Source organism: Polyodon spathula, chromosome 25 (genome assembly GCF_017654505.1).
Source record: "Polyodon spathula isolate WHYD16114869_AA chromosome 25, ASM1765450v1, whole genome shotgun sequence".
In the NCBI taxonomy this organism is placed as follows: Eukaryota; Metazoa; Chordata; class Actinopteri; order Acipenseriformes; family Polyodontidae; genus Polyodon; species Polyodon spathula.
This window is the reverse complement of record NC_054558.1, coordinates 20,954,029-21,023,512: the sequence shown is the minus strand read 5'-3', so window position 1 is coordinate 21,023,512 and position 69,484 is coordinate 20,954,029. Positions and strand designations below refer to the sequence as shown.

At 41.9% G+C, this 69,484-nt stretch overlaps 7 protein-coding genes and 1 long non-coding RNA gene across 10 annotated transcripts in view; 4 read left to right on the top strand and 4 right to left on the bottom strand.

The window, feature by feature from the left end:
* Positions 1-1,879, top strand: part of LOC121299537 — a 3,364-nt gene extending 1,485 nt beyond the window's left edge. For all 3 annotated transcript variants that reach the window (XM_041227316.1, XM_041227319.1, XM_041227318.1), the window contains 2 exons: positions 1-14; positions 358-1,879. The exon at positions 1-14 is cut by the window's left edge and continues 123 nt beyond it. In XM_041227316.1, the coding sequence (XP_041083250.1) occupies positions 1-14; positions 358-852 (509 nt within the window). In that variant the 3' untranslated portion in view covers positions 853-1,879. The remainder of the gene's footprint in view (positions 15-357) is intronic.
* A 10,090-nt stretch (positions 1,880-11,969) lies between these two features.
* LOC121300366 (SREBP regulating gene protein-like) lies at positions 11,970-16,886 on the bottom strand. The gene is made up of 5 exons (XM_041228937.1): positions 16,504-16,886; positions 15,635-15,791; positions 15,115-15,266; positions 14,776-14,889; positions 11,970-14,616 (listed from the first exon to the last, which is right to left on the bottom strand). The coding sequence occupies exons 1-5, from the start codon at positions 16,594-16,596 to the stop codon at positions 14,533-14,535; spliced, it is 600 nt and encodes a 199-aa protein (XP_041084871.1). The 5' UTR covers positions 16,597-16,886; the 3' UTR covers positions 11,970-14,532.
* A 430-nt stretch (positions 16,887-17,316) lies between these two features.
* On the top strand, positions 17,317-24,770 carry LOC121300365 (RING finger and transmembrane domain-containing protein 2-like). The gene is made up of 10 exons (XM_041228936.1): positions 17,317-17,503; positions 17,988-18,037; positions 18,310-18,773; positions 18,864-18,940; positions 19,084-19,184; positions 19,944-20,097; positions 22,157-22,306; positions 22,616-22,681; positions 22,996-23,097; positions 23,860-24,770. The coding sequence occupies exons 1-10, from the start codon at positions 17,462-17,464 to the stop codon at positions 23,992-23,994; spliced, it is 1,341 nt and encodes a 446-aa protein (XP_041084870.1). The 5' UTR covers positions 17,317-17,461; the 3' UTR covers positions 23,995-24,770.
* Positions 24,771-25,253: 483 nt separating this feature from the next.
* On the bottom strand, positions 25,254-27,749 carry LOC121300343. Its single transcript, XR_005947514.1, has 3 exons — positions 27,234-27,749; positions 26,223-26,384; positions 25,254-25,706 (listed from the first exon to the last, which is right to left on the bottom strand). It is a non-coding gene; the product is annotated as an uncharacterized LOC121300343 (long non-coding RNA).
* An 877-nt stretch (positions 27,750-28,626) lies between these two features.
* On the top strand, positions 28,627-40,511 carry LOC121299923 (F-box/WD repeat-containing protein 8-like). Its single transcript, XM_041228162.1, has 11 exons — positions 28,627-29,538; positions 29,637-29,741; positions 30,417-30,581; positions 30,684-30,772; positions 32,810-32,967; positions 34,281-34,477; positions 34,636-34,845; positions 37,449-37,576; positions 39,163-39,336; positions 39,804-39,920; positions 40,223-40,511. Exons 1-11 carry the CDS (start codon positions 28,738-28,740, stop codon positions 40,389-40,391), a joined length of 2,313 nt encoding a protein of 770 aa, XP_041084096.1. The 5' UTR covers positions 28,627-28,737; the 3' UTR covers positions 40,392-40,511.
* Positions 40,512-40,600: 89 nt separating this feature from the next.
* Positions 40,601-51,466, bottom strand: tescb (tescalcin b). The gene is made up of 8 exons (XM_041228163.1): positions 50,764-51,466; positions 46,618-46,687; positions 46,146-46,226; positions 45,626-45,768; positions 45,414-45,475; positions 44,902-45,006; positions 44,511-44,558; positions 40,601-43,670 (listed from the first exon to the last, which is right to left on the bottom strand). Exons 1-8 carry the CDS (start codon positions 50,825-50,827, stop codon positions 43,593-43,595), a joined length of 651 nt encoding a protein of 216 aa, XP_041084097.1. The 5' UTR covers positions 50,828-51,466; the 3' UTR covers positions 40,601-43,592.
* A 2,484-nt stretch (positions 51,467-53,950) lies between these two features.
* LOC121300385 (F-box only protein 21-like) lies at positions 53,951-61,672 on the bottom strand. The gene is made up of 12 exons (XM_041228963.1): positions 61,205-61,672; positions 59,570-59,705; positions 58,776-58,885; positions 58,004-58,125; positions 57,654-57,797; positions 57,198-57,334; positions 56,822-56,958; positions 56,394-56,573; positions 55,902-56,034; positions 55,620-55,810; positions 54,983-55,140; positions 53,951-54,639 (listed from the first exon to the last, which is right to left on the bottom strand). Exons 1-12 carry the CDS (start codon positions 61,450-61,452, stop codon positions 54,407-54,409), a joined length of 1,929 nt encoding a protein of 642 aa, XP_041084897.1. The 5' UTR covers positions 61,453-61,672; the 3' UTR covers positions 53,951-54,406.
* A 1,297-nt stretch (positions 61,673-62,969) lies between these two features.
* Positions 62,970-68,076, top strand: LOC121300263 (merlin-like). The gene is made up of 4 exons (XM_041228760.1): positions 62,970-62,987; positions 63,076-63,201; positions 63,620-63,742; positions 67,987-68,076. Exons 1-4 carry the CDS (start codon positions 62,970-62,972, stop codon positions 68,074-68,076), a joined length of 357 nt encoding a protein of 118 aa, XP_041084694.1.
* Positions 68,077-69,484: the final 1,408 nt, after the last annotated feature.

Below are 69,484 nucleotides of genomic sequence, written 5' to 3'. Positions count from 1 at the left end.
TCCTGAAAACCTACGTAAGCACTTTAAAAACTAGCATCTACTTGGCTCTGTCATATTGTGCAACTGATTAGTGCACCTCAGTGATGTTGTATGGGGTCGGGTAAAAGTGTCATGAGAGACTAATATTTGTCCTTTTTTTCGCAATGACTTTCATGCTTATGAAGTAGCAAAAGTACAGTACAGCTTCGGACATATGAAGCAATCAAACCTTTTAAACCCGTTAGCTACAACTGTCTATCACACCAGCTATCAAGGCATAGGTGCGGAAGGGAGTGCCAACATTGCACTGTTAGCATCCGTAAAACACTAAAACATTCAGCATGTTTCAATTTTTTTTAAAATGTGTTTTATTTCCAGATATCCAAGCAAGGAGAGGGGTTCCCCCAAACGACCTCTTTCTGCACGGCAACGGTGGAGGGCTTCCCAGAAGGCAACGTCTCAGACATGAAGCCTAAGGAAATGCTCCGCAGCATCTACATCACCCTCAGACACCTGGATGGGCATTTTCAAACCCTGCGCCAGCAGCAGCTCGGTCTGGTGTCTCCCCCGTCTGACCCTCTGCACAAAAAGCTGGCGGACACCCACAACCGCATCCAGGACCTCGCTGGCAACATAAAATGCCTGCTGGAAGAAGTTCCTCCAGAGATCTCCATAACCAGCTCTTCGTCCGGAAGGGGCATCTTTTGGCAGAAGGTGTTCGGCTGCACGGTCTTAAGAAAATATTCTGAATTCCTCAAGCAGGTGGTGAGTGGATTAAGCCACGTTATCTCCAAAAGATCGGCAACAAGAGGAAAGGGAATAAAGAGGATACAGAAAAAAGTGTTGAGGTTAGGCGTCTCCTCGCCATTATGAGGTTCCCTGTGAACCCTCCTAGTTGGACCAGAGTAAACTGGACAGAAATTACTGCCTTGTCAGCACTGTTAGCAATATAGGTTTATTTATGTAATGTAATTTATGTATTTATTTTGAAATATTTATATAGTGTATGATTCTGGCCAAGTATAGGAGTGTATAAACCAATGATTCAAATGCACTGATTTGATGGCAAACTGAAAGATAACCGTTTCTCAACGTCAAGCGATAAGCGTAGCAAGAATCCATTTAAAATAACAAGGTGGTGCCGAATGCCAGTTCAGCTTGCCACACTTGTTAGCAGTTACAGCAATGTCCTGGATGTGTTTTGAATTGCAGATGGTCCATGAATGTGCTGATGCAAATCACTGTACTGAATGTAAGGATGGGCGACTTCAGTTTTAGGTCACCCATTTCTAAAATATCAGCCATATTGGCTAGGCCATGTTTGCAAACAGAAATGCAGGGATCTGTTTTATCACAATGCATGGACTGTAGAGTCACTTGGTTACTTTTTGTTGTTGCTGTGGGTAATGAAACCTTGCAAGAGCAGGCATCACAATTAGACATCATTCTACTGCACCGTGCTAGTTGGCTAGGAGACGCAGGTCTTTACCGTACTAAGCACTCTTCTGGTGGTCGTGAGGAGGTTCATCCTTGACGTAGCATTAAATAATATCAGAACACAGCATCTCCACCATCGTGACCCCTGTGAGGAGGCCAGGTGACTTCACAGATACACTGTATGAACATCCAAACCCACTGACACCTGGAAAGTTTTATTGGGAGAGACTTCACTCTGCGGCTTACGCACTGTATCGCGCGTGCCTTTTCTTTTGAGCACCCTGCTCCAGGTACTAATAGCTATACCTTACAGTTTGAACCCAGGCCCCAGTGTGTGTTAGCCTGCAGGGCTCTGTGACCACTGCAAGTTTAATACCAATTTCCATTGCTGTTACTGTACCAGTACATGAATGTCATTTTCTATGTTTATTTAAATTGTTTGTTATTTATGCATATTTTTGTACTCCATTTTTATTTATTTGTAATAAATATATATATATTTTTTAAATTTTGATACATGTTTCTGTTTCCAATGCTTATTCCATCCCTTGTAAAGAATGGCAACAGCATGGCTTTTGAACGAGGAGCTTTCCTTGATCCGATAGCCTGTATGACTTGGTGGTACTCATGTAGGAAAATATGAATGCCAAAGTGCAGTGGCTTCTTTTTACCAGAATGTCAGTGATCCGATGGTTCTTATAGTTCCTCATATGAATGAGCATTTGCTAGTTGTTATTATTATTAATTTATTTGGCAGAGATGTTTATCCAAAGTGACTTACAGGTGTTACAGGGCAATACAAGATTACAGTGCAAAAAACAGTATTTAAATCCAGTATGGGTTACAGCAAGTGCAAATACTACCAAACTACAATATGAGATGAGAGGCAACAAGTTAAGTTTAAAACAACGTATAGCTACAATGACACAGTTCAAACATTTTTAGTTTTGCTGTCTACAGTATCACTTCTAGTCTATTAAGGAATGGCCTCTAGATGCAAGCTTGTGAATTGAAACCACACTGCTAGCCTCTTATAAAGATCATTTGTAGAGAGCACTGGGGTCTCAGTGTTTCATTTCATATGTGGTCATTAGCCAGTGTTTAAACTTTTCAAAAAACATGCATGGATCTCAGATAAATGTACTATGAAATGTAGTTATAGTATTAAAGATAAACTAGCCTCTGACTAATTTAGATGTTTGACTCAAACTGTAGCAGTTACCAGAACTGAGGAAATGCATAGGTTTTGTTTTTAATTATTGGTAATCAGGTAATAGCAGCATTAAAGAACTGAATGAAAACAATAAGAATGAAAGTAGAAAATCAGAAATAAGAAGACAACATTTGAAATGCTGCATGGTCACCGCAAGATAAATCAAATCTATTAGGGTTTAAATGTTTTGTTTTCCACATTATATTGTTGTTTTGAGAAATTTGGACAAAGCATGTAATATATTTTTGCAAATACATCTGATGCTTTAAAATGCTTTTGTTGGAAATGTGACGAAGTCACAGATAGAAATGAGACTTCATGACATCCTTACAAGTCATAAACATGCAAGCGGTTAGCAAGCCAGTCTCTTGGATGCATTCATTTAGTTACGCAAAGGTAACTCGTTTCTACACCGTTTAAGGTTGCATTGTGAAAATATATATATATATATATAATATATATATATTATATATATATAATATTATATATAATAATTTTTGACTTTTGACAAAAGCCAGCAGTGAAAGACTGGATGCAGCTTTGTGGTAAATTTCATCATCTCATTATATACTGCATGTACGTGTGTACTGATGTCAAACCCAAAATTAACAAAACCGGAGATGTTGAAATGGAGGATGTGATGTGCAACTCCAGAGTTCACTCATGTTCACTCAACTTAATGTGTTAAATTAATTCACCATAACCACTAAAAAAGCTATATATATATAAAAAAAAGCCCAGAGAGTGTTTATAACCTTATAAGCACAAGCTTTAATCCAGCTTTCACAGACAGCCCATCAGGCAAGCATGCTGTGGCTTATACAGCACACCCATCCCCAGTGATCTTCACTGGCCATGGGAAGGGCAGCAACACAGCTGTTTCTTATGAAAACCCCATTGCAATGGTACTGCATGTGTTCTGCTGGTCTGTAATACTGTATCAGGATAATACCTATTCCACATCGTTTGTATTGTCATTGCTGGTCATGTTGTGCAAGCCATAATGCTCTTCATCACACAGTCACCCCTTTAAGAGGTTCTTAACTCTGTGCTTGTTGTGTATTAGTGTTGCCCCTTTAAGTGACCGGATGACACCAAAGGTTTATCGGCCAATCAGCACTTCTGCACCGGTCTTGCATCTTTAAAAAAAAAGTATTTGGAATACGTTTTACCTGGTTTGGTGCTGAGGACGCGCTGGCTAAGAAGAGCTTATGAAACTATCAAAAATGTTGCGGCGCTTTTATAGACAAAGCACGGTTCTCGTCAAGGTACTCAAGTTGGCGGCTACAACTAAACCGAAGGCTGTGCCTGCGTATTTTGCTGTGTCACGCTGCATAGCCAAAACTGCTAACTTGACCTGTATGAGATCTGAAGATGATGACGGGAAACCCGAAGAGGAATTTCTGTTTTGGCGGCCTTTGCCTCAGCGTGCAACAGGATCAACTTTGCTGTATTTTGTCTCCGATGCTGGCTTGGGACGGCGGCGCTGTGCAGGCATTTGCAGTGACCGTGCTAGTGGCATGACAGAAAAAAACAAAACAAAACAAAACCAGCGCGTTAGTTACACCCCGAGCCATTTGGACTCGCTGCATGATACACAGGCAAGCCCTTGTTGAAAACAAAACAAAACAAAAAGAAATGCCACCCGTTTTCAACCTACTTTATCAAGTCTCGTCCAACAAAAAGCCCGCCTGTTTGGAGTTTTGTGTGATGAGATGGGCGCAGAGCACCGTCAGTGACTTTACCACACAGAGGTTCACTGACCGTCCTGGGGCAAGGTGCTCAATTGTTTGAGATCAGAGAGGAAGTGAGAATATTTAATTCCGTCGCTGTGTAATTAATCTCTGCATCCTCTGCTTATGCAGTCAGGCGGTCTGGCGATTAGTCTCCCGCACTTTCGCAACGGTTTGCTTTGTTGGAATCCCGAAGTGAACACTTTTTCTAATGTTAAGGTTAGGGTTAAGGGTGAGAGTTAGTCTGTATTTGCAGGTAACGGTTTTTTTACTAACCAAAAACCACTTGATCACATATAGTACAAATAAGCAGGGGATGCAGAATCGTACACTGGCAACAATTATCCGCTGGCCGAAAAGGATGTAGCTTAATGGCTTGCTTTGTTGGCGTAACTGTCAGATATTCTTAAAATTCACTCCAAGGAAGAGATACGTCATCTGTCATTACTCAGTCTGTAAACATTTATTAGATAGCTTTTTTTTTCTTTGTATGAGAGCCCCTTGTGTAAGAGTGATTTACAATCCGTTATTGCTGAAGCCACTGTAAGTACTCATTTGCCATTTACAGCAGAAGAAACTGATGGACCTTTCTTGCGACGAGACACTGAAGCTCAGACTTTCTCAGCAACCTCTTGCTAGCTTTTGAATTCCTGTGCGCAAAATACCCAGAGCTGTCCTCTGTATGTCTGAAAGCGCTCATGCCTTTCCTGCCTGTGAATCCGTTTTTTCTGCACTCACTTTACCAGAAATACAAAGAGAGGACCCGCCTCTGAGATGACCGTCATTTTTGACCGTCATTTGTGTTCAACCACGCAAGCTCGCCTCTGCCATTAGGTAAGTAACGTCATTTTTTAATTATTATTATTATTATTATTATTATTATTATTATTATTATTATTATTATTATTATATTTTATACTGTTGGATATAAAACTAAGGCATGGCTATATGTTAGTTGTGTTTACATTGCCCTGCAATGCATGATTTACTTTTCAATACTAACCATTCTACAGTAATACAGGGCAGTGAGGTGGCCAAGTCATTTGTATTGGTAGAAGGTGACAGTGCCGCGAAGTTCGAGTCCCGCTGGTTTCGATTTAAACCGGCTTGACTCCCACATGCCTTTAGTGGAATGGACTGCCATCCGCCAGCTTTCAGAATTCCAGGAGCAGCATTTTCTTATCAATTGCGGTGAAAAACTTTCTGAGAATTAAAAAAAAAAAAAAACTCCAGCTGTATACTTTTCCATTGGCATTGACGCAAATGACTCAATAAAGATGACTATATAAAGGAAGATCAAACCTTTTCTCATAAAAGTTTGCTAACTTTGGCAGCTCATCTCTAAAGGAAATAGGCTTGGGTTAGTCTTGATGGGGTCAACAACAGGTAATCCAATCTCTATGCTTTTTTTTATTGTGGCAGATGAGTTGTTTGATGTAAGTTAATGTTTGTACAAAAGTCATTCAGCAGGGTCAGCTTGAAATGGTTCTGTCAATTATTTTTTGCAACACAGCTGAGTTTGTGGCCCGTCACTGCTCTGATCAGATTCATAATTTTGGGGATTATTTTAGTTTTTATTCCAAGTATCCATGGGGCTTTTTAAACCTGTAACTCTGAATGGAAAGACACGTTAAGCAGTTGTCAAAATAAATGATTAAGCTCTTAGGTAAGCTGAGACATCTTTTGTATATATTTTGTTTCAGTACAGTAGTATTTCCTTTGATGCATCATTTCACAGGAATGCATCTTCATATTGTCCTCAGAGAGAGAGAGAGAGAGATACTGATAAAGAGAGAACACATAAGCTATACTGTACATTTAGAACCGTCATTCAACTCAACTCGCATCTTTCCTCGGCACTGTAGCCCATCAGTTTACTCCCTTTGCACCAGAAGGCTGGCATTGCTTCTCACATGTTTCTTGTTTCTTTTCCAGGGGTCTTGGGCATGCTGCTAGTCGCATGCATGATGGCATCAACAGCGTATACAAAGCCTTTGGTACCAGAGAGCTGCAGCTACAACAGCACTGACATCTTCTGCCACAAGTCGGTACAGAACAGCAGGAGCGCTGTGAAATTACTGAGGGACCTCATGAAGGACCGGCTAGCATCTTATGTGAGTCTCTTTCTGCCTCTCGGTACATGGCTATTCTGTGGAGTGTAAATGGCTGCTTGAACTATGGGGGGCGTCCGTGGTGCTGCAGTAGGGACCACTGCTGTTTCATACTCCTAACTCGTACACTCCAAGCTAATGCTCAGCAATCAGTTTTTGCTCTGCTGTATTAAGAAGTGTCACTAGGGAATTTTATCGCCTCCCTCACTGTGTCATGTGTTGAGGCCACTGAAGTATTGACCAGGTGGTGATTAATCACACAGCGTCAAGTGTCTGGGAATATGTTCTCTTTGTGCATTAGTTCTCCCAAGCCAAAGTCATATGAGTATTACTGCCTGATGGTGCAGCATTTTCTAATCAGAGTTAAAGGCAGCTGGAAAACAACAATGGAATAATGTTAGATGTCGGATATCCCTGGGGTGTGAAAAAAGTTAATTATTTGATCCCAGTTAGATTTGCACAGTCTGTAAAGTTATTCGTAATGTTCCTGGGTTTTGTCTTCAGGTGGCCCCTCATGAACTAATTCAGTGTTGTCAAGTTTGGGGAGTGCGACCTGTCCAGTGACTTTGGAATGTGTTGGCTAATCAAGGCCAGAAAAGACACATGCTGCAATGATGGCATGTTTTTTATGAAGCATGAAAGAAAAGGAAGACTAAGCGAATGTGCAGCACACTGTAAAGACATCCCATAAATAGTGTCTAGCTAAGTTTCAACAGCTAATATAGTGAAGCATAGGCCAGTCTTTTAAACACAAAACAGTAAACAGAGCAAAGATCAGAATCACAAAACTCCAATATAACAACACTATACATTCATTGTATTGAGTAGCTCCACCTAGAATCCTTGCTGCAATCTCTTGTCTTCTAACAGTCATTACATTTTGCTTTCCAGCTGTCCTATAATGGCATTGGTAAGAATCAATGTATCTACACCGGCCTGGAGGACAGGTTCCTCCTCCATGCTGTGAATGAGAGCGAAAGGCTGATCGAAATCCAGAAGGTCCTGGTGTTCATCGATGCCAGCCTGAGGGAGATCACCAGAGAGCAGCGGGAGTTCAACCCGAACCTCAGAACATTCCACAGTGAGCTGGAGGGCATGGCCAGTCAAATAGCAAGCCTGGCTTCCAACGTGGCTTGCCTCATGTGTGAGCGCTACAGCACGCCAGTCAAAGTGGAAGTGCCACAGCTCCACCGCCCCCCAGGGGTGTTCCGTCAGAAGCAGTGGAGCTGTTTGGTGCTCAGCATCTCTGTGTTGTTTTTTACACAGGACATCATCTAAGGACCGCAACAGGCGTGCATTTGAATTGGGGTCTCTGATCGTACAGATTTGAAACTCTGGAATGCAAAACACACACACACACACACACAAAATATGCCAAAAGCAGTGCGTGTGGCTTTACGATTACCCCAGATACAACATAAACGTCCGGTTACACATTTGATTAGCACTAATCTTGAACCATCTATATATGCCATTTTAGGTAATCATGGTTTGTGAAACCAGACGATTGTATTTGAAGTTGTTTAAGTTAGTATTGAAGCATTGACCGATGTGCTTAATGTTTGGGTGTCTGAAATATTTATTTTCTATATGCGTTATTTATTAATTTATTTTTTTTATTTATAAGCACTGAATGTGGATTTATTTTTATTAACGTTTTTATGCAATGTATGATTCTGACTAAATATATATTTTTTTGCTGTCAATGTAAAACATGTGAAGCTGTCCTGTAGTCAAGAACATGTGAACAAAGATGCACTGATCGAAAAGAAAAAGGGAAACAAAGTGACTGTACTGTAAAATGAAACTGCTTCTCACACTGAACCTTCACGAGGATGCCCGTTTTATTTTTTGTTCTGAATTATGAGACAGAAGCTTCTTTTTTTTTAACTGAAATATAAAATGAAATCCTCTATTGAAATGTTCCAAGAAGTATTATTTGTAAAAGGTTATTTAATAAAAAAAATATATTTTGTAATTATTTTCTACTTAATAAATAAAACATAAAAAAAAAAGTTAAGCAGGGTTGTTAAAACAATTATATTGGAAGTCTTGTTTTCTATGATTTATTGATTTAATGTTTAATTGTTTTTTGTGCAGAGAGAGAAGGGGGCGCATCAGTGGGTGTCGGAATCATTCAAAGACAAACAGTCACAAAGTTTCAATTAGCATCTCAAAACAGCTCACCTGAAGAAGCTAGTATTAAAATGATACAGACTGATATTACTCACACTTCCACGAACACCTCCACCCAAAACCAGAATTACCGTTATATTAAAAAAAATATATATTCATTGATTTCTCTCAAGTTGTTTTTCTTTGGTTTGAAACTCACTAAATATAGAAGGGATTATTTTATTTGTCGATGCTTTTACTGAGAGTGAAATTATTGCCCATGCCCAACTCGGCAAATCTGCTACACCCTCCCCTCCTTCTCTCATATCTGACATAGCAGGTGTGGTAGAAAGACATCATTAGATTTAGTTTAATATACTTTGAAGACTAACCACTTGTCTAGAGACAATGCTATGCTTTTTCATCTATAAGTTAAACTGTTTCAAATCAAAAGATTAGCTGGCTTGTAGACCTTGTTTCTTTTAAAGCCATTTAGAAATAGCTGCTGATAAAATGATGAGTGATTTTTCACCAAAGGCAAAACTTACAGAAACACCACAAAAAGGTCTGTCTTTTCTGGGTTCACTCTGACTGTTCAGGAGGAAACAGCATGACCACAAGGGCAGTATTTTTTATATAATGGAAAACTATATATTTAAACATCACTATTATTTTTACTGGTTCCTCTTTCGTTGTGACTCTTACTTTCATTCAAGCCCAGTATTAATTTAAATATTAAAAAAAAAAAAAAAAAAACAATATCCTGCTGCTGCTGCTGCTTCCTGGCACCGGCTGACATCCTGTGCTGTGAATCGGTCAAATGTTGGAGCAAGAGTAAAACTGACCAGAGCACAGGAAGTGGGTTGATACCATGAAGCAGCTGCAAAGCAAATATAAATCTTTGCATTTGAAATATGCCAATAAAACAAGCAAGGAAAAAATGATATTCAATGCACAAAAAGGGGACCAGTGATAATGATGCAACTGACAAAAAGAGGCAGCTTTATTAAAATATATATATTTCCCATGATGCTGCACAGGTACATATAGCATTATATATAGCCACTATCACACATCCAATACTGCGTCATTCATCCCACAACATTTTATTGTAAGTTCTATGGAAATACCACTTTGCAAGTGATTCATCAAAGAGTTTACTAGGAAACTGAGGCAGCTGTGTCACAGTGGTTAAGAACACAAATGCTGGAATCATCTGTCAGCCACTGATTGACTTGTGACCCTGATGAGAGGCACTGCCTCAGTTCAGCTGCCCAACAAAAACGAATAGCATTCAGAAGCACAGACATGGATTTCTCAAGTTAAAATATTCATTCAAAATCCAGATACAGATAAAGATATAATAAAGAAAGAAATGAACACTAATAATAATATAATATTTGCTTGACAGACCTTTAAGATGTTTTTTTATGTTTGAAAACCATAACAGTAAACAACAATGGTGGCTTTTGGAGAAAGTTTTACTGATAGTGACATTATTGCTCACGTCCAAGTAGAACGCTACTGTCTCCTTACCCCAGGTCTGTCGCAGGAGGGGTAAAGAAAGATAGGCATTAGAATCGTTAGTTATAAGCTTCCCACAAGTCTAGACAATGCTAATTTAGTTTTGACGTATCTTTTTTGCAACGCCAGCTCCTAAATGAAAGCGTGACAATGCTCTAATCTCAATCCAGACATCCAAACAGATGTTTGAGAGAGAAAATCTGAACTGGTTTCAGAATGCAGTTAATACAAATCCTATGATGCATCACTTTGACTTTTTACATGTAAGCCAAAGTTTGTTAGTAAACTGAAATATGCAGGTTGGTAATACTGGGTCAAGAAAACTTGCTAACACAAAGTCATCTTACTACAGAGAAATGTTTGTCTAAATATTGAATTTACAGTAGTTGCATTAAAATGTGTGTTTGCTATCAGCTGTAACTAATGCATTGCAAAAGAGCCGCCCCCTCTGGGTGCTGAAATCCTTTCATGTCTGTTTGTTGCTCAGCAATTAGTCTCTGGAAAACAAAAAATAGGTTGCTTACTGTATTTTTAGCATCTGCAGTCAATTGTCCTTGGTTTGCAGGATTCAGGCAAGGCCACCAAGTGGCAACTAAATATTCCTCCCAACAGACACATTTTGATGTGCAAGTCTGGTAGCAAAGTAACAAGGGTGCACTTTAATGTACAATTTCAAATCAAAGCCGAGACATTGATTAGGCGTATTAAAGGAATTATCTGGACCTATCAGGTAGCTCAAAAAAGTATGAAAAACAAACCAAAAGAAGAGCTTGCACATGTTCAGACGTTAATTTCTGTAAAGGTTACCATTATGTTATATCTAGATTAAATCCAGCTGCACCAACAATTAAGAAACATTAAATGCAACGCCATGTAAATTTCAGAGATACAAAACAGCGTGCACGTAATCTGAACGCACTGCAGAACAGATTGCTGTGCAGGTTTAAAAAACAAACAAACAAAACACCCTTTTCAAAGGGGCACAGAGCACACAAGGGCTTTTACACACCCTGGTACCTAACGTGAACTCACTGCAGCTGCAAGGCATGGAGCGCTGCTGTAGTGAAAGTGATCTCATGGAGAAGCGCGTTGCACCCGAAGGTGTGCTGCAGTATTTTCGAACCACAAAAACCACTTGCATTCTTGAGTATGCTGACTTTCAATGAGACTCAACCAGCCTTTGAGAGAAGAAGATAAAGCTCAGTCCACCTTTCACCCTTAATGGTAGAATACATTCCGTGATTCTTTCATATTCAGAAACAGTGTTACCAGCTATATGTTCAGCAATACTCGTATAAATTCTCAAGCTCCTTATAAAGTTCCTGATACATTTCTACACGGTGCATCAAGCCATCCTTGTAGTGGGTTATCTTTTTTTCAGTTATCCTTTCAAGTCTGCAGACCTGACTGTGAGGCACAGTGAAGATAACTCAATCCAGAACTGCAGGCCACTATTGCTGTGCAAGACTGGTGACTCCACTCAATACAGCAGGACAGCAAACCAACTTTTTTTGTGATGTTTGAAATAAAGTGATGACTAGGAATTATGGAAAGTATGAATTCTTAACATTATTGTAGAGGTTTACAAATTGATCAGCAACAAGTTCATTAATAATTAGGCCCAGGGGTGTTTGCAAAATATATTTTTTTGTATCGTAAAATCAGTACTGAGATTTGACAACAGATCATCAAGGTTTCCGGTGTTATTCCATACAGTTCAAATATCCACTTATATATATATATATATATATATATATATATATATATATATATATATATATATATATATATATATATCTGTATTAATTAAAGTATAACCCTGTGGTGATATACTTTGCATAAATGGAAAGTTTGAGGTTTTTTTTTACCTGAAATATATAGATTTTAATTGCACTTGACTATCATAAGGTCACAAAGCTGGAATTTTCTTCTCACACAGGGTTCTTTTAGGGTCACAGCTAAAAATGGGTCAAAGGGAGCTTTGTCAGCATGGGGAAGGAAAGAAAAGATGACAATCAACAGAGGGCTGCTGTGGGAGCGCAGCGTGAGATTTCATTGTTCCTCCACCCCAAGGAGACCCCCCCACTCTCCCCCCATTCTATCTGACTAGCAGACTCACTGCAGAATAATTACACACAGCAGTAGGTGTGCGAGGGAGTTTTTCACCTCTCCTTCCTTGCTAATTTCTCTTCAGTTTCATTACCGTAAATAAGTTCTAATTAAATTTTTTCAATAAACTGAACAAACAGACAATGTTTTTCTTTTCTTTTTCTTTCAGTTTTCAGGAAACCCCCTTCTGTTTCAGGTAAGGTGTGCGGCTTTCTGAGTAAATAAGCTTTTCATCTCCTCGCGGTTTTAGAAAAACTATCCCCCCCCCTCTCTCTCTTTCAGCAGGGCACAACCTATGTGTCACTCTCCTGCCTCGGGGTTATTCCATTTCTTTGAGTTTTTTACACATCACAACAACCGAGCTTCAGTCTGTTAGTACCCTGGCCATGTCGGTCTGGTCATATTTGATTAGTTTCTGTAAATTCCCTGTCAAAACTGCCTTTGATGTAACATTTAATATAATAACAAAACCAAGCAGCCCCTTCTCACAAGCCAGAAAAAAAAAAAACATAAAGGTGGTCTCTGTGACCTAGACACTCACCAAAGGAACATCTACAAGTTTAAACTTCATGACTGGTTTATAGAAAACTCTGGCATGCCACAGTATGTAGAGAACATACTTTAGCTAATTCTTAAGTTTATCAAGTCTTTGGTGATACACACTTATTTAACCAAATTTAAGGTTGTGAAATGCTTAAATGATAAAAGAAAAACCCCATAGTATTTTAATAAACGTTTAAAACTAAAATGCGCTACTTTAGGAGGGCTGGGCATTTTTTAATTGTTTAATCCATTATTATTTGTTCAAATGAATGGAACACTGTTAAAGCAAAATATAAAAGATCACTGTAACTACTAAGTGAAGTCTACCTCGTCATTGAAAAAATGCACCAGATAGTATAAACAGTGAACTGGTTACACCAAAGGTTTAAACAAATAAATCTAAAAATTAAAAATAAAAACGACACTGTGCTTGTAGCTTGCTTTCTTTCTATTCAGTACATCTACATCTGCTTACCTTAATAAAAAGAAACAAAACCATTCAGTGTCAGGTGTCTGATCGCTGTACTGTTCTGGACTTTCAAAGGTAGCTTTGCTGACATCTTGTGGTTCACGGCTAGAACATTCAGATATGTGTATTGTTTCAGTCTTACTAAGGCTGTTGCAGTGGCTCGCCCGAGAAGTGAGACGTGACCTTAGCAGACAATCTCTTATCGAAGCCTTTAGCATTACTGAGGATCTTGTGCTTAAAAGGTACAGATTCATTTCTTGAGTCGATCTCGCTTTGCAGTCTTCAGCAATGCATACAAAAATGAGTTTCCTTACTGTACTTTTAATACACCGATTCACTTTATATACATTGTGATGCAGGCTAAAAACACAACTACACACATGCTGAAAGTTTTCTCACTGATTAAAAAAACTCTTTATACAGTCATTAATCAAACAATCAGAAACAAAACAGCACCACATACACATATGATCTGCATTACATTAATTTCTAATTAAAATGCAGATTTTTCTATTTTTTGCAGTCAAGAAGATGAATTGCTTTTGTATTATTTCCCTTGCCAATGCCACACTTATCCATGACCCAAATAAAATCTTCCGATTTAGCAGAAAAGGGTCACATACAAGCAGTAGACACAGGGGTGGTGCTGTGGGAGCACTCTGAATAGGACATGCTCCCCAGTGCAGAGATGTCAAGTCCATTGTCTTTCCCTAACGAGAACAAATTAATGAGCACCAAAGAAAATGAATGGCTTGGGAAAAATGAAATTGGGAACTGTAACATTTTTCTTTCATTACTTTGCATCAGGCAGTTGTCCAAAAGGCCTTACTGTGAACCAAAAACACCCACACCCTCTGGATTTCTGTCTCATGACAATTGGGCAAGCTGTTCTCTAGAAATCTACAGCGCTCTGATGTGTGACATGCAGTGAATGGATGCCTCCACTGATGAACTCCCTGACCTTGGGTTTTTAATACATTATTAGAACAAAGGGTTCTGAAGGACCATTCTGAGTTGAGTGGGTGTTCTACAAGACACTGCGCTGCAGTACTATTGAAGCTGAGATATTTATTTTGCTTGACATGCGTATGCACAGTATAGTGCCCACCTTTGACAGTGTAAACGCAAGCAGGAAAAGCCAGTTGCAATTGTTCAGGCTCCATGTGGACTGGTTAACACTGCCTGGATCAGTCACAGCTATTTAAGAAATGAGGATGAGACAGCGTTTTCCCACGTTGTACTTTTTACCAGTTCCCACACCTTGTGCTTGTATGTTTTCCATCCTTGATTCACAGAAGACTAAATCGGGAGCAGTTCTGGTGGATTTTCCCCATAGCAGTACTTGGCCATGGGATCTCTGTAGGTATTCTCATGCTGAACACTCTGTTGGGAAAACATAAACGTTACAATCGAAGCAATTGTATTCAGTTCAGATCTGTGCAGTATATCTCAGCAGTGGTTTGGTCATCTGAAAATAGGATCCTGATCAGAATACAGACTTGTGGCTTCTGTGTATGAAGTATTACACCAGCAGATGCATACCTGGGAGGAGGTCCTACACTTGGCCAGACACAGTTCAAAATGGTCCTTGACGGCTGTGAAGAGATTCTGAAAGCCTTCTGCTGCTCGATTCAGGAAGCGCTCCAGAAGCTGTTGCTGAAGGGGGATTCAAAAGAGAAAAATAAGCATTGTTCCACACCAAGGCAATGCAACACAACTGACAAACTCATAACAGCTCTTCAACCATCCTGATGAATACATAAGAGATCACTAACAACAATCAGAATTAGCTTCTGCTTCTTTCCCTTACTTCAACACACACAATAACATCTTTGTTGCATCTTTGTCAATTTAACAGTGGGAATCCAAATGCTTCAGTACCTTGTCTGGCTGCAGACAGCAGGAAACGCAGTACTCATACACACCGCAGCACCCATTGGACAAGCAGCTCTTGCAGAGATACTGGCTGGTGCTGGGGTTATTGACATTGCAGCAGCCATTCACCAGCAGATCCTCCCTCTGACAGACGAAACCTGAAGACCGGCAACACACAAATTAAACAGACACAAGACCGTATTCACAGGACACTCATGGCTGGGTCCACACTCCGATTAGCATTGATCTTGGACTGTTGGCTACCCCAGGATTAGTGAGATTCCGCGTCTGCGAATCCAGCCCTGTCTTATTCTATGTGATATTTTCACCAGGGAACTCAGGGTCTATTCCTTTGCCGCTAGCAGAGGTCTGGCAGAGGCTTGCAAAAGGAATAATCAGAAGGTTGTGGGTCACAGCAACAGACTTGACATGAAATAAAAAAAAACTCTTCTCTAACGCTCTCCCTGAAGAAGCAAAGGAAGCTTCATCGCAAGTGGGGCTTACACCCTCCAGGTGCTATTCTTACCCAGCTCGTCTGTGAGGAGAACCTTGCCCTGGATAGAGTTCCTACATCGGTTGATTTGACGGCTGCTGTTTCCCAAGTTAAAGTTAACTTTCCAGTCGATGCGGTGGTCAGGGTCCCGGGCTTGCAGAAGGCTCCGGTCATGTACGGTCCTCTCCTCCTGCCAAAAACCACAATCTTTCAAACAGGGTTCTGTACTCAGGCTGACACGTCAAGCCACAACCTAACACTACAACCTAAGAGAAGGATGCCGTTCTGTGACCTCTGCTGCTGTGTAAACACACATCTTCAGTCTGCGTTGTTTTCCTGTAGACATTAAAGGCAGAAGACTTCAAATTGGGAGCACTACCATACCAAGCATGGGCACAGCCTTTTGAATACAACAAAACGACTGTAACTGGTACCATGATGGTCATGAAGGAGTTGGCAAAACAATACGGAACATACAATACTCAATACATTCATGTTTGTTTCATGCACGTGTATTTCTTAACTTTATAAAGCACGGATCCAGACGGTAGTTTTAGGGTGCAGCTGTCTTTTTGTTTCATATCCACCTACCTCATGCAAGAGGTTACAAAAGAACCCCTTTTCAGTTTTGCACCACAGCACTGCTGGCCAGCTCTCATGTACAATATTTAACTGATCAGTCAAGCATTACATAAAAAAAACACTTTTGCATGACGCGTTATTATGTTGGACTTCATGACCGATAAGAATCGATACCCAGCTATACATTTCATACAAGGAACATATCCTTTGACTGTCTGTTTTCTTCTTGGGAAACAAGGGGCATATTCTACAGTTGAACAAATGCCTATCCTGCCAGACGTGTACGAATAGTAATCTCGCGTAACAGGTAACCTACTTGCCTGCTTGAGTGTGCTGGCCAGGAAGTAAATGAGGGACAGTCCAAAAACCACCCCGAGAACCCAGCGCTTCCTGAGAAGCTTGCGCACCACCATGGAGACGCTCTGCACCGTGACAGGCCGGGCGCTTCCTAAACTCGACTAACTCGCTTTACTATCAATAACAACAATACCTTCAACGGGTTCTTCCACTAGTTATAGAACGAATTGCAATGTGCACAATTAACCATCATGAAGTATACTTCATGCAGTACTCAAGAAACCCACGTCACTTGTGTAAGACTACAAGTGCATTTGTATAACGCTAACTCACTATATCCTACTGAAAGTCTACTATTGAATTATTTACGATTTCGACGAATGACCACCGCATCACTTTACAATAAACGTACCCTATTAATATTATACCCCGTATTTGTTTTAAAACAAAACAACAGTCTAGTTTTTTTGGAGAAAAACGAATTGATAGAAAAAAAAAACTTCAATCCTTCAAACAATTCGTTCTTTTTGTTCTGCTGAAAGAGCGCTGTTTGCACGACTCCCCTCGTCAGCAATCGCCTTCCCTTTAAAAAAACCAAAACAAAACAGACCCACCCCGGAACTGGGCTCATCCGGAGTCAGACGCTGATTGGTTGCTTGTGGTACGCGGGCGTCCTCCTTCTCACTGCTGATTGGCTGAGTCGACTGCAGCTTTGTGACAGACCAGCTCGTGCAGGAGGAAAGGCGAAATCACGGGAGGAGCTGCAGCAGCAGAAGCGATTTCGTCAGGCAGTAAGTCGGCGGGGATGTGTGGAGCTAGAGATAGCACAGGTGATCAATGAACACGACAGTGAACAATGGCATGTTCCTCGTTTCCACTGCGTATAGCTGTTGAAATGCACTGAAATGCACGATCTCTCGTATGGATGCACGGTGGTGCTGGTTGTAGCATTATTGTGGAATGTGGTGAAAAAATATAATAATGCAGAGATATAGCTACTTCTGTTTGAGAAAAATAATTAAGGTAATTGTTTGTGTAATTTTAATTTATCTACCACAGCCGACATTCTTTATCGTGGATTACTAGATAGAACAGCTGTTGCTGGTGTTATTGTATTTTGCATTGTGTGACTTGAACTAAATTCATCGATTTATGTATGGTATGGCCCCAACCCATTCGGTAGGTGTTCAGAGTGCTTGACATGTATTTTACAATATAATTAATTATTATAATATTATATACTATATATATATATATATATATATATATATATATATATATATATATTGTGTTGTGTTCAGTTTGTTCGCATTTCAAGAGTTTCCAATCCTCTGTTGCTTGAGACAACCCATTCTGGTATGGGCCAGAATCTCATTTGTGCTACCAGCCGTCCATGTACAGCAAGACATATAATTTGTCCAAAAAATGTGTTGAGATTTTGTACATGACAGATTAAACGCTATGTCGTGTTTTGTACACCAGTAACTCCTGATGCTCGACTTTACAGACAATGCAGAGGAGACACAGCAGCAACACTGATGGCGCGCCCCCTGAGAGGTACAGTACTGTTCACACACTTCTGGATTGGCTGTCTATTGCATGCTGCTTGTCAGTCCTGCTGGCATTAAATACTGCACCTGTACTTCCTTGTGTACACAGCAGGTGCAACTTGCCTTTCTAAGATTGCAGTACCCTTTTACAAAGGGGATCTTCCCATGCCCCCACGTGTAGCATATTGAGGAGAGGGGTGTCCAATTGGAGTGGAATGACGTTGTTGTTGTTATTGTGATAAATAGCTGTGTTTCTAGCAGTGTGGCCCTCTGATTTAGGACGAGGAGCCAGACGGTGGGCTCAGAAACAAGCCTGGATGAAGGAGGCGTTTTTGAGGGTCTCAAGCCAGAACCCCCCTCCACTCAGCAGCTCTTCTCCGGCCTGGTGGGCCTCCCCTCGGGAAACGTGTCGGCCGCTTCCTTCCAGGCAGCCGGTCTGGTCATGGGATCCCCTCCGGTCTATATCCAGATGTCCTCTTCCTCCAGAGAGGAGGGCGCTCACCAGGCAGAGAGTGCCCCCTACCAGCCACAGCACCACCACTTCCACCAGCCACCCCCTCACCGCTCCTCCCTACTGCACGCTCCCCCCCCGGATCGCCAGGGAAACGGGGAGGACGGACCAGAGAACCCGTCCACGCCCGCCCCAGCCTTGTCCGAGCTCCGAGCCGTCATCTCCTGGCTCCAGAAGGGCCTCCCCTTCATCCTCATCCTCCTGGTCAAGCTCTGCTTCCAGCACAAACTGGGTGAGCCACAGCCATAGCAGGCAGCTGTTCTCATGTATGCCTCGGTAATATAATGTGTTGTCTGAACACCCTCTGGCCCTTTGCTCACAGGTATCGCGGTGTGTATTGGGATGGCCAGCACGTTTGCCTGTGCGAATTCAACGCTCAAGCACCAGGTCTCCTTAAGGGCAAGTATATATTGTGAATGCGAGTCCCATGCTCACAGAGAGGTATAGGCTATGTGTCTCTTAATTATTAAGAGTTAAGCTCACTGTTGACTGGTGAGTCTTGTGCTAGTAATTGGAAGTTTGTTTTCTTTTCTCCATTACAGGAAAAGAGATCTGTGTTGGTCTCGTTCTGGATCGTGGCTTTCCTGGCTGGGAACACCTTTTATCTGTATTACACATTCAGCTCTGAAGAGCTGTACAACAGGTATATCACCAGAGACAATGACTGAAACAGCATGGAACTCAGTGCTGCCCCAGACACATTAATACTGGGGGCTTGTGAGACTTCATTGCATTATACAGTCAGGGCAAATTCCAAGCTGGCAACACTGATACAAACCGAGACAAAGTGAGATTAATGGCTGTTCAGATTGGTGATGACTTAATACCACTCTCGCTTATTGTAGAGGGGGGGAATAAATAAATTGATTATGTTTTCCTTCTTTTCATTAGTTTAAGAGCCATTGTTAAACTAAAAATGTTTCTTCGTTCTCATCTTGCATCATGTCGGTGTTTTATTTTTAATTTTAGCATGTGTATTTTTTGGCGTTGTTTGTTTTTATTTTCCTTAGGCTACTTTTGCATCTCTTCTGCTTGTCTAGCCATGTGAGTATTTATTTATTTTATTCATTTATTTATTATTTTTTCTATTTATTTAATTATTTACGGTATTCATTCATTCATTTGTTAAAAGTAATTCATGTATTTGTAATGCCTTTACACTTTTGTGTTTTCTTTGACTGCTGTGCATGTAAGGTAAACAATAATACCACACATGCTTGTTTGACATTAGCTCTTGTGTCACACGCTGTTAAAAATACCTTTTTGTGCATGACTTACAAATGCCGTTCAGCTGCAGTGGTTCCTGTAATCGGACGTCCTCCCAGTCCGAAGCACCTGGTAAAACTGCAGCCCCCAAATTTACTGTCCTTAGAGCAAAGTTCTCTGTTTTCTTCCCTCCTAGCCTGATCTTTGTGAAGCCCAATCTTGACGATGTAGATTTCTTCGATTTGATGTGGGTTGTGGGGATCACTGATTTTGTGCTCAAGTACTTTACGATGAGTCTGAAGTGCATTGTCCTTGTCTTGCCCCGAGTTCTCCTGGCTTTCAAATCCCGGGTAAGGAGGAGGAGGAGGAGGAGGAGGGGGAGGGGGGGGGAGGGAGGGGAGGGAGGGGGAGGGGGGGGAGGGGGGGGTCTATTCAATTGATCTGAAAAGCTCTGTATTTTTGCCTGGAAAAGTATAGGTTTGGTCCTAATTTAATATTTAAATGGTGGAAGTATTTAGATCATCCACTGTTCAGTAGACTCCATTCACATTCATCACTGTTGCCTATTAAAGCAAGACCATTGAGGATTCTGTATGTGTGATAAACAAACCCAGACACACACACACTGACACTGACACACACACACTGAACACACACACACACTGACACTGACACACAGAGACACACACACACACACACACACTGACACACACACAGAGACACACACACACACTGACACTGACACAGGGACGCACACGTTTGCATTCCTGTATTTGTGTGGACTTCTCATTGAATCTCACTATATTTAAATTTTTTATTTCCAACTCGTGTCAGACAAAACTCCACACAGGGTGAAAGTCAACAACAAAGTAAATATTTTGGCACTTTAAAAAAAAAAAAAAAAAAAATATATATATATATATATATTTTAAAGACATATTTGGTTCTTAAAGGTGTTTTACAAACGTCCCAGAACGTCGTTTTTTCAGGAGTTACTGTCTTCGTGGAGACATTTTCTTAAATTTTGTCCGCATATTGATAGTAATACCTGCCCCCACACACACAGATGCACTGACACACACACACATGCACGCACACAGAGATGATGCTGACACACACACACACACACACACACACACACACACACACACACACACACACACACACACACACACAGGCACACAGAGACGCTGACACACACACACACACATGCACACAGAGATGCTGACACACACACACACACGCAAACAGAGACACTGACACACACACACACATGCACACAGAGACGCTGACACACACACACACATGCACGCACACACACACACACAGAGCTGGGCAGAGGGCTGTTGGTGCCGCTGATCTCATTTCCCCTGAGAAATGGGTGAAGTCACCGCTTCAGGGGAAAGGCGCTGGAGTTTAAAGCAATTAGGACAGTCTGCTTCAGCCTTGCTGTCAACACACACACACACACACACACACACACACACACACACACCACACACACACACACACACACACACACACACACACACACACACACACACACACACACACACACACACACACACACACACACACACACACACACACACACACACCGGCATCCTATTTAGTCTGCGTGCTGAAACCATCTCAGATGGCTGCCTTTCAGATTGTGAACTCATAGCCCGGCAGTTTTTTTTTTTTTTTACGGTTGGACCACAAGAACTAAACTGATGATTCAAACCACAAGGGAAAAGGGCACTGCAGCTCCCTGCAGCGCTGCGGTCGCTAGATGAATGCTAGCTCTCCTGCACACTTCAATGCATGTACAGTTGGAAGCAATACAAGCAACAGGAAGTTTACAACAGTTTCCCCTGGGGAACCTTCTCCAGCATGTGCCATACATCTAATGGGACTTGGGTCTAGGCATGGGATAGCACTCAGAAAAGCTTCTGTTAGAGCTCAGCCGTTCACACCCCGGGTCGCCCCTCCTGGCGCAAGTCCAGAATTGGCCTTAAAAATCAGTGATGCAATCAAAATGGCTGCTCAGGGACAATAGGAAGATAAATTGCTACCTTTTCAAGGTCTGCACCCCCGTTTCATTGTGGGCATGACTCCGAGAAGGGTGATTAATCCCTGTCGGGTAAATTACACAAAGCCATTTGGCTGAGTGAGCCACAGGGCCCCCTGCAGAAAATCAATCAGTCGCTTAGTCAATATCCATCTTTATCTACACTTTACATACAGTTTAAATATGCTAACGCTGTGTCAAGCTTTCAGCTCAATTCAGATTCAGCTGCCCATTGTCAAGGTCAGCTTCCGAGACAGTGGGCGGCAGATTAGCAAGCCATCGTCCCCAGTGAAGAGCTGGAAGATAATGGTGTAAATGATATTGGTGGTGTTGTGTTTTGTCGTGCTGTTTTCCAGGGTAAGTTTTACCTGGTGATCGAGGAGCTGAGCCAGCTGTTTCGGGCGCTGGTTCCAATCCAGCTGTGGTACAAGTACATCATGGGAGAAGACGCCTCGAACAGCTACCTTCTCGGGGGGGTGCTTCTCATCCTGTACAGCCTGAGCAAGGTAAGGGCTGCTTAATGTACTTTAATGTATAGTCTGTAAGCTCCACATACAGTACACGAGGTGGAGCATGTACTGTGAAATCAAGGAGGTGTACTGCCAAGACAGACTCATTGTGATCAACTGGGCACAATATATAAGTTCTAGGGCAGTCAGCTGAAAAGTCATTTGTATCCCAGAGTGCAACTGTGTGTGGGGCAATCAGTTTTGTAGTGTCATGTATTAAGAGCACAGATGTTCTGTAGTGCAGAGTGCTAGTGGTATCCTGGTATGGGTTCAGCTTTGAGCAACTCTTCTTTCTTCTTGCTGTAGACCTTTGATGTATGTGGCCGTGTAGGAGCATTAAGAAAAGCTATGAAGATGCTGTGCATTTCTCAGGTAAGACTGCTATAGCAGGTACCTGTACCTGTTTCCCTAGTTAGAAATGTAAGCCAAGTTCAAACAATACGCTAAACTTATTGTAGCTTCACCCAGCAATTTCCTACTGTATTGGAGTTTCCTATAGCTGTGGATGTGCTGTGATTGACACCTGCCAGCCTTTGTTTTTGTGCTGCCTTGTTGCGGTAGGATCCGCAAGGTGATGGCATTCTATCAGTAATACCTGGCAAAAATAGCCTGTTACAGAGGTTCGTGTTTCTGGGGTTTGCCAAGAAAAACCAGCCTGCTTTGTTGTCTGCTGTGTTTCCTGACAGAGCTGCGGTGTGCGTGCCAGCAGCCAGCAGTGCAGTGAGGCGGGGGATGTGTGTGCGATCTGCCAGGCGGAGTTCAGGGATCCTGTGATGCTGATGTGCCAGGTAGGGAAGAAGCTCACTCACCTGGCAGGGGGCAAACAGCTTGCAGTGAACAGGTGCAGCGGGCAGCAGTCACTGGAATGATCTGGAGCAGAGGGAGAGGGAGTGGGAGAGGGAGTGGGAGAGGGAGAGGGTGGGAGTGGGAGTGGGAGGGGAGTGGGAGTGGGGGTGGGGGGGGGGGGAGGGGGGGGGGGGGGGGGGGGGGGGGGGGGGGGGGGGGACTCGTCTGACCCTCGGTCGCACGGGTCTTCAAACCAGCGTGGTGAAGTTTGTAGAAGTGCAGGAGTCTATTCTGCTGCATTATGTTTGATTTTAGAGTGCTTTAGGTGTTCACCTTTGGGATTTCTTTATGGCAGGGATGTCCAATCATGTTCCTGGAGGGCTATTCCACTCCAGGTTTAACAGGTAACATTATATAATGAACTACTTCAGGGTCTGGATGCAGGTTTAATTTGTTCAACACTTTAGAAAAGGGTTGGAACAAAACCTAGGAGTGGCAGGGCTATCCTTGACCACCCCTGCTTTACAGGGTTCCATTTTCTACCATTTTTCTTTAACACGTGAAAATGACATTTAAATTAACCTGCTGTGGTCGTATTTGTTTCGTTCTGTTCAAGTATCTAACTACTTCATAAACAATCCTGTGTGAACAACAAACAGAATCCAGTATAATGCCAAAGAACGAATACTGTTAATACTACAGTAATGCGCTATTTAATGGTTACGTCCCCTTGTCTTTCCCCCTCTCGCCTGGCTGTGTCCCAGCACGTGTTCTGTGACGAATGTGTGTGCCTGTGGTTTGACTGTGAGAGGACCTGTCCGTTGTGTCGCTCGGCTGTCATCGAGACCCTGCGCTACTGGAAGGATGGCACCACCTCGGCACACTTCCAGGTCTACTAGGAGCGGGACAGTTGTGCAGGGATGGGAAATCCTACAGCGTGCACTGTCATTCAGATCCGTGACGACCCCTGTGAAGTGCCCCACCCAGCCCGTTCCAGATGGTTGCCATGCTCGGGCACTAGGGAGGCCACACTGCGATTGATCCCTGGAGCCAGCATTACACTTCAGCCATCAAAGCCAGACCAATAGGTAAAGCACTGAAGGCTTGTATATTACATTGAAGCTACTTCTTGGTTTGTCCCCATCACTGCTATCTCATTTTATCTGGGAGAAAGCAGATGCCAGTACTAGCAAGAAGTAACTAACAACTACTCTCATGGAATAAAAATCATGACCACATTCATAGTCTAGCGTTCCAATGCTTTCTTCAGACTCTGACAGATCATTATCACACTCGTGTCAGTCAGTCAGTGGTCCTGAAGACGGACACCATGGCGATCCTTCTGGTCAGGCTTGTGGGGCATTAGCAGATCTTTCAGAGGAAAACTAAAGCGAAACTAGGCTGATGTGCTCCTATACACTGAAGCTTCTCTACAATGAACCTTCATTCAAATGCTTTGATTTCTAGTAGCATTACTGGTTATTGGCTCCCATGCTATCGTCTCTGTTGTGTCTCTGATGTCAAACTGCTGTTAAATACTCTGTATAATGTGTGCAGCGTCTTGTTTTAGCTCCCTCTTAACACAGCTGCTGTAGGATTTAGTGTAAACATGTGGAAATTGGGAATTAAACTGCTTTCTTTGAATTTGTGTGCTTTTATTTATTATGACTGTAAAATAAACTTTGTTTTTTTTTAAATCAACTGGTCAGCTTGTTTTATATATATATATATATTTTTTTTGTAATTAATGCTAATTCCATCTACAGTTTGCGGACTATTTTATTTATATAAAGGAACTGCAATTATCTTGTTCAGTTTTTGATGCTGAGGGAGTTTGAAATTTTAGTATTTTAAGCTCAGTGTGATTTGCTGCCCCCTTGTGCTGATGCAGTGGAAGTACAAGCGCTCTGGAATGTTTCAAGGAATCCAAAACGGATGAACGTAAATTGCATTACTCAGGCTGACCCATTCTTCTTTCCTTTATAAGTGCCTTGCGTTATATAATGTGCTAACAGCGCTGTGTGCTCACCATCAAAGGTGGAGAGCGCACTTCACTGGCGTGCAGAAAGTAAACCAGGACACACACAGGCTGAAACAGTAACACTCTCTATACACCAGTCGAGAATGTAAATTCAAATACAGGGCATAACGTGGGGGAGAAATAACTTTATTTTCCGGATTTGTACAAAAAGACTTTCACAGAATAATTATAAATATCTCAGATAACATCTGAAGTAAGGGGAAAAAAACATTTTAAAAAAGCACGCAGTTTTACAGTAATAACGATTGAAAAACATTCACAGCTTATGTGAATAGTACAGTAGGAACATGCTGTAACTCCAATCTATTTCTCCCTCTGCCCATTCAGTCTGAATCAATAATGGTATGCTTCACCGATGTTAAAGTACTGTACACCTGTATGGCATTGCACAGCGCTGTAGGGTTTCCAGCACCAGACTTGCGCATTATGATCAAGTTATGTTGTAAAAAAGAAGAGTCCTCGGTTTCTGGTATAGTTTTGACTTTCCTCCCTTAATCTCACCATGCCGCACAGGCTGCTTCAAGATCCCGTCGTGATGTAATGTTCCTGTGTCCCGCTGTAGGTGGTAATCTAATGGAAAGAGGTGATACTTTTGAAAAATTCTGTTCAACCGCTGGAAAAAACCTACAGGCTGCAGTATACATGGTAAGTCAGCATTGCTTCGAGCAGGCTGGGTTTTGAGGATTCTGTGGAGAGAATCTAACAGTCCTAACAAATGACTTGATAACAGATGCATTTCAAATATTTCAGATCCTAGTCCACTATGCTCGTAGCCTGTGTGTTGCAAACTGGTGGATTCTTACGCGTGGCTGCCAAGGGACGTTCCATTCAATTTATGTATTTATTTTTTGCAACACTGTAATATTAATTATGGCAGTTGGAAATTGTTGATGTACTCCAGGTTCCCGTTTACAGCACACCACCTGTTACTTTTGAGAACAAGAGTGGTCGCGGTACTGAGGGGCACACTGTTTGTCGTCTGTCTGTCTGTCTGTGTCCATATTCCTTAAGACAGCGCCTTTTCCAGACGTGCGCAAAAGTCGGAAATTATTAGAGAGCTCCAGTCAGTCACAGTCATGTACTTACCAAAATATCATGCTTTTGTTTTGCTGGCATCGTGTGAGCATTTTGTTTTCCACTGCAAATCTTACTGAGTGTTTCCTTTCAGCTGTTATTCTTCTCAAGGCCACTCCATGGAAATCGCACCCGTCCCTTTGACAATCTCCATTAGCACCACAAAGGCATCATCTAGCAAAACACAAACCCGAAAGACATCCTGGTGAGCCGGTTAAACAGAGGCGCCCAGAGGCTTACGGTGAAGTAGCAGTTCTACACCGAAACGGTCATTTTTAAAATGTTTAAATACATTCCAAAATACAAATATTTGTTGTTTATTTTTTTAAATAAAAATGCTTTCTACTTATGGTAACTCGGTGTGCATATGATACAGTTTAACATCTCTAATTTGACAAGTTTCATATTTACAGAATAGTAATAGAGTACCACGCATGTAATTGATGAATGAAACTGAGATAAGATGGGTTATATTTTAAGTCGCGCTGTTTTATGTTCCAGTTTACAATGTGCCGTTCGTTTACAGTAATTCATTATAAACATATAAAATACTGTTCAGGCTTCACAGACCCTGATTAGCGCTAGTCTTGGACCAGCGCAATAATTCCTATATAGCTATATGTATATATATATATATATATATTATATATATATATATATATATATATATATATATATAATGTGTGTGTTTGTGTGTTTACTAACCGACAGGTGTAGAGATGTTAGTAGGCTGTCTATTATCTTCTTTTTTTATGAAAGGGAAACATCTAATAAATATCGTTTTTTTCAAGAAGTAGCCAAAAATCAAAAACCTAAATTACGTTTACTGCAAATGATTTTAAGAAATATGTAATAATATTTCTTTACCGCATTAAAGTCCGCATTAAAAGGGAGTTGCACGCAATCTTTAGAATTCTAGAAAGTGTTTGTTTTCCCCTTCAGTGACGAATCCCGTCAGCTCCCTTGACAGCGGGTCTCAGGTGGCGTGCGTGATACCGGATTACCTCACCTGCTGCTGCTTACCTGTTGCTGGTTTCCCGGGTGTTGCAGAGACTCACGCTCTTAGTATAGCCGCCTACAGATAGCGCTTTCTGATCAGCATCACCACAGCGGTGATCTGGATGACCGTGCACACCGCGTAAAACCCTCGGATTAAGCTTTCGCTGTTCTTCAAAGCTGTTTTATAAGATGCGCTTTCTCTGTTTTCTCTGCTTTTCTCCAGCTGGTCCCCGATCCGTCTCAGGCGGGTGCCGAGGAGCTGAGTCCCAGAGCAGGGCTCAGTTCCCGGGGCGCTGCTGCACTCGTCCACAGCTGGCGGGGTCACGTTCATTGGGTGGCAACACATGTGTGTGTTTTTATTCTGTCGTCTTCCCTCGTTGAAAAGCAGTCCCTTTAGCCTCAGAGATCAAATCTTTAGTGTGTTTTGTTTCTAACGGCTCTCTGTTATTTATTAAAGTGTCACATGATGAGGGGGTTTACATCATCTTTTCCCAAAAGAGAAAGGTAATCATTAACTCCTCGAGTGCTTGTCGCTCCGTTAAGAATCGCTGTCACTGTGAAACAGGTGCGAATTACAGTTTAATTGCGACCCGTCACCACTACAGCTCCTTGACATTATGTAACACACTCAACCAGCATAAACAACGCGAATGCGGTATATCACTGGGTCTCTTAATGTACATTTCTGTAAACACAAACATTGTATTTATTTTACAGGAAGATAATACATATAGATAATAGTAATATGCTACACATTGCAGAATGAAGGCTTATAGAGAATGTCATAAATTCACCTGATTCCTGTCTCCATATTGTTCTATTTGCTACGGTAAATACATTGCTTTTTGATTATTTAAATTGTGTGAATCTACAGTCATATAAATTAGTATGAGAGTATTGACCATACCTCTACAAAATGTATACATGTATCTGTTTTCATTGATTAGGTTTTTGATCATTATACACACACTCATGAAGGCGAATAGATCGTATATAGCTTAATATATGTATATCTGCATAATATATGTATACACACACATATATATATATATATATATATATATATATATATATATATATATATATATATATATAGATATATATATATCAATTTTAGTATATATATATATATATCATAGTGTTTCACCCCCCTATATATCTATCTATATATATATATATATATATATATATATATATCATATATATATATATATATAATATACATTCATAATATATATATGTTATTATATTTTCAAATATATACTCTCTATCTTATAGTTTAAAGCCTTTCAAATATAAAGGGTTCTACGCGTTTTAGTTTTTAATATTGTCTACCAGGCCCTCTTGAAAGAGGAACCTTAGCTGCGAAACCTTCTTTTCTTGTCGGAATGTTTGTATTGCAAGGACTGTCAACAGGAAGCTACTCGGTTCAGGCTGCATTAATGTTGCACGGATGGCACAGGGCAGTAATGTTGTGATTACACTTTATAAGTCATTGCTGTGGTAGTTTTACTGGGAGAGGAAAGCTATGGATCTGCAGGAGTTCCGGGAGCGGTGGAAGAAAGAGGTCCGAGAGAGAGAGAGGAATTCGCAGGCAGGGGGAGATGCAGAGAACCCCGAGAATCACAACAAGAACCCCAAAACTTCAGACGAGACGCTAGATAAACCAACTGGGGACCTCGGAAACACAGACACGTTACAAAACAGAGAGGGAAGTCGGAAAAGCAGCGGTGCAAACATTCATTCTAGTGCATTACAGGGGACGTCTCATCAGAGCTCAAGCAGCGCGTTACTGGAAACGGGGTCAGGAACCAGCAACGCCGAACAGACGAGCAAGATCGGTGGGTCTGGAGTCAGCGACAACAGAAAACGGAGTTTGTGTTGTAAATGCGGTGTCCCGGGCATTGCAAGCGGACCAGCGCCCCTGAACGAGGACGCTGGTTCAGGCTGCAGTTGTCGGCTCAAACTGAACCGCGATGGGAGCTCGTTTTCGGGTTCTGAATCCGAAGTACAGCGTGGCTCCTCTCTAAAAGCAGCAAGCGAAACGCCACTGTTAAGCGACGAATCACAGAGTGGGACCAGTTTAAGGACTTGTCATAACCAGCAGGTCGGTTCAAAGGATCAGCCCGAATATATTTCAATAGCAGAGAGCTTGCTCGAAGGCAGAACTAGCCCTTTGCGGGACAGGATTGAGGTGGAGAGGTCAGTGGGGAAGAAAAGACACGCTGAAAATGTGGCAACTCGTCGACCTTTCCACCAACTTCAGCAACAACCCCTGTGCAAAGTTCACAAAAAAGAAACCTTGGTAGATCAATTAATACAGGACTTGGTAATTATCATTTTCATGATTATTTTTGTATTTAATGCCAGGGTATGTATAATCCCTGACCCCCTGGAATTGAATGGCATTCTTTTTCCCCCCCTCAGAATGAAATCAATGACATTCCCTTCTTTGATGTGGAGTTGCCCTATGAGCTGGCACTAAAGATATTCCAGTACCTGGATAGGAGAGAGCTGGGAAGGTGTGCCCAGGTAAGCCATGTTTTAACAGGCTTTTCATTTCAAGCACTGCACCAGCCTGAGAGCTGCTTATAAAAATGGATGTGTGCTTTTGCTTTTAATCACATTCTGTATGTAATGTTATTGGAAAACACAGACCTGGGTAAAGATACTGTGAACATGTTGTAGTGTGGCTTAAGTCACTACTCTTTCAAAGATTAAAGTGGGATTTTTTTGTAGGATTTCAGTGTTTCTTGATGGGAATTTGAAGACCTAAAGAAGTGTTTCTGTTTTTTTTCCATTCCAAATTCATAGTATGAAGTTATTTCGGCTCTAGCGCACAGACTCTAATGCATTTTTATCCAGCTTGCAAGGCATGTTCCTGTAAACTATGCTGCAGGATTATTTCATGCAGTCAAGCATGGGGCAGAGGGCATGATCTTATAGTCAGTGCAGTCTGCAATCAGTTTCCAAATCAAAATGTGTCGACTCTTCACAATAGCCCTAATAGTCGCCTTGTACAATTGAAAACATGCATGTGTTAAGATGTATTTATATATGTAAGGCTCCAATTATGGCAATTAATAAATCAATGAAAGGCATGGTTGTCAGGACTGTGCTACTTTGGGAATCTGTTCTGGAATGATAATACCAAAGAAGTGTTATGAGGCCTGATGTATGTCCTACTGTTTGTTTGGCTTGTTGTAGGTGAGTAAGGTGTGGAAGGTCCTTGCTGAAGATGAGGTGCTGTGGTACAGGCTGTGCCTGAAGGAGGGGCACCTGGCTGGAGCAAGTGTCTCTGACTCCCCCTGCTGGAAAGGCACACTGCGAGACTACAGGCAGATGAAGGACACGCTTCGATCCAACTGGAAGGTACAGGATTCACTTCTTTTAAGAGTATTTAGCTCTTAAATTACAGTGCACGCCAAGCTGATGGTATTCTTATATTAAAAGCCTTGTCTGTTTGCCTTGCAGAACCGGGTTGGGGAAGTGAGGCAGCTGCAGTATGAACTGGGCAAGGTGCTGTGTGATGCCAGCTCTAGCAACGGACTTGTTATAGCTGGGTAAGGAGACCACTTGAAAAACTTTTCCAAAGAGCTTCTGTATGTATTGTAATTGACGTACACATGTTGCTTCTGCAATGTTGTTATTATTATTATTTTTTTTTTAAACTGAAAACATTTTCATTCCCCATGAACAGAACTATGCTTAATATTTTTGGCCACCAGAGGCAGTGCATGCTATTCTGATATCTACAAGCCAATGTTGATTTAAAAAAAAAAACAAACAAAAAAACACGTCAATAGGGAATACTGTAAATGTATTAGCCATTATATTTAGTTTAGCTTATTAAAATCAATTGCTAATTTGTGTATCTGATATCCTAATGAACACTGAACTAAATGCCTGCTACAGTCTGATAATGCAATAACTCATAAGAGTAACAGGAGCCCTGACAATTCCCCTAATGAGCGAGCTGGCCCTGTGGCTGTTAAAAGTGGGATGGATGGAAAAAGCCTGTAATGATACACACCCAAAAAAAAAAAAAAAAAAAAAAACTTCAGCATGTTGTTATACCAAACATTGATCGGCAGTGAGGTAACTGCAACAACCCTCTCCCCAGATTGCTGGGAGCTTCAAGACCTGACCTCCTGAATGAGCGTCATAACCACTATCAAACTTTAATGTCACACACTTCTCCTGTGTCAGACTGAAAACAGGAGGCTTATTAGTGAGGTGTGTGTGTGCTGGTCAGCCTTACACAGAGACACACAAAAAGTTCACTTTGAAAAGGAAAGTGTTAAAATAAATTAAACAAAACCCCCAGCTACACAGCAAGTGTCTGTTTTAAATGAAAATGGAAATGAAAGATCTCGAGAGGGCTTCCCCTTTCTTTGCTGAATTCATAGCATGATAAACACAGACTTCTTTTGTATTCATTACTTTTGTTGTAAAAGAGCTAAAAAGAGCCCCTCCTATATATGCTGTGTGTACTCCTGCCCTCTGTTGTGTGTAGCTTTGGAAGATAAATAAGCTAGACAAGCACAACGAAGAAGAAACAGTATCAAAGTGAACCTGACAGCAGGGTGGTTAAGGGGGTAACTAGGTTGCATATCAGGTTGCAGCCGATCAATAAGTGAAATCTGTGCTCTGGCCTGAGCGTACAAGAGACATGCCAGAATACACAGTGGAGCAGCGTGTAATGTTCTAATTGCACTATTCTACCAAAAGAGATCTGCCTTAAATAACTGTGCCAGTCACTCGTTTCTTGCTTTTCTTTTATGTTGGCAGTTCTTTGTGGTACACCGCTGGCAGCCCTGCCCCCTACCCTCTTCATTTACCCTGAATTGCCTCCAGTAGACATCCTTGTGAGCCATAAGTATCTGGAACAGGGGCGGTTACAGGCCCACTGTGAGGGCCTCAGCTGCTATCTAGGTCTAGTGAAAGCTTTTCCACACAGCCCTTTTGAACACACCCACACACACAGTACATGAGCGCACCTGACGGCTCTCTTCCATTTTCCCACCCAGTATTGTTTGTATTTGTCTTTTTTTTTTAATGTATTATTTTGTATGTCTCCTGTTGCTTGTGACTAAGCTGCTGTTGGTGAGCACAGCAGGGGTGGTTCGCCTGTAAAAAAAACAAACAAAACAAAAAAAAAACAGTGGTCCGAGTCCTATTGTGCCCAGCACCTGCGTCTCGGGCAGAGGCCAGCACCTTCAATAGAGTTTGCAAGCAGACTCCGGGAGGGCCATCAGTATCCTGCGCCTTGTGTTTTTTCTCTATGGTGCAATGGCCCATGAATGTAGTGGGATCAGCTGGCAGCAGTTTCCCAGCTGATTTCACATGCATAGCACGGATCTTGGATGACCTAAGACTACCTGCTGATCAGATCTGTGAAACAAACCGCTTGACAGATACTCTGCCAGCCCGGCTCTGCATGGGGGCTGTTGATTGTTTCAATCATTGAAACGGTGTTGCTGTCTAGATGAATCTCTCCTTCCATCCATATACCTGGGTGCACAAGCTGCTGAATGTGTGTGTATGTAATATAAACATCACACACGTGTCACTAATATTAGCCAGTTTCCTTTCTTTAGGTACACGTCCGGCGATGTCCGTCTGTGGGACACACTGAACTGGGATTCTAGTGCCTCCTATCTGCAGCCGAGCCACATTGCTGTTGAGACTGTGCTGCGGCCACATGTCACCCACGTCAGGGTGAATGGAGCTGTGGCAGTTGCAGCCTATGAGGATGGTAAGCTTTGCGCAGGATCCAAATATCCAAATAATGGCCAGGCTAGCCTATAAAAACAACAGGAGCATATACATTTGCTTTTGTGCATTGTTACGGAAAATTGAATAATACAGTGTTGTGAGACAGGTGGGCCACATGAGTGCATATTTCTACAAATAAAACAGCCTTGTTGTTTTAGCCCTCTGAAAGTAGCTTAATGTGCACTGAGGTTTGAATCTGCCCACAGAATATATAAAACATTCTACTGAAAACAGCTGCTGAAAGTGCTCCACTGATGTGATTGGGACAAGCTAGTGGGAATTCAGTGTTGCTTTAAAAATTGTGTATAGTTACAGGAGCCGTTTCTTGCCACTTAACCAGCAAATCACTTTAGTCTCGTGCAATGATTATGTCATCCGTCCCTAACCACGGTAGACTTAACCAATCCAGATAATAATTTATCTTTTGAGTAATTAGGGTAATTGCCATTAACTGCGCTTGGCCATTTATTCTTTCCAGTTGTCAGTTTCCCAACTGGGCCATTTTGTACTGCAGAGTTCATTGTGATGGAAATTAAATTGCACTTAAGGACATCTGTGTAAGCACTGGTCTCTAATTCTCAGAGAAGCATGCTGGTGAGTGAAAAGAGGGAGACAGAATGCTTTTAGGCTGTGGAGGAAGATGGCTTAGCTGACATCAAAATAAAATGAATGTGACAGACATTCCAGTGCAATGGTATTCTTCTGATAAGTGGCATTCTTAAACCGTGTCGACTGTCTGTACTAAAACAGAGAGACCCTCTCTTGCATGGATTCAGGAACAAGCAGCCTCTTTATGACTCTTCTCCTTTGAGTTATGGAAAAGCGCTGCTTTAATGCACTGCTTATTGATCGCCAGGGCAAAGGCGTTTTATTTTCTCCCCATGGGGACGCAAAACAGATAGGTGATTCGTGTCAACAGTTCCAGTGCAGTGGGAAAGCACATTAAATATTGATGGCAAAGCTGTAAGCTCAGCTGCTGGTGTGTAACGACTTGCTCTTTCCTCTGGCTGGTCCCAGAAGCAGCTTTGTCCTCAATCACACTGTCTTTCAGTGCAGTTCATTCTTCTAAGTTAGTCACGTAGCTCAGCCTTTTTGTTTATATGTTTGTTTACTTGAATCATTATGGGTTATTTATTATGCTGCCCCCCAAATAGGCACTTTTATTAAAATTTTTAAACTTTTTTTAACCCACCAGAATTACATTGGATTAATCGATCCATTTGCGCCTCAAAGTCTGCGTGTATTTTTGAGACAGACCTGTACAGTGCATGCATGTTATCGTGATTCCCTCAGGCATCGTGGATGTTTGGAGCACCGAGGCTGGTCGAGAGCCTGTCCATCATTACCAGCACCTGCAGAGGGTGCAGGGCCTTGCCCTGGGGACAGAGGGGGCCATTGTGGCAACGGCCTCTGGCACCCAAGTGCGTGTGGAGCGCCCGACTGACACGGGCTACTGGGAGACAGCATCCAAGTGCGAACTTCAGAAGCCAGTAAGTGTGCTTTAGATTTTCTGTCTTATATTAAGGTAATTCAGAATTTTCTAAGGAAATCAATGAAATTCTCTGCTCAAACGTACAAACTGTTTTATAGTTAGGAGAATCCCTCTTCATGTTTGATAACTTGCTAATAGAGCTGTGTGCCCTGGCAGGTTGAGTTTGTACAGCTGGTTCCCCTGACAGACGGGGGTCTCTTGGCTGTGGCTGCTGCTGCCGACACTGTCCACCTCCTTCAGCCTGGGCAGGAACACAGTGTCCTCCACTGTGTCTATGGACATCCTGTCACCTGTCTGGACACCTCGTCCTCACTGGCAGCTGTGGGGGTCAAGAGCCATGGGTGGGCCATGAACGCCGGCAATAAGGTGAGTACGAGCCATCTCTGAATTTGGACATTTGGGTAAAGAAAAAGAAAAATGACCTATAATCACAATTGCTGTAACTCTGCAAAATGAAAAAGAATGAAGAAATGAGTAAGGTGCATCCATTTGCTGAATTTCGTATGCACTGGGGCCTAACGCTTATTGAATTAATGCTGTACTTGGATGCAACCCTGTTGCAATGGTAGCTGCTCATTGAAACTGGCTGTGATGTTACCTTTCAATCAGCAGTAATAAAAGAGACCACTGTGGTCTGCGTGTGCCGTTCGAGAGTCACCTCTAAGCAGGACACATGCATGGCTTCTAATCACATGGACAGGACTGAAGAGATCCAGATGGCTGCTACAGGCATTAGACAATGCTTTGGCCAAGGCTCAGCAAGTGACATCACTGGCACAGTATAATTGCACTTTTGCATGCAAATGAGAAGGGGCTTTCACAAAGTAAGTCTGGTAATGGATGGAGGGAATTAGTTCATGCTGAGGTGCACCCAAGCCTGGTGATTTAAACAGTCCAAGAGCCTAGTGCTTCATGGCCAAGTCCAGCTTATAAGGGCCAGCCCACCGCTGCAGCAGGAATACAAATCTCTCTCACTCTCACTGCACCTTACACCTGATCTTATTGAGCCAAGCAGTAGAGGTGAGAAGCGCAGATGTCCATGTAAAGCCTGGACTAGCTGAAATTGCTATGCAATGGGGGTGTTGCTGTCTGCTGATTTGTTGATATGGTGCTAGGTGACCGTGCCTTGTCTATGGCATGCACACAGACACATTGTCTGCAGGGAGGAGCATTATGAGAATAAAGGTTGATACACTTGTCAGGTAAAAGTTCAGTGAAATATCTGCTTACAGTGAGGCTCCACAAAAGACTTGATTAACTTCATTTACTGGGATTTCAGAAGGTGCAAACCAGGGGTAAACACTGTGTTAGGACAGTGGGATTACACTGCTGTCCACCAGAGAAAACACACCTGCTTGTGGGTTTCTCTGTGAATGAAAAAGGACTTCAGAGCACAGAAACCAGGAGGGTGAAGAGATTGTTCTTTTTAGTATCAAATAATTAATAAAACATAAGTTGCAGCAATACCAGGAGAAACTATAATTGATATTTAGACAGAACTTGCAAAAAGATATAGAAATAGTCAAGCATCCAAGGCAATATCTTGTTTTGTGCGGATTTAGCTTGTTTGTTGCTCACTGACTAGCTGACACATGAAAAGCATCCTCTTAGACACGGCACACCTGAAAGAAAGAAAGAAAGAGAGACAACAAAAATGAACCTTTACGTTTAAGATTCCTGACTTCTGGAACACACTGTATATAGAAATCATCAAATAACTGAAAAGTGGTCCTCTTGTAAAACAGCACAGCCTGTATTTTCAGCCGTCTGCTGCTGCCTGTGATGCTGCTCAGACAGAGAGGAAAGTTTGTGTGTTCAGTGAACGGCCCCCCACAGGGCTGTCACTTTAAACTCCTGTTAGATATTTGGCTCCTGTGAAGCATCACACAATTAAGCATGTCTGGCGGCAACGCAGGAGATAAAACATCTGGCAGATTTTCAAAACTTACATCATGCAAAATTAAACTGGTTCTTTTTTTTTTTTTGGTCTCTTACTGGGATATGAATGATTCATTTGTGTTTATTTTCTGGGTCCCAGTGTTCACATCTATGAGAGCAGAACATTAACCTGCGCTTGTATTTATTTATTTATCTCTCTCTCTATCTATCTATCTATCTGTCTATCTCTCTCTATATACCAGATTTCAGATATATTGCAGTATATATTTTAGAATCAGCTGGTATGTCTTCTATGTGGATGAAAGACTTTTTTCAATGTTGCGTCATTTTTGTAATTCCCAGGAATACAGAATAACCACTGAAGTACAGAATAAAATCACATTTTCGTGACTTATGTGAACAATAGTAACTTCACTGAGCAGAACAGATTTTCAGGGGTTGCAGAGCCTCAGTGCTCAGGTGGATAATGTGATAGTAATTCTCAGCAGGCTTTTAATTCAGTGTAGCTCTGGAGGAAAGCTTTGGGGATTTGTAATGGCATAAATTATTCACTCGTTTAGAGACCTTGGAATTTAAACCTCTTTTGGTATCTGGCAGTGTCTCTCAAGACTCATTGCTATTGTATCTGTTTGTATCTGTCTGTCCAGATAGACTTTTTTCCCCCGTAGTCAACAAATACAGATCTTTGCTGCTTGCAGCCGAGTGTAAATCCACCTGTTCTGTGCCTAGTTGATTTTATAACTCCCCCTGCTAAATGTGCTTTCAACTGAGTCAGTTAGTAGTACTAAAAATAAATTGGTAATACATTTAGACAAGCGTTTTGTCAGCTAAGTCTGGTGTTTCAAGTTCTAGATGTGTTCCCGTAGTGGTTGCCTGGATCTCTGGGAAAATGAAGAGCGTTTAACTATATTTATCAGGATCCTGAGTTCTAGAACCTGTTTTTTTTTTTTTTTTAGTAACACATCTCAAAATCTCACCCTTTGGTCTTTGGAGAGGGATAATGCATAGTGTTGTGTATGAACAAGATGTGTCTTATATGATAAGGCCTGAAAATGTATTTGGTCTGGCAGATCCAGGTGTACTGCTTACAAACTGGCCAGGCAGTGGTGGATCTGGGGAATTCGGCTGGAGATTTTACCTGCGTGAACCTGAAGGACAGCCCCCCAAACCTCCTGGTGTCAGGTAACAAGGACAGGCGGTAAGTCCTGATTAGTAAGCCCCCCCTCCCCCCACACACACACACAGAAAACTTTAACTTTGTGGGTAGTTGGTTATCTCTCATGGACATCTGTTCAGGGACATAGCGCTCTGGAACCCGTACTCTGTGGCCCAACAACTAAGCCAACATCTGCAGCGTGGGATGGATTAAAAACAAAGGCAAGCTCGTCAGCACGATGTGTGGCTGGCTGAACAACACCAACAGAAAAGAAAATCTTGGCTTGTCCTTGAAATGAAACTCCTGTCGTGATTGTATCTGCGTTTTTCAGATCTCAGTTAGATGGCCAATGCAGGAAGCCATGTGTCCCACACACAGCGGTGGTCCAAATCTGATGGAAGCCCCCCCCAACTTCACGACCACGGCCAAAAAATGAGATTTGCTTAACCATTTTGCTGATGGGATTGTGTGTGTGTGTGTGTGTGTGTGTGCGTGCGTTCGTTCGTTGGCCAGTGCACAAGTTTTTCTAGCCAAAAGAGAACAGGGAAATGGAAGGAATCATTTGGTGTTGCATTAGCGTGGACAAAGGCTAGAGCCTAATGCGTTTCTTTCCCTTGTCCCAATTTTTCAGAGCTTCTTAAAAGAGTAAAGTTACTTTCTGTACATCTTTGGATGAAAAATGTCAATTATGGCGCCACTATTGCGGCTTTTAAAAAGTACCAAATGGTTAACTATGATAACTGTGTGCAGTGATATGCTGTGTTAGCATTCATTCACGTCAGTTATATTTATTTTGTTATTTGTCTGCATAATTAAGCCCGAGTCCTATTAGTGCTGGAATAGTTTCTTAAGCTTAGCTTGCTGATAGGATGGCATGCCATACCGCCTCCTCGATTCCTGTGAAGAGCGCCGGGCTAAAAGGATTAATATTGTCCTGCTAACAGATGCAGCCCTCCTCTTTTAGAGCCACTTCAGGGCTATTGTCCGTCTCCTCTTGCGCTCCCAACACGCCTGACAATTACATTTGAGAAACTTTGGATAGCGGCCGTGTGGAGTTCAGCTGCACGTTGTTGATTCCCGAACAAAATTAATGAGCACAGATGGATGAAATATAGTGAGCATTTGTGGCTACCTTGGCGAGACTCCATTTATTCTCCAAACTGCTTTTTAAATTGTGTTTTTTAAATAACTTGTAGAGTGCCATGCACTGAGGGATGCTGGGTTAACAGTAATTGAAATCTGAAATAGTCACGTTTCTCTGTAAAGACGAATCCTTTGTATATGTGATTTCTTGTGTGCCTTTATGCTTGGGTCGTTATATTTATGGGTCAGAAACATTTTCGCTGTATTATTATATATACTAATTATATAAGATGTGAACGGTAGTACTACAAAGTAATTTCTTTCCCAATGTTGAGCCAGTTAAGTGCAGTAGCCCAGGTTTCCAGCTACATTGTGATGCACAGACTTCTCAAGGTATAGCTCAGCATTATTATTGACACTGGACCTTTAAAAAGAGCATGGGGTAAATAAGGTTGCACTGGATTCTGATGACTGTGATGTACACAGTGTTTAACATGGAGTATGTTTAGTTAAGGCTGGTATTTTTACCTCTGCTTTCCCTCTAGGGTGCGAGTGTTCGACCTGAGGACCGGGAAGTCTGTGGCATCTTTGTACGCCCATCACCTGGGTGTGTCTGTCGTGCAGACCGACGACTGGAAGATAGTGAGCGGGGGGGAGGAGGGGCTGCTCTGCCTCTGGGAGATGAGAATGGGGGCTAAGCTTTGGGAGATGCACAACAGGTGAGCTTGCTTTTCCGTGCATTGCCGGGTACTTGTGTTGTTTCCCTTCTGGAATGCGACCAGACCAGGTTTCGGTCTCAGAAGACAGTAGTGGTGAAATAAATTGTTTTGGAATGTTCTGAGTGTAAACATTGTACAGTTAACAGTCATTGTATTGGTCTTTGATCTTTATTTACCTGTATAGATCAGTAGCTGGAATCTGGCCTGTACAAGAAGCTCATTCCCTCATTTTAATGGCACAATGCCAGTTTTGTCTTATGGATCTGTGTAAAACAATTAGTTATGCTCTGTGCTTGACAGTTTATAACTATGACCCTCTTTGATAGTGGCCTTTTTATAAAGCAATGTCAGCATTGTTCACTGAGCATTGAATAAATGGCACTCAAGTGGACTGGGAGAATGCTGATTTAATGTAGGAGATGTCTGGATACCACAAGCTCAGAGTGTTCTTGTTTTACCTGTAAAAGGCACCCTGTTCGTCACGCCCACTTCAACACGCACACTCTGGTGACGGCCAACATCCCAGACGAGAAAACTCCCAGAGGAGCGTGCATCACGGACGATGACCTGACTGCTCACCGCAGGTGAGGGCTGTTGCTTCGCTTTCATTACCCGTTTATCCGTGACTGGTGCCCACATCCAGTGCATGGCTATTAACCTTCCTGTGGTGTTGCCCACATGGAATAGTCTCGTTGCGCATCTCGGATTAAAAGTGAATAAGCACTGACCTGGGTCCAGCAGACCTCAATACCAAGAGTGACAAAGTCAGGTAGAAGTAAATCGCATACATACATGTTCATAATCACTCAGTCTGTAGCACGTATTAAAAGCATGCTGTTCAGTAGATTTATTGTAACTGACGCTCCCATGTATTGTGTGCTTGCAGGCACAGAGGAGTGATCTTCATGTATGACTTCTCGGTGGACACGTCAGCCTCTGATCATGTCCTTCCCATCTGCAAGTCGAGCTACACAGAGTCCACTGGCTACAACTACAACATCGGGTTAGCAGTGCCGTATGACATGCTCCTGGCAGAGCCTGGCTCAGCACTTTGACATCCCCAGAGCGCTTACAGAAACAAAACACGTCCGGAGCAGTGAGGCTCTAGATAGCTCACTCAACCTGTGTGAGATGAGTCTCTCTTCCCTGCAAAGACCATTGAAACAGACTGAAGGTTTTTCCTTCAGATGTAATCCTTACACAGATGGAACATTTTATTTTAAAATTCATCTCATTATTTAAAAATATTTAATTTTAAAACTTTGTTCTGCATTCCCAACTAGCTACTGTTCTTGTAACCCCCCATTATTACTGTATTTTTATATGTGCTATTGGATCAGATCCCTGCCCGGTTGAAAAGCCAGCGAGTGCACGCTATTCAAATTGCAGGTATGCATTTAAAAAGGTAAAGAGAAATCTGTGAAGTGCAGGAAGAAGCGTCGCTGTAGATACAGGTGGCATTATAGTTTGGCTGTAGTTAAGACCTGTATTTTTATAATATTGACAGCACATAACCTGTTTAAATAATGATTAAACACTATGGACAGTATTTTCAAAGCGTTTTTGAAAGGAGAAAATTCCATGTCAATGATATATAAAACTGAGCAGCAAGAGACTTTAATGTGTGTTCCTATCAATAGCCACGCGTCATAGTACTTGACTTATCTGGTTCTAATTAAAGACGCTTTGAAAAATAGTCATTTGATACACTGTTACTAAACTGTTCAGCTGTGTTATATTTAAGCATATTACTGTACATTCATTATGCACTTTGAACAGGTTACTTGCAGCATACGGCTTTTTATACAGAGCCAGTGCCTTTCCTAGTTTCTCCTTATTTTTTTACATTACTACCCATCATTAATACTAAATATACGCTCCATTTTTACAGCAGCAGCCCTTTTAGGATTAAAGGAAGTCCCTGAATGTTTTATGGTTTAGATTCCATGCCTCTCTTTGTCTCAAGCACAGTTTTGAACGGCCTTTCATGCCTTCATGTAGGGCAGAATTTTTCAACTCTATGGCGGAGTGCACAACCCATACAATTCTGGATAATTAGAAAACTCCCCCTAATTACGAGGGGCAATTATTGCTGTTCTAGGAATTGATGGGTTTAACGAAAAAGCTTACCTCAAGACTGGCTGCTTTAGAACAAATAGATGCACCAACAAACTCAAGAAGCATTTCTTGAGAGATCGCTCACAGCGATATCCACCTGGTGTGCTGTACAGCGATGGGTGTAACTTACATTGAAAGCTGTAACATAAGAATTTATCAAATGTATAATAAGGTTGCAGCATTAGTAAATACATACCAAGCACTGGCGTAAGAGTTGCACAGCACGGCGCTTTTTTTGATAAATTGACGAGTTACTACAACCCTGATCAATGCAGAATCAAACCACATTTCATTCAGCCAGCTCACATGTTCCTGAAGGCAGGAAGGGTTTTCAACCCACAACCTGTTTCCAGTTTGGATAAAGACCCCCCTCCCGTTAGATTGCATTGCAGGGGTCGATGCTGACTGTAAATCAGAAATGGAAGGATGTGAACTGCATGCAAAAGGAAATGATAGTGGAATTTGTTTGACCAAATTTTGGAGAATGCAGAATAACTATTTCCCAATTTAGCAAGAAAGTCTCAGATATATTTGTCAGTTGTTACCAGTTCTGGGATACTGAAATAAGTGTTTCTTCATATGGACACATTTCCACAGAGCAACGTCAACCCACGGAAGAAGAACGGGTTTGAAGTTTAACAGCAAAATATAATGACAAGAACTGAGAATGGATTTTATTTTGTCTTTCACGCAAACATAAGTAACGTTATATTCAAAGAACAAAACCAAGAAAAAATAAATAAACACAGCTTACATGTGTTACATAATCAATCAATGCCCAGATTCCAATAAATGGTTATAATATCTATACTAATGTGTATAATATCTATACTGTTCAGAGATCGGTGCAGGAAAATGGGAATCTATTAAAAAAAACAAAAAAAACCAACCCCAATATCTTCTGTTGAAATATATATTTGTGCCCAGTGAGATCAAGATATCAAAAAAAGAATGTGATAATTTTTTTGCCCCAAAGTAAAACCTAGAAATAATATAGAAAAATCCAGCCTTTTAAAATCCTGTTGTGCGTATTCACAGGGATGCGTCGGTAGTCGTCTACAGCATGCTGTGCATTAATCTGCTAATATGTACTTTGTAGTAATGGGTTAGCAGTTCAAATGGTTAAAGTGATGAGTGCTCATTACGTGCATTACTGTGACGGTTATTGACTGTGTCAGAAAGTCCCGTGAAGGTTTGATCCGTGCAAAGCAAGCTGATTTCCTTATGGCTAGGTAAAAGCGCAAACAGACTGCAAAAATGTTACCCATGCAGTTCCTGTCTTGTAGCCACTAGGGGTCAGTGTAGCCTAGGGAATGACTAAGCTGACTGACTGCTACAAGAAGAGAGGTATTCACTTTACTGCATCCATTTTCAGTGGGTCCCTGGAAATTCAGAGGAGTAGTGATAAATCAGAACAGGCTGTGTGTAGCATGCAGGTTATCTTGTCCTGTCGACATTTTCAATTATGTTGCATCTAGATGTTCATAGCATCGGATTTTAAACTGTCGTCATTTTCGGGGAGCTACACGGTTAATCCATGCTCAAGAGGCCACCCAGTAATGCTTTCGACACAGCTCTGGTGCAGGAGTAGCGTGGGAACAAGGTATTATTGGAGTGGAGGGGTGGGAGAACGCTTGGCTATTTCTACTCTCATATATGGTTCACTTCCCAGAATCTTTCTTTTGAATTATTTTGTGTAACCTTTCCCAACCGTGCAAGGAATTCAGTGCCGCAACTCTCAAAAGCATTTCTTGGATTTGCTCCAGACAAAAATGACTTGTTGATGCAAACAGATTTTTTTCATGAAGGAAGGAGAGTTTTGCATGGGAAAAGCCTGTGTGGCAATGTGCTAATTGTTAGTATAAAGCTTATCAAAGCCTGCGGTTCCCTGAGGGAGGCAGCGCCCCCACTTAGTTTGACAGCCTTTGGTTTGACCTGCAGTACAGTACAAACACAAACATATAATTCAACAGAACTGACCTGTTACATTAAGAACCTAAGGAAACAATCCTGCTGCACCCTTAACCAACTCCATCAGCCCATAGTCATCAAGAACAAAGCAGAATTCATGCCCCTGCATGCCTGTAGATTACCCCCAATGCAGTTCCAATTTGAAACCTGAAGGTTCATCGTGTTCCTCATTTGCACAGAGTGGTGTTGTCTATTTTCAAAAAGCGAATGTGCATCTTGGTCTCAATGTCGATGCCAGTCCACATCTAAAGAAAAAAGACAGATTTACGTAGTGTGCAGTACCTTCCATCTCACTATCACCCCACACTGTAAACTCTGCTGTGTTGCAGTTCCTTCCATTTCACTATCACCCCACACTGTAAACTCTGCTGTGTTGCAGTTCCTTCCATTTCACTATCACCCCACACTGTAAACTCTGCTGTGTTGCAGTGCCTTCCATCTCACTATCACCCCACACTGTAAACTCTGCTGTGTTGCAGTGTCTTCCATCTCTCTATCACCCCACACTGTAAACTCTGCTGTGTTGCAGTGCCTTCCATCTCACTATCACCCCACACTGTAAACTCTGCTGTGTTGCAGTGTCTTCCATCTCTCTATCACCCCACACTGTAAACTCTGCTGTGTTGCAGTGCCTTCCATCTCACTATCACCCCACACTGTAAACTCTGCTGTGTTGCAGTGCCTTCCATTCACTCCACATTGGAACACCACACTACATGAAACAGCATGGGCTATCTGATCTGAATGGCTGCTGCTAAACTCTAGCTGTTACTCTAGCTAACAGCATTGAGGAGGGCACTTTGTCTTGTACAATGCATGCAGTATGAAACTTTTTTTTTTTTTGTAGAAGGGATCTGTCATTAAATATTGCCTAATTAAGTCTGCTGCACAGAGCAAGATTTCTTTTTAAATTCAGACCGTGCTTTAGTCAAGGATTTAATCCATTCATTTTGACAAATAAGTCCTCATTTCTAAAACCCAAGCTCTCTGTGTTGCAATTCATTTCTAAAACCCAAGCTTCTGTGTTGCAATTCATTTCTAAAACCCAAGCTCTCTGTGTGGGAAACGAGGAGTGAATAACAAACCTTTAGAAAGTCCTGAAAGGTAATTCCTTCATAGACTTGGTCTGGCTCCTAAAGGGGGCGGAGAGATTTACAAATATTACATGCCTGATTTACACAATGATTAACACCTGTACACTAAAGGACATTGTTATCTACACATCATTGTTTGATATTTGTAAGCTTGGAATAATGATATACTTACTGCTGCCCTGGTTTGGTGGCTCTTGTGTAATTTTCACAATGTAAGCACACCGATTGATTGGGTAATTCACAACCACTTGTATAAAATAGAGTGGTTTTAAATGAGTTGCTGTGATATTGTACAACAAAAAAAAGTTTTTGATGAGTACCGCATGTTGATAATGAGATTTGTGTGTATATATATATATAAAAAACACAGAAGGTACTCTACCATTTGTCCCATGCAGATTCTTGCAGCTTCTAACATAGCAGCATCTGCAATGGAGGCAGATTCATTTCCTATTTGGGGGTTTTGGGACAAGAGCTCATAAACAACCTACAAAACACAAGACAGATGGGTGAGAGCTGAGAAACATTATACTGCACAGTAACAGACAAACCCTGTGCTGCAGCCATATCACTTACTGGATCTACAGCTAGTTTTCCAGCACTGTCAATATAAGGCATCCTTTCTTCCTGGTGCTATATGTTCTACCAAAGAATGAACCATTTACAGCATGTGGGTGACTGGGTATAGCAGCAGAACTTGACACATAGTGGCAGTACAGTACCAGGTCAGAGATGCTTTTCTTCTGCTACATTTCACCAGTGAACCTGTCAAGGCAGCAGACTGAGTTATTCGTACGATTTCCCCCAGATAAATCAATAAGTAAATTTGTATCTGAGCCCAGGGATGTGCAAACGAGGAAACCTCATCAGGTACTTTATCAGATGGTACCGTACATGTCTGTATTCTTCCACGCTGATCTTCCCGTCGTTGTCCAAGTCGTACATGTTAAAGAGGACTGTGGAGAGACAAAAGGAAGCAGAAACTAGAATCCTCTTGAATTGCACAGCAAAAGTGTTTGCGTTGGCTAAGCAGTGACCTTTGCTTCTACAGCGGTGATGTTACTGTGTGATGATCATATATTCTGGCCCCACATGTCATTCCTTACACTGCAGTTTCTCCAGTCTCAGTTGCTCCCTCTGTTCCTCAGTCATGCGGAGCTTCAGCGGTCTGAAGTGTGACATGACGGTTAGGAACTGCTCGAAGCTGATCTCCTGCACAGTGCCCTGCGGGGAATCCTTATCGAAGTTCCTGCAGAGACCACACTCCAGGTTAATCACTGGGTTATCAATTCACCTGTTTTTCTTTTTCTCATTTGGTTTTCAGCAGACTGTACTCCCTTTGTCACGACCAACTCCCTTCTTGAAAGCACTGCTATGAATTAACAGCGACTGCTTTCCTGTTTAACGAAGCAAGTGTCAGTACCATTGAATAAAAAAAGGCTGATACTGACCGTGGAACCTGAATGTCTCATGTTTATCAATTAATACCAGTAAGATGAAACAGACCTGCACTTACTTTTCCAGAAACAGGTTTTGGCACAATAATAAATGCAATGAATTATTTTAGGGTTAGTTTAAGGGAAGAGGATGGGATACATCTCCCAGTTACACAGCTGCTCAACTCACCTTTTGTCAAAGAAAGCAGCGACGATTTGGGTTCGGATGGGGTTGAACTCCAGATCAGGTATGCTGTAAAGGTGCTCTGGTCTGCCAGGTAAAAAGCAATTGAGGTGTGAAGGCATTAAACCAAGCAGGTTAATCACAGTAGAACTGGCCCCCGGACTGTCATTTAAAATTGCAAAATTGGCACCGTTTCCAAATTCTGAAGTCATTCACTTTGAATTCAGAACTCCTGTGGTGTTCAGCAGGAATTCACTAAGAATTTGCAGTCATTACTTCAAGGTGTTTCCCTAATTTTCTGACAGTTATAAAAATATATACGAAGTAACTCAATTGCAGGAAAGTAAAACTTTTTCAGAGTAGTTTCTCATCAGTTCTACACGGCTACAGTGTGCCTTTGCAAGGTGTTGAGACACCACACCACAATACCAAGCTCTCCACACACTTAACATTCACAAATACGAAGGAGAAAACGTACTGGAGAGTGTCCTCGTCTCTGCTCAGCTGTTTAAATCTTCTGTGCAGGATCTCAACTTGCTCCACTGAGACTGCAAATTAAAACCAATGAAAAGAGTGAACGAACACTGCACAGGTAAAACAGGATCTCCGTTCATTTCCTGGTCATCTGATTCACACTATTGTGAAACCTTTTGATCTATAAGTGAGTCGGAGCCAAAAGATGGCTTGTGTCTTCTTAGCTAGAGGTTGCCTCCATTGAGGCCAAAGGCATGGAATCTGACGAAACACAAACTTCCATTCATAAAAGACTTCAGCCTAAGTGAGGCTGCGTAAGAGACCTCTACATTGTGGTGAGGAGTTGTTTCTGTGAAGGGCATTTTACAATGACAATGTTCCATTAATGAAAGACAACACACACGTCTCGGCTGCCTTTATAAAATACAGCAAGCACAAGATTTTAAAATTCAATTTTACAATAACTGGGGTGTTCAATTACCTCTGCTAAATGACTTCCTGCATCCGTCGTTTAAATCACACACAGTAATGCCCTTTTGCTCCTATTCTATTTTTCCTAATGACATGCTGTACTGTGCGTTTGTTTGTAGTTTAGTCTTTAAAACCCTGGGCCCTACTGCAGAACAGCAGTATGTAAGATGTGATTCAACCACTAAAGCACCCTGCTTTTTTTGGTCATTCCAAACACCTCTGTGCATTTTGGAAGAGGACACAAAGAAAAAGGCTGATTGTTTTAGGCTTGTTCAGACAAGAAGGTTTTCCATCTAGATTAAAACAGGCACAGGTCAAACTTGCATAGTAGAAAGAAAGCTCTGCCACCCAAGATATTGCTGCTTACAGATTGAGTGCAAATGAAGGATGCAGTTCGAGTGTGTCTTGATGAAGTAATGCTGCAGGGAATTGCAGCAGCTCTGTCGTTTGCAGCTTTCAATCAGATTTCATCTCAGAAACATGGCATTCTGGTATTACTGGATACTTTCTTTACCGTACTCCCATTCTTAAAACCAATTGCATTGTTCAGATTTGTAATTAGTGTGTGATAAAACAGTTTTATAATAAGGGTGAGGCGTGTATTAATCACCGGGCTGGGGTTAGATATTACCCCATGGATTGCACACCTCTAGGCTCGGGTTTGGCTTGGTATCTTTTTGCTAAAGTTATTGTGCAAGCGACACCAAAGAAAGGTGGGATGTTTTTTTTTTTTTTTAAATAAATTCCCAGCCTATATCAAATCACTGGGAAGGATGAATGCATATCGAATTATGTTGTACGTTTTAATTGAAATTGTTTTCCAGTGACCGAGGTGTTATCCAAGCATATCCATCATTTATTATAATGTACGCTTATTTTATACTGCTTGATTTGTACCTGTATTTTCATACATACTGAAGCAGAAAAAGAAGCGTGAGGGTACCCTTATAAAAGTCTATTATGGGAAACTTTTATAATAGTATTTACCTTCATCTGTAATAGAAAATAAGATGGCAGAAATGAATTTTATTATGCTTGGCTTTCATAATGTGTGTAAAAACACAGCTTAAAAGCTTTCAGAGAACTGCTCCCAAATTCTCAGATTGAGGGCTAACTATAAAACCATCAAGTACAGCAGAAAGCGAAATGGCTTGCTGTGTCATCATTTTACTTTATTGGTGTCTTGTAAGATAAATCAATGCAAAGAAAACAACAGGAATGCCAGGCTTCTTTGCTGAAGTCACAGGAGAGGGTCTGTGGAGCCAGCAGCAAGAATAACTATTTGATTGCACTTAGAGAAGATTGACTCAGTTAAAAGCCAAGCCAAACTGTTTCTCTAAGTACCATTTCTAAAATGTTACTGGAACTTGACTGAGATAATCATAGTAATGAATGAGGAGCGTTCTTGTTGCTACAGCACACGTGTGTGTATTTTTACTTGAGAAAAAGTCTCTTATAAGGGAAGTCACTTTGGATTTGCACAGTTTATTGGATTAGCATAGTAAACTGCAGTTAAACACAGTACAGTTTCAATTTGCTGTTAGTTAGTCTGACATTACAATCAGGTTCCTTTCTAAGAGTCATTGTCGTGTTTCATCCGATGATGCTCTTTCCAGTAATGCAAATAGTCAGAACACTACCGGGGGAGTCACAGTCAAAGAAGACAGTCTGTTTTGAATGAGCAGGTGGAAGAGTGAGATAGACATACCACCATGTCCTGATTGCACCACTCCACTGTATAGTTAGAATCTCGGGGTGATATTTTACAATGAGCTTTAAAGTTGGGGAGACTGGGGGATGGCAGACATTACAACTACAGAGCTAAGCTGTCCCGTAGGGGTATGTAAACAAACAGGACTGTCAACACGTTAGATAAAGCAAAAGTGGTCACAAACAGACATCAAGGAATTCTCTTTTACTGTGAACATGATTGCGGGACACTGCAGGTGGTTTGGGAACACAGACTGAGCAGAGAGTGATTTGGAGGGCTTAACTGTTACCTGACAGGGAATCCGGGACTGAACCTGGACATGCCCATTATCTCGTTAAGATTCCAGAACAGTGTTGAAGGAAGAACAGCCAGCTAATTGCGCATTCTCAGCAGGGCTGCATCCATTAAGAAATTAGATTTGCAGCTGACGTGAAAAGTGGTCCGATGATGATCCGTTCAGATTTGTGACAAGCTCATAAATAATGCAACACAAACAACATGTGGCACTCGTTTGAGGTTTTAGGCAGAACGGTTTCTTTTATTTACAATATTGACAAAGTGTGCTGATCGGTTTATGATTATTATACCACTTTAACCCTTTACTGCCCGGGGTATGTTCACATAGCTATCTTATGGCTATTTTCGCAATGTCAACTACATGTTTTCTACGTGTTTTTTAGTGCTTATTATCCACTGTGTGTCAACCTAAACATTGTTTTTGTTTTTTTTTTTATTTGCTCCCAAATAAGGCCAAAACCAAAACACCAACGTTTTTTTTTTTTTTTTTTTATAAATTTTGTTAAAACAAAGAACCCTGAACTTTTAAGTAAAAAGGACTGGGTATGCATGCACTCATTCACGAACACAGTGATATATGTATTATATATATATATATATATATATATATATATATATATATATATATATATATATAAAAAGAATACTTGAATTTCAAGTTGCGTATCACTTTAAAGAATTTCAAGGCTTTACTGGTCTTGTCTTTACCCACAGCATTAACCACTGAAGCTTCCTTTTCAATGCTGCAAAGATGTTGCTGTATTCAGAACTTCCTCTTTGAAATAAGTGTCAAAAGAATGTGGTTCAAGCTGATTCTCCACTTTCTACACCCTATTCCAAAGAGAAACCCAATCTTCCACTCCCCTGATCGGTTGTGAGACTGAAGGTAAAGTGCAAATGAATTAGTAACTGGCGACCTACACAAGGATCTGCATAAATAACTGAAAAGCTGCTACACAAGACTGCACCCTTTGTTATGCAAATGAAATCTCTGATACTTGATTGAGGGCTGATTACAGGCACCAAACGCACAAGAAAATTAAGGTTTGTACGAATGCCAAGGAGAATTTTCTATGCCAGCTTTTCGTAAGGAACCAGATGCAGTGCTACAACTGCGCTTCTGTGGTTACTCCACACACCCTGTTGACAGTGCTATGGCAGGTGTTTAAAATCGTGTTTTCTTCTTCTTCCCCCAAACACTATACTTATCTAATTGCAGTACACCTAGAGGCAACTTCCACAAATCTATTAGGAAATCCTTTCACGATTTGCCAACTGGCTTAATGTTACTGCTATTCAGAGTACTGGTGTCTGGCTGTGTTTTTGTTTTATTCTGTCATTGTTCAATCCTACATATAAACGTGGAATATTGAAATTATGATTTGGTGCTTGTAGAAACACTACAAAAGTGAAACCAAGTACACACAAGGAAGACTTTCAGATATTTATATCCTTTTTTGTTATCATCTCTCCAATAGATACCTTGGAAGGCTCTCTTTAATGGGTGTTACTGTAGCTTATTCACATATTCCCATAGTCAAAGAAAAATATACTGCTGTCCAATGTACGAGACACTTGACAGCACGGGGGAAACAATACACTAGCAAAGTAAATAAGAGGTAAGATAAAGGACAGACATTTCAAATGAACAGCAATATGTCTTGTACTTACAGCCTGTCTTCTCGGCGAGGTCGCGTATGTAATTTTCATCGCGTCTAGAATAAAACGCTCCCATCACTACCTGTACAGTAAACGCGTCTCCAGAAATATTTGTTATTATTGTTTTTGTTAGATTGCTCTTGAATAGTTGAAAATGATGGTAGCTGTGTTTACTTTGCGGAGTTATAAAATCATTTAAAGAGCTGTCGTCGGAGAGCTCTTTACTTCAGTGCAACGGTACTACAGCGTATGTGTTTCAGGAGCTGTACCTCGCTTCCCCTCTCTTATTTTTCGGGGCTGGAGGCTTGAATTAATTAGGACGGCTTCCCCAGGGTCCTAAAGCTCTCTGTTATAATGCGAACAGTATGGGCTTTATAGTTTGTGTACTACTACCACTAATGTATATCAGTCTGATAAAAAGAACTACAGAAACTGGGCAAAGACTTGACATACGGTATTACCAGGCATCATGACGTCATGGCTTAACTGAATCCAGTTACGTAGAGTACATATATATCCCCCATAAGTCACATGACCTTGTGATATGGTCAGATTTTAGACGCTTTAGTGGGCTATTGTATGGGTGATCCCCAAAGAAATTGAGATTCTTTTTCATTTCTATATAAATTGCTTAGACATCCAGGTGCCCCTTCAAATTCCCACTGCTGGTCAAAAGAAATGTGACCCGGCTAACCTCCTTTCCCCTGGGCAAATTCTTAAAAACCGACGAGCATGACTGATGAGAAGCTGAAAAACAGCACTGTGGTTTTATAATCACTAAACCCTTTATCATCCAAACTGAATGAGACCGGGAGGTCCTAAAACCAGGGTGTGTGGCTAATAAAAAGATTAAAAATAAAAATACCCAGCATGACATTCCCAATCGAGAAATGTCAGATACAATCCCTGTACCTTTAGGAATACACTGTACAGTGCTGACTGGCTGTGAGTGCTGGAGACAGAGGCTGGCTAGTGTATTATGTAATACACTGTACAGTGCTGACTGGCTGTGAGTGCGGGAGACAGAGGCTGGCTAGTGTATTATGTAATACACTGTACAGTGCTGACTGGCTGTGAGTGCGGGAGACAGAGGCTGGCTAGTGTATTATGTAATACACTGTACAGTGCTGACTGGCTGTGAGTGCGGGAGACAGAGGCTGGCTAGTGTATTGTGTAATACACTGTACAGTGCTGACTGGCTGTGAGTGCGGGAGACAGAGGCTGGCTAGTGTATTATGTAATACACTGTACAGTGCTGACTGGCTGTGAGTGCGGGAGACAGAGGCTGGCTAGTGTGTTGTCTAATACACTGTACAGTGCTGACTGGCTGTGAGTGCGGGAGACAGAGGCTGGCTAGTGTATTATGTAATACACTGTACAGTGCTGACTGGCTGTGAGTGCGGGAGACAGAGGCTGGCTAGTGTATTATGTAATACACTGTACAGTGCTGACTGGCTGTGAGTGCGGGAGACAGAGGCTGGCTAGTGTGTTGTCTAATACACTGTACAGTGCTGACTGGCTGTGAGTGCGGGAGACAGAGGCTGGCTAGTGTGTTGTGTAATACACTGTACAGTGCTGACTGGCTGTGAGTGCGGGAGACAGAGGCTGGCTAGTGTATTATGTAATACACTGTACAGTGCTGACTGGCTGTGAGTGCGGGAGACAGAGGCTGGCTAGTGTATTATGTAATACACTGTACAGTGCTGACTGGCTGTGAGTGCGGGAGACAGAGGCTGGCTAGTGTATTATGTAATACACTGTACAGTGCTGACTGGCTGTGAGTGCGGGAGACAGAGGCTGGCTAGTGTGTTGTCTAATACACTGTACAGTGCTGACTGGCTGTGAGTGCGGGAGACAGAGGCTGGCTAGTGTATTATGTAATACACTGTACAGTGCTGACTGGCTGTGAGTGCGGGAGACAGAGGCTGGCTAGTGTATTGTGTAATACACTGTACAGTGCTGACTGGCTGTGAGTGCGGGAGACAGAGGCTGGCTAGTGTATTGTGTAATACACTGTACAGTGCTGACTGGCTGTGAGTGCGGGAGACAGAGGCTGGCTAGTGTATTGTGTAATACACTGTACAGTGCTGACTGGCTGTGAGTGCGGGAGACAGAGGCTGGCTAGTGTATTGTGTAATACACTGTACAGTGCTGACTGGCTGTGAGTGCGGGAGACAGAGGCTGGCTAGTGTGTTGTCTAATACACTGTACAGTGCTGACTGGCTGTGAGTGCGGGAGACAGAGGCTGGCTAGTGTATTATGTAATACACTGTACAGTGCTGACTGGCTGTGAGTGCGGGAGACAGAGGCTGGCTAGTGTATTATGTAATACACTGTACAGTGCTGACTGGCTGTGAGTGCGGGAGACAGAGGCTGGCTAGTGTATTATGTACCCAAACTCGGTCAAGTGTGTAAGCTTATGTGTTTTCTTATTAACTGCATCAGAAATGAGTAGATTGCAAAGCACACCCAGGGAGAGTACAGTGCTGTGAGTCTGGCATGGTGAGAGGGCTGGCTGGGATTAAGATTGGAAGACACAGTGCAGCTGGTGTCCACGGGTACATGGCCAATCATGCTTTTGTTGATACCCCTAAACACTTCAGAACTACTTCACTAGGGTTGCAGTAACTGCTAGTAACTCCAGTATCAACAGTGCTGTTGCAAAGCAAAGTGTCAACCACAGTACAACAGAGGCGGTTTGCCAACCTGGATTAATAAAGCACAGGATCTACTTGCCTGATTCACAACCGCATGATTGCAACAGAATGGTAATTACGGGTATTCAGTCTGTTGTGTAGCGTTCTTCCCTCTGCTTCCACCCCAACATGTTTTGCTTATTTCAACACCTAGCAGATTATATTTTAACCTATGAAACTGTAGTTACAGTACTTGTTTATGATGGTCTGCTGTAAACAACTAGCGGCAGACTGACAGGCAGTCTAAACTGGTTATTACTATTTCCTTATAAACAGTGATTTTTTCCCCTGCCCTAAAATCTCGAGTATGCATTTTGCATGAATGTAAAAAAATACATGAGTCCACTACGCCATTGTATGCATCTGCTACAGTTTATGTGTTTTGCAATATTTGATCTATTTTAGTTGCTTTCTGTTTGCACCTAGTGGTACCTTTATTTCATGGTAAACATATAATAACCAATAAACAACCTTTGAAATATTGTTTTCGATAAGAATTTCGAATAAACAATTGTTTTTATTCAGCCAGTGCTGGGGTTATGTTATCAACAGCCAGTCTTTACTTATAAAATATTAACAAACTTATTTTTATAAAGCTTTTTAGTTCATAACAGCAATAATACATTACCTGCTGAATAGCTGACCTCTGCATTCTTTGAGAAACATGCAAATAGTACTCAAGAGTCCCTTTTGTATTTACTGCAGGTTTTAATTGCAGATTAAGAGAAACCAATCACCCCAACATCAAAGGAGAAAGAACATTTAGAAAGTGTCTTTTCAGAAGTGCAGCTACAGAAGGACAGTGTCTTGCTGAGGTAACTTTATCGATTTCATTCCATTAACAGGGTAAGGGGGGGGAGGTGGTGATCATGTGACTACAATAAAAATGATTCTTGGCACTGAGTTGCTGGCATGTTGCATCTCAGTCTTGGCTAGCAAAGCAACCTGAGTTAGTGGCTCTAACTCTTCTCTACAGGGTGCTCCTGTGGCTCTGCTGGTCCCTCCTGATCAGAGCCATTGGACAGGGTGCTGTAGAGTTCCTGCGTTATCCTAGCCGTGCAAGCCAAGTCCTCGGGGTAGCAGGTCTGCAGTTGCTCGTTAGCCATGTAGTGGGAGTCTCTGAATTCTGAAAAGTAGCGTCCCACCTCGGGATGGGAGATTTCCAGCGGCGAGGGGTGAAGCTCTAGGTTGTCTAGGAGAGAAGAAATGAAAGAGTGAACATCCAAGAGTAACAGAAGAGAAGGGAAGGCATTAGGCTTTACTGTTGAAGGAGTACTCAAACAGAAGAGCACTATGTAACATACATACAAAATGAAGAAGGAAAGTAATCATAAACTGAAAACTCACTTTTAATAAATTAGCTACAACGTTTTGGCTGGTGTCTTCAGATAGCATATATATATCTATATAAATAGTACAGCCAGTTTGATACAAAGATACAAAGAGATTTCAGATGGCTGTATCACATCACCATCAGGGCCTCCTATCCTGTATGTTACAAAGAGGGGCACAGAGGAACCTGAACCCACTCCCACCTTGTGCAGCGTATCGGGAGGTGCCATCCTGGACCAGCACACTGTAGAAGGGCTGGTCGGGCCCGTTTGGCAGCTGGTGAACCCTCATGGTGGTAATCCACTCCAGACCCATGGTGCACCTGGCATCCCAGCCGTACACCACACAGTTATAACCAGACCTGGGGAGGAGACCAGTGGGAGACTCAGGATACCTGCGGCAGGTACGCAGGGCAGGTAAACAGCACACAGGACTACAGATACCTAACCAGGCGAGGACAACATCGAATTTACACTTCGCATTGTAAACTGGATTGAGGTTTTGCTCAGTTATGTGACTGCTTAGGAGTAAATGTATATAAAACTACTTGTTTTGCTCATTGTATTACTCTATTTTATAAAAAAGATACCCACACTGACCAAGCTTAAAAAATGGTTACTCACTGTGGTTCCAGTGTGCGTGCAATATAACACATTTACTGTAAGACAGGCCCCTCTGATAAATTACACAGGTTAGATTTTTTTTCTCAAAAGAGCCAGTTGCCCAACATTTCAGTATGGCTCACATCCCTCTCAATGGAGCATGTGGAGGTATTTGTAGGACCTTGATGACCAAGTTTGTAGTTGATCACCGCACACACACACAAACACCGAGGCGCACCGTTTGTGTCTCATGATGAGCCCCGTGGAGTACTGCACCTCCCGGTTCTCCTGGTCACTTCTCCTCTTGACAACAGGCTCGGCCGGGTGGTTCTTGTGCTGGATGTGCTCCAGGGTGTGCTGCACCAGGTAGCCCACAGCGCCGTGCTGAGATGGGTCCAGGGCCTGGATGTGCTGGAGAATGTCCAGGACCTGGGGGAGAGGAGCAACAAAACATCGGTCGCCTGCCCTCACCCAGGAAGCCAGCTCCACCTCACCGATACATACCTGGAGCAGGTCTTACCTTCTCAGGCCAGATCCCCAGGTGGAAGTACAGCCTGGCCTGCAGCAGCAGGTACTGGACGTTATCAGGGTTGATGGTGAGGTAGAGATCCAGCGAGTCCCTCAGCAGCTGGTAGGACTTCTCACTGCCTTCTCTGCGGGAGAGCACAGCACAGGGGAGGTGGCCAGGGGTTCAGGAGGGAACCACCATGTCTATGTTTCATAATCTTCAGGACAGATGGATAAACAGCAAACTGATGTTAGGGGACTCAGTTACTTGCAGTGTACTGGAGTGTGTAGGAATGGATAAGTGCTGTAACTGCATGGACCAGAGACTGCCTTCAGTCCGACAGTATGTCTCTCTTGTGGTGGGGCGGTGCTATCGTTCACTGTACACTGTGTTCTAGATTGAGATGGTAAAACCTAAACCAGATTGGAGCCCAGACCTCCAGGGTATTCAGTGACGATGCCACCTAGCCTTGTTCCCTGAATCTTTTCTGTGACCCTCACTCACCCTCGCTTGCCGATATTGAGGAGGTTTCCCACCATCCTCAGCAGCATCTCCTCGGTGCTGACCGCGCTGTAATAGTCTGACGTCACCTGGTGGCCAATCAGGTACTCGCATTCCTTCGCCGTCAGCTGCTTGCCTTTCCCGAAGGCGTCAATGTAAACGTAATCATAGATATCCGAACTCCTGGAGAAAAAAATTAAATAGTAATAATAATAATAATAATTATTATAATAATAATAATAATGCATTTGAAAATGACTTCACTGGCTAGAATAATCGTCTCTCTAGCAGAAACCCCAGATTTACACCCATTGAGGATTACTGAAACGGCAGCTGTTCTGTGAGATATCGTTTCTGCATGTACTTGTCCACTTTGGAAAGCAGACTGCCATGCACGCTGTAAAGACGGCTCTGTGCGCGGTTTCCCTTACCGCTCGCTTCGTTGGCACCAGCGCAGCAGGAAGTGGTTGGGGAAGTTCACTGGCTCCAGTTTCACCCCCAGCTTCTTTGCCAGCGTCAGGTAGAGTACAGACAGGCTGATGGGAATACCTGTGCGCCGGGTCAGCACCTGGGAGAGAGGAAGACCTCTGTCAGGCACCGGACAGCATGTTCCATTGGAATTTGAGACATAGGTGGGGAGGTACAGAATGAATGAGGTCCATTCCACGTTAGGTTACAGCAACAGTACAGACTCTGGAAATCACGCCTTATGAGTTAGGAAGCTTTTGGCTCTATAACTTAAAAAATATGTGTTACACCAAGTGTTCAGCCTCCATTACAATGGAGCAGCCAAGCGGCCGCACTCACCTGGTGCAGGTAGGAGTTGAGAGGGTTGTAGTAGTCGCTCTCGTTTCCTTTGTACTGCAGCTGCTCATACAGGACACTGTTCAGAGCACACACAATCTGCCTCTGCAGGACCAGGTCCTCCATCAGGACATCCTCATCTGAACACAGAGCAGCGGGACAGACTCAGACACTGGGGAACTAGCTACTTACAACGGGATGGAAAATCAAGGCTAATCAAGCGCGTAGTAAAACCTGGAATGGGTGAAACTGCTATGCAATATGAGTCATATTTCCATTCCTATTGCAATATACTATACACTTGCATGGTATTTTTTCAGTTTCTCCGTGATTTACACTATGTATTTACCATATCTCTCTGAGGTTTATAATGCTTTACTATGCTTTCACTATGCTATAGTAAACTTTTATAAAGGCTCTTCAAAATGTAACTATGGATCAGGGTTGACAGATCCTCACCTGCCTCTCTCAAGCTGGGATGTGTTGGGTTTTTCACCTGCAGGGTCTTCTTGATCTTGGCAGTAATCTCCTCCAGCTGGGCTGAGATGCTCTCTAGGGAGATTTCTGCCAGCGGGTTACAGTACTGGTCTATCAGGACAGCCCCTGGAGGAAGACAAAAGCACCATTTACCATACTGGGTGTCCAAAACCTGCACCATTTACCATACTGGGTGGCCAAAACCTGCTGTGTGTTTGGGTTTTAAATCACACAGGAAAATGCCACAGGATGACAGACTCAAACCAAGACACCCCTTAGGGCTAAAGTCTTCTCCCTCTCCTCCCACTCTGAGCTGCCCAGACCAGACCTACCCTCCAGGGGGCACTGCTGGTCTGGGGATCTCCCGAGGAAACCCTTCAGGCTCTTCAGGACGTTTTGTTGTCGGAGGAAGTAAAGAATTTTCTTTGCATAGTACTTGAGCGTCAAACCCTTCCTGAAGGAGAGAGAGAGAAAGGGAGACAGGGAGAGAGAGAGAGGGAGAGAGGGAGCGAGAGAGAGAGAAAGGGAGAGACAGGGAGAGAGAGAAAGAGGGAGAGAGGGAGCGAGAGAGAGAGAAGGGGAGAGACAGGGAGAGAGGGAGAGACAGAGAGACAGGGAGAGAGTGAGTGAGAGAGAGAGAGGGAGCGAGAGAGAGAGACATGATCAAAGCCAGCTCTTTTCCTCACATTCCTGCTTTTAAATCACTATTAGGGTTGTCCATCACTGGTCTTTCTTTGTGAGCCCTCAATTGAACTGGCATTTGGATCATTCGATTGTGCCCCTATTTGTCTCTTGGAAGGCAATATTTAGATATGCTATCATTTGCAATAATCAAAATTGGGTCCTATGACTACTACAAAACTAAAAACCATCACTTATTACTTATGAATATAATGAGGAGACAATGAAAAAGACCATCAGTCTAAAAATATGTCATTGAATTTATTATGAAGTTTCTTTTAGCAGTACTGAGTATTGTTTTAGTTCTGGATGAAATGTGGCGCTATTCTTCACAGCAAGCTGTAGAAAAGCATGCTTCCATTTCCAGCATGGAGGTTACAGCAGTGGGGTGTGAGGGTGCTGAAGGAAGGACTGAGCGCTCACCTCTTGTCGGAGTTCAGGATGGAGATCAGCTCGTCCTCACAGAAGTGCTCAGGGGCTCCCAGGGACTCAAGCTCCTTGAAGCTGTCCCCCAGAACCTGGCCAACGCAAGGCTGCATCACAGATCACTGGATTAGTTCTGCAGGGCGAGCTCTGCGCGTCTCTACCCAGACCCAATGCCCCATTTCACCCACACTAGACATCAAGACATTGTCTTAACCACCCTCACACGTCCATTCCTGATCCTCAATGAGATGTTTCAATTATCAGGACTTAAAACTCACACTAGCCCTGCAGCCCATCCTGGGTTTAAGAACTTTCCTTGTTTAGTTGGGTTACCGAAATGACAAGGTGCCTGGAGTTTGAACAACCAAGCCCCTGGTAAATATGTGACCTGATCGCAATTGTCATCGCAGTATGAGTGTCTGTGGATTTACTAATAGGAGCTGTTCATGCAGCTGTAAGTGAGGAACAAAGCATTCAGCATTAAGCTCCTGCCTCTTGATCATTTAAAAAACATACCTTTGAGGTAGTTCTGAATCCCAGGACTGGGTGCACAGCTGTGCGCAATCCAAGCCCTGAATGACGTTGATCGCCAATTAATCTATAGAAATACTATAATGCCTAAATCTCTGTTGGTAATAAGCAGGTGTTCCCTTAACAACAAGACCTGCCTTTTCTGTTTTTTCCCTTGCTTACTGTAATGACTCTGCTTAGCGGTGTTACTGTATTACCTTCATTAAAGGAACCACAGCCTCCACACATAAAAAAGGAAAGAAATCTGACAGAAAACTTACAACTTCCACAAAGAAGCGCTTGGAAAATGACTCGATGGTTTTTCGGATCTGCAATCCCACGGATTGGCGTGTTCGGAACTCCTTCAGCCAATCACAGCACTCCAGCTGCCGGTAGTATTTCAGCAACCTGGGCCATCTAACAAGACAGGTCAGGGGTCAAGCAGGTTCTGTGGGATTCATGTGGGCAGTCAGAGAGTATAGCCAGCACTAAAATAACGTTTATGGAAAATCTGCACTATTTCAATTAGTTCTGGGAGATTTCGAATCCCATTCGCCAATGCTGTATTAAAGACCACCGGTATGCCTCTCTAGTGGCCACTCTATTGAGTGTTTTGTATGTTTCAGATTTTGATGGCAATCAACTGTTTTGGTGTCCAGGTATATCAGGGAATATTGAATTTTTTTTTTTTTTTTTTTTTTTTACTTAAGTATTTAAGTCACACAATTTGCAAAAGTGGCTAACTTACCACTTAAAAGTCATGATTCTGAAGATCTAGCCTAAAATTGTTTAGAAGGAACCCACTTCCTCTCACCAACCTGGCGTGACTGATTTGATGGAATCAAACCAAGCAGTTCCTGGTACCCTTAAGGCTGCAGGGATGGCAATAAGACTCCCGTTGCATAGCAGTTCGATCCATTCCTGGTTTTACTATGAGTTTAATAAGACACACCCGAGTTTGTTACCTATACACTGTGGCTAACCCTTTGGATGTTCAATTGTGTTTTTGGTTGCAAATATTTCACAACGTTACAAATGAACTACTGCAGACCATAGAGGGAGTCTGAATCACAACACAAAGTGATTAGGCACCAGCAAGCAGCCTGTGACGTCAAGAAGAGGCATAGCTCCCCTACAGGCTCAAGTGTGTCTAAATGTAAATACAGCAAATAAGTAAAAACTCAAAACTTCTATGCAGCTGTTAACACCAACACAGCAATCCATCTGGGCGTATCCTACTTCCAATCTGCAGCTGCTTGCTGCATCCCTGCAGCGAGTAATAAATCGCTCAGTGATTTACAGCCCCCCAGCAGTATACGGAAATGTGAACACAGCGACAACTGTAACATGGAGTTAATATTTGCATTACTAGCACCAGACGATAGAGTAATACCAGGCTGCATGGCTTTGTAATCGAGCAGTGGTTTTCTTTTTATATAATCTAATACATCGAACAAGCTACTGCACTGACAGCAGTATTGTTATAGCATTGAGATCAGATTTCAGGGCTCCCTTAAGTACGCTATTTAACAATATGATGACAGATATTAGACGAACATTGGCAAAAACGCTCAAGGTCATAAATAACACACAGGTGTAGTCTGTCCGTTGATTTGTGCAATAATAAATAATCATTCTGAAAAAAGGGTCTGAACTTTACTAAAAATGCGAAATGACCAACATGATATATTTTCGATGCATCAGCAGAAATGCTAACAACAGCCCTCGCGTGCTTGTTTGCTAAGCGATCACAGTTTGACAGCTGCATTGTTGTTATCAAGCCTTACTGTAACGACATGTTATTATACACGTTAAAATCGGTCTAACTTCGGCAGTACATGCTCATAATCGACCTCGTTTTATTACACACTAACAGGATGAATCAAGGCGTTGATTTATGTTTTGCAAACCAGTACCTGAGTTTATACTGGTGTTCCCAGACCTTTCCCCTGCCGTGACAGACGTCATGTAGACGCTTACAGCTGCAAGAGACGCTGGCTATGTCAAAGTAACTGAGAACAGGGAAGCACAGGATGAACTCGAGTAACTCTGCCGGCAGATCGGTCAGTTTTTTTCCTTGTGCATCAGAAATCTGCCCAATTAATCCCAAGCACCCATCTCCACCACACACCGCAGCCATCTTCCCTGAGGTCGATGACATCATGCAGCAGACCCACTCCACTGAACGCTGTTATCTCAAGCGCTGCAGCGCGGCTTCTACCAAGGGACCATCTATAAATGCGTAGGATTTTTCACATGTGTGCATGTTAAAAAAAAAAAAAAAATATGCAATTATCTACTGTTATTCAAAAAAGTCTGCTAGAAAAAAACAAACTCTAATTTCACCAGCCTTTTAATGTATATCCTGCGTCCGTATGCGTCTAAACACAGTTAGGAGCCGGGTTTCTGTGGCTGGTTGGCGTAGAATGGGCGGTACCGTTTGGAAATGATTGATGTTTTCTCTAACAATGATATTTCAGTGTTTAACTACTGAATAATTAATCATTTTGGTCCACCAATGGCTGGGCTTTCTTGTGACAGACCCTTCAAAGTGGTCCAATCGAAGTTAAATGGGCGGGTTTATGGTCTTCTCCGCTTAGTCTCAGTTTGCACAAGGTTGTCGCTGTTTGGTTTTAATTTTTGCACTGGGGAGTCGTTCTATTAATTCGTTTTTATTTATTTATTTATTTATTTATTTATTTAAGTTTTTTATGGGTTATAGAAAATGAATAGAATGTACTTGTTTTGTTTCAGAACTGCGATGGAATGAAATACGAAAACAAGATAAATTGCTGGGGGTAAAGAAAAACCCCAATAAACAGCATGTTGGAGTGAACTGGAATGAATTAGACAGACAGGAATTAGACAGACAGTAACGTGGATTTAAAACAGCTGCTGTGCCTCCTGGTTACCAAACGTGACGTTGCTTCACACCTGTTTAACGGACTTCGCCTATATTTCACAGTGGAGAATTGAAACTGCTGCCTGCGATACGTTTTCTTTTAAATTTTTGTAATTTTTGATTTTTCGCTGCAGCCAGGAGTCGAAGGGAGATGATGCGTAGCTGTACAGCTGTGGCGTGAATCATTAACACAACAAACCGCTGTGAAAACAACACATCATCACTTTTTATATTTACAACGATGTTTAACAAGTACAAAACATGCAGCGAGACGGGATTGTGTTCTGTTAACTAAGAGAATGACAGCAAAGGCGATTTTAAACGAGACTTAATAACAGTTATTCTGTATACCGCCCCAGGCGACTGCTGTATATTGACTTTGGTGAGAAAATACATTAACAAACACAAACTACGACGTAAATGCAGACTTTAACAAATATATATTTTAATAAAATGACAAAGTGCCGAATTATCTCTTGTATAAAGGAGGATTTACAAGAAAATCGGCTAAATGGAACTCAAAAACGCACTCTGCAGTTCAGCATCAGCAGCACCCGGACCGGCCCTCGCTGTGAAACTTCTTTCTGTTGCCATAGAGACTGGAACTCTCGATTTGTCTCGGTGCCTTGGTATTTTTATCTCTTTCCCCTAAATAAAACGTAGCTTCACGACCAACCATTTGATGTGCTTTAGAGGCGGAATTTCTAACTTTTAATATAAATTCCAGCTTTTAATATATATATAATATAAGTATTGATGGTGTTTTTTTATGTGGACCAATGCACATTAAGAACTTGGTAACCAAAGTTGTGGTGTTTCTATACAGTAAGCATCCAACTTCATTGAGCACATTGCTGACCTTTTCCCTCGTGTTTGTCTTTATAGGTGAAATGGAAAGGGAAGGACTTGTTTGACCTGGTATGTAGGACCGTGGGGCTCAGGGAGTCCTGGTTCTTTGGACTTCAGTACAGTATAAAGGACACTGTCGCCTGGCTCAAAATGGACAAGAAGGTAAGTCCAGCTCAGATTCCAGTCATGTGGATAAAGAGATGGAAGCTGATGGGATGGAAGACCTTAGCTGGGGGAGCAAGGGAAAGGCCCAGATTTTGGAAGAGGTGTGTGTAAGCAGATGGAGCAATTTGTCTAGCAAAGTGGACCAGTATTGGTGCTTAGGTTTTATTTATTAATCTGTCAAAAAAATTTGTATAATCTCTTTCCTTTCAATTTTTATTTCTCCATAAAACTCACATTTGATTGCTGCCATTAAATTCCATGCTTGTTTTAATGGCAGACCACCATCAATTACACAAACGTGTGGATGAGATCCATGTTCCGTTTCTGCTGTGAACTGTGGAGTTCGCCTCGGGTTTAAGTCAACGACTATTTGTGCTTCATTTGATGAATGTGTTTGTTTCTTCGTTTTCTGAAGGTCTTGGATCATGATGTATGTAAAGAAGAGCCGATCACCTTCAATTTCCTGGCCAAATTCTACCCGGAAAGCGCAGAGGTGGAGCTTGTACAGGAAATCACACAGCACCTCTTCTTCCTGCAGGTATGTGGTGTGGGAATGCTGTGACTTGCAGGACACACCCAGAGGAAATGTCCATCCTGTATCTTGTGCTTGGAGCCCTGACTTGGTGTATGAGGTGCACCCTGAGGAAGGCACTAGTCGAAACAGTGATTTTTAGCTCATTGTAGCAGGCCCCCAATTTTAGGTTGTATTATAAAGGGTCTGGGGTGTCTTCCTATTTCTATATAAAAATGAGTTGGCTTTTCCTTCCCCTGTCCCTGGTCACGCTCCCATCGAGCTTGTTGGAGACGGTTAGCAAAGCTGAAGCCGTGTGACAGATCCTATCCACTTGGTGTTTTTACACCACAATGCTCAGAGGTTTCAGATGCCCCCCGAGCACAAAAGGAAACCAGCAGGCGGATGACAGATCAAACAAGATTATTTCCAGAGCCGTGGCTGTATCACTTTGTATCCTATTCCCGCTTGCCCTGCCCTTAATTTGTACTAAAAGCAAGGTTTGTGTGTTGAGCCAACTAAGGAAACTATCGGTGGAAGAGCTGCCATTTCCATATGTGCGCTTGCTATCAGGATTCCCAGTCCATTGAATACAGTGCTGTGATGACGGCTACAATAGCAGAATGCAATTGTGTCACTTTATAAAACAAAAGTGATTTAAAGGTGCAGAATTTATTACAGAGAGTGGCGTTTTCCTTGGTTCAATGCTGACTGGAAACCTAGGAATCCTGATATCATCAAGAAATAACTTCCCAAACTTGAACCTTTAGGACTGGTTTCACAGACCCTGATTACCAGAAGTCCTGGAATTACTAATGTTAGTTTAATGAAGGGGTCCAAGACTGGTGCTGAGAGAGCCTTGCTGTTCTGATGTAGCAGGATGGAAACTGTCAAAGCTTTTAACAAAATCAGGGGGGCTGTGTTGATGATGAGGAGTAGACCAAAATGCATTGTGTGTGACTCCTTGGTACACTTCTGTAGCACCCTCAGCATCTCTGTAGTACACTGTTAAAACATCAGAAAACCTCTGGAAGATTGTTTGGGTAGTATAGATGTTTCTCCAGCAGAGGTCAGGCTTGCTAAGAGAAATGTTGACACATTGCAGTGTATAGTGGTAAATAAAACTTTGATCGGAAACTTCCTGTAAGTTTCGTTGCCCTGTTTTTGGTATTTAAGGAAATTCTCTGTAAATGATGTAAATGCGCCCAAAAATACTATTCTAAACAGAGAATGAATATCCTGAGTGTATTTGTGTTGTATGTATAATCTATAGACATTGCTGACTCTGTTTTTTCAAGCAAGTGCAAAGGCAATTTTTCACAGAGGAAAAAAAAATAGAATTGCCAGAATGAAAGTGACAAGAAAGTATTCAGAAGTAATCAACTGCTCTGTACTGCAGCTCAGTTGTTTTTGCAAGTTACCTTTAAATTGATTTTATCCCTCTTAGAAAATGTGCCTTCCTTCAAATTGCAAGAGGGACCTTACATTTACTTAACTCACACAAAAACGATTGTCTTCATTACACCTTGAGTACAAGTTAGTGAAGCGGATACAGTAAGTGGAATGTATGTGATGGGCACCAGTAGTATATATCTGTTTCGGCCCACTGAATTATTAAACCTCTGTTGATCTTTCTTTCTTTCTTTCTTTCTTTCTTTCTCTTTCTTTCTATTTAGCTTTTTAATTCAGGTTTGTTCCCTGGATGAGGTTGATCAATAATCTCTTCCACTCTGCCTCTCCGATGGAGTGCAGTGAAGCAAAAGCTGTATATATAATACATTGCAAGAATTCACACTCTCGCACACACACCAGCACTCCAGGGAATTGCTGGGCCGATCACCAGCTACGTTGTGCTTGAAGGGGTCAGATCTTATTAGAAAGTCATGCTGAGGTTTATTAAACTGGAAGGATCAATTAATTAGGCTGTAAGGGACACTCAATTAATACAACTGTTGCCATTACCAGTCTCCTTGTCTGTCTTTTAATTTTTTTCAATTTAGGTAGTGAAGGTCAGTGCGAGTAGAGGATTCAGCTTTTGGTGAAATTGCCGAGAATTAGATGTAATGGGTCATATTTTCAAAACATTTACTCCAGGAGTGATCTCCTATGAAAAGTAATGTAGTTAATTAAAGACTGCGGTAAAACCCAGATGGGTTTTGTAAGGACATCATCAGTTTTCAAACGTCTTTTGCCTAATTTCACAAAGGTGGGATAAAAAAGTGATTTACCAAGATACTTTTATACCATTTTGTTTAGGAATAAAAGAAAATATATAGACTGGTGTGGATATAATACTTGGATATTACAACTTGAACTCAATGGTTTCTGGATTCCCCAATGTCTATGGGAGGGATTTGTCCACCCCAGCCCTTCTCCAGTAAATAAATCCAATTCTCTTTTGTTCTTTGTATTTGTAATGTGTAGTGATTGGTACATCTGAAATTTCATTAAGTGCAGTCAGTTCATAAAATAGGAAGTTGATTTCCTCTTAATAGTTTAGCAAGAACAGATACATTTCACAAGCTGAGATCTTCCTGGCGGCTTTTTAATCCAAAAGCAGTGAATTTGTGCAATCAAAATACAGAAACTCATTACAGAGTAAAATCTCTGTGACGATACTGGCAATGTGATCAAGATGTGCCTTTGTTGTTCTAGAGAATATCCGAATGTAATCTTTAGTCAGTTTGCGCGATCACCTTTGATGCAAAACGCTTTTTTTAAATTAAGAAAAGTAAAACGGCAAACAGTCAAGCATGTACAGATTTAAGACACATCATGGTTAATGAACTTCAAATGTGTACAGTAATTGTATGCATGGAGAAATCGTTAGACTGTGGCTCTCAGATTTCATTAAAACAAGTTGGTTTCCCATAAGAAATAATGCATTGTATTGTTATTCTCTTTCAATTTAAATCAATTCCCAAGCCTGCACTTAGAATAATAATAATAAAAAGCTTAGCTGTGCATGATTTCTGAATGGTTTCGATTCGTTTTTACAGTGAGATTCTTTGTTGAACTTGCTATACAAAATCAGTGTCGCAGAGCGTGGTACTGGAACTAATAAACAGCCTGAAAGTCATCCCTTAGTTTTGGGGCACTGACTAACTAAGGTGAAGAAATTGATCGAAAATGAAAAAAAAAAAAAAAAAAATTCTCATTGAAGACTGTACCCTAAATCGATAGGCTGTTGAAAGGATTATTTGATGAAAGCTTTGGTATGCTAAAAGGAGTGTACTGATCTCACCCTCGCCCCAGCCCTCCTTACCCCCCCCCTGCCTTTGTGCTGTCTTTCACAGTCTCATGTTTTTAACCCTAAACTCTGTTGTAATAAAAACCAAAAATCAAACATTAAATAGGAGATCTCTGCTGCTGAACACTGGCTGTGTTTTCTGCCTTTGGCAAAATGCTGAAATGATTGTTTGATGGCGTTTCTTTTATTATATTGTTTATTTCTTTGCACGGGGTAAACCTGAGATTTAACATCTTGTTCCTGGTTACAAGGCCTGATTTACTTTTTATACTCTTTTGATTTATTAATTTTTAAGTCTTATTAAAACTACCTTGCCTTTGAAACACTAGCATGTATTTCTAATACCAGTTCTAAAGAACAATATGAACAAAGCAGCCTTTTTGAAGTTGACAGTCAGGGTGCTGCTCAGTAGCTCTGACGAAAGTCAGTAGTGCCCGATGGGGGAGCATTGATTCCACTAAGAATAAGAGATGTTTTTTTAATGAGAGAAAGAAAGTTTGGAAAATCACTTCAATGAAATCCAAGCTTCACTTGAAATACAAACATCTCCCGCTGTTTGTCTTCTACTGTAGTTTCAGGAATGTGCTGCATGTAACTGGACTTAAAACTCAACATTGAAAGACTTTAGTGCCACTTGGCATTCTCCTCTGACAGCTGCTTATCCTGAAGCAAGAATATGGTATTTAGGTCAGTCATTATGTAAACTTAAAGGCTTTCTACTTTTAAGGTTTTCATGATTTGGTAAGCATGGTGGATCAGACTTCAAAGCATTAAAGAACATTTTTTTAAGTTTAGTTTTAGCTGTAGGTGTCTCTGCATGAGAAATCCTTTTTTTTTTTTTTTTTTTTTTAAATCAAAAGGAAATTTAAAATTCTCAATCCCAGTGTGCAAAGTTTTTTGACACTGTGCCCCCAATAATCTTTCAGCCACCTCACTAACATGACTCTTTAATTGCACTTCATCTTCTGTCACCGGATACTAACGTTGCCAAACAAGCCAAACATTCTTAACCCCTTTTCAGGTAAAGAAAGAGATTTTGGATGAAGAAATCTACTGCCCACCTGAAGCTTCAGTCCTCCTGGCTTCCTACGCTGTGCAGGCAAAGGTATGAACAAGCATGCATTCAAACCCTGCTTCTGATGACGGCTCAAATGCTCTTTCTGTAATAGTGGACTTTAGCTACAGTGTAAACAGTTTTCAACAGTTATCTTTTGATAGTGTATAAAGTCTACTCTGTCTCAAAGTTTCTAAGCCTAATTGCAATTAGGCAGATCTGTGTCTGACTTCGATGTGATGGTTTTGGAAATATTCAGATTGGATTGCTGGATCTATAGCTGTATTTGTAGTTGTCAAATTCCTTGATTTTTGCCAGTTTACCATTTCAATCTAAATCTACTACTGACACTGTACTTGGACAATGTGAAAGCACACTGCAGAGTAATTAAAAATAGTCTTTTCTAAAATAACACAATACATTAAGGAAACCGAACTGTAACAAAGTTATTTGGTCATTTTTCATTTGTGGCATAAAACTGATTCTCGGAACACAAGATTCCAGGCAGTAACCTCAATTTGTGTTAAGTTGTTCCAAAGATAAATGTTGCCTCAAACTCTTGTCTGGCCAATCATAGCCTAATGGTGCATAAATAATAGAGATTTTTACCTGACCTGATGCATATAGAATGGTGATTTACAGAGCAGATTTTGGTATCTCACATTGAAATGAAGTGTTTTTCCTCCAGGAAAGCTGATAGCTTTGTCAGAAGGCGTTGCAGCTCAAGGCAGGGCTGGGTTGCATGCAGAAGGGGCTCTCGCTGTCACCTTGCACTGCATCAAGCTGCTCTGAAAGACTGCTAAAGGACTGTGCGCCCTGCTGGTGCACAACAGCATGAGAAGACTCTCTGGCATGCATGCAAGCATGAGGTGCATCATAATACTCGGGAGATACCGTTAAGGCTTTGTAACAACTTCTTTATTCAACACTTGTCTGTGCAGTGCTGCCATTGCAGTCAAATCACGATAGCCTAGTTGATCTTTTGAGATTCTACAGAAATATATACATCTTAATTTCATCTTGTGACTGATCAATAAAGGGATTCGTTTCGTAGTATGCAGTGCACGACAGTCTACCAGAAGTGCTGGGTTTCTGCAGTAGCTTCTTTAACTTTGTTGGCTACTGAACAAAATACTGCACTGCAATCCCTAATTGGATACCAAATTAAGTTTAATAATGCATTTGGACTTCATGCCTAATCGCTTTCGGTTAATCATTTCTTAATCACTCTTAATTTGGAAAAAGTGCTTTAGGAATTGAAGAGAAGCTGGAAGTGCAGCATGCTGGTGGACTCGTGTCCCGCCAGAAATCCCTTTAAATAAACACGAACGCAAAACATGTACAACTGAATGTGTACTAAAAGAAACAAAAATGAATTGACAAACATTTCGACCTAAAGGTCTTTTTCAATGGCTGCAGTAGACGCTGACAAAGCCTTCTAGTCGAAACGTTTGTCATTGAATTT

Coding starts and splice junctions, on each gene's coding strand:
- tescb (XM_041228163.1), bottom strand. CDS start 50,827: ATGGGAGCGTTTTATTCTAGACGCGATGAAAATTACATACGCGACCTC. Junction 46,227..46,617: donor AGAGACGAGGACACTCTCCA/GTACGTTTTCTC, acceptor TTTACCTGGCAG/ACCAGAGCACCTTTACAGCA. Junction 43,671..44,510: donor CCTTTCAGGACTTTCTAAAG/GTTTGTTATTCA, acceptor TTTTTTCTTTAG/ATGTGGACTGGCATCGACAT.
- LOC121300366 (XM_041228937.1), bottom strand. CDS start 16,596: ATGGTGGTGCGCAAGCTTCTCAGGAAGCGCTGGGTTCTCGGGGTGGTT. Junction 15,792..16,503: donor TGGCCAGCACACTCAAGCAG/GCAAGTAGGTTA, acceptor GGTTTTTGGCAG/GAGGAGAGGACCGTACATGA. Junction 14,617..14,775: donor AGTGTAGGACCTCCTCCCAG/GTATGCATCTGC, acceptor TTTTCCCAACAG/AGTGTTCAGCATGAGAATAC.
- LOC121300385 (XM_041228963.1), bottom strand. CDS start 61,452: ATGATGTCATCGACCTCAGGGAAGATGGCTGCGGTGTGTGGTGGAGAT. Junction 56,959..57,197: donor TCAACTCCTACCTGCACCAG/GTGAGTGCGGCC, acceptor CCTCTCTCCCAG/GTGCTGACCCGGCGCACAGG. Junction 55,811..55,901: donor TGGGGATCTGGCCTGAGAAG/GTAAGACCTGCT, acceptor CCTCTCCCCCAG/GTCCTGGACATTCTCCAGCA.
- LOC121300365 (XM_041228936.1), top strand. CDS start 17,462: ATGCAGAGATATAGCTACTTCTGTTTGAGAAAAATAATTAAG. Junction 18,774..18,863: donor CTGCTTCCAGCACAAACTGG/GTGAGCCACAGC, acceptor CTTTGCTCACAG/GTATCGCGGTGTGTATTGGG. Junction 18,941..19,083: donor AGCACCAGGTCTCCTTAAGG/GCAAGTATATAT, acceptor TCTCCATTACAG/GAAAAGAGATCTGTGTTGGT.
- LOC121300263 (XM_041228760.1), top strand. Junction 63,202..63,619: donor GGCTCAAAATGGACAAGAAG/GTAAGTCCAGCT, acceptor CGTTTTCTGAAG/GTCTTGGATCATGATGTATG. Junction 63,743..67,986: donor AGCACCTCTTCTTCCTGCAG/GTATGTGGTGTG, acceptor ACCCCTTTTCAG/GTAAAGAAAGAGATTTTGGA.
- LOC121299923 (XM_041228162.1), top strand. CDS start 28,738: ATGGATCTGCAGGAGTTCCGGGAGCGGTGGAAGAAAGAGGTCCGAGAG. Junction 29,539..29,636: donor ATCAATTAATACAGGACTTG/GTAATTATCATT, acceptor TCCCCCCCTCAG/AATGAAATCAATGACATTCC. Junction 29,742..30,416: donor AGCTGGGAAGGTGTGCCCAG/GTAAGCCATGTT, acceptor GGCTTGTTGTAG/GTGAGTAAGGTGTGGAAGGT.